The sequence below is a fragment of the Lycium barbarum genome, chromosome 12, assembly GCF_019175385.1.
Source record: "Lycium barbarum isolate Lr01 chromosome 12, ASM1917538v2, whole genome shotgun sequence".
Classification (NCBI taxonomy): Eukaryota; Viridiplantae; Streptophyta; class Magnoliopsida; order Solanales; family Solanaceae; genus Lycium; species Lycium barbarum.
The window spans coordinates 105,818,470-105,890,558 of NC_083348.1; the positions used below are offsets into that span (position 1 = coordinate 105,818,470).

At 33.4% G+C, this 72,089-nt stretch overlaps 4 protein-coding genes across 4 annotated transcripts; 2 read left to right on the top strand and 2 right to left on the bottom strand.

Moving 5' to 3' along the window:
- Positions 1-8,005: 8,005 nt before the first annotated feature.
- On the bottom strand, positions 8,006-8,425 carry LOC132624777 (uncharacterized). Its single transcript, XM_060339503.1, has one exon. The coding sequence runs from the start codon at positions 8,423-8,425 to the stop codon at positions 8,006-8,008; it is 420 nt and encodes a 139-aa protein (XP_060195486.1).
- Positions 8,426-19,649: 11,224 nt separating this feature from the next.
- LOC132623923 (uncharacterized) lies at positions 19,650-22,561 on the top strand. The gene is made up of 2 exons (XM_060338738.1): positions 19,650-19,893; positions 22,245-22,561. The coding sequence occupies exons 1-2, from the start codon at positions 19,742-19,744 to the stop codon at positions 22,309-22,311; spliced, it is 219 nt and encodes a 72-aa protein (XP_060194721.1). The 5' UTR covers positions 19,650-19,741; the 3' UTR covers positions 22,312-22,561.
- Positions 22,562-40,361: 17,800 nt separating this feature from the next.
- LOC132622496 (probable WRKY transcription factor 43) lies at positions 40,362-42,371 on the bottom strand. The gene is made up of 2 exons (XM_060337111.1): positions 41,830-42,371; positions 40,362-40,834 (listed from the first exon to the last, which is right to left on the bottom strand). Exons 1-2 carry the CDS (start codon positions 42,153-42,155, stop codon positions 40,651-40,653), a joined length of 510 nt encoding a protein of 169 aa, XP_060193094.1. The 5' UTR covers positions 42,156-42,371; the 3' UTR covers positions 40,362-40,650.
- A 23,236-nt stretch (positions 42,372-65,607) lies between these two features.
- Positions 65,608-68,325, top strand: LOC132622240 (protein LAZY 1-like). The gene is made up of 6 exons (XM_060336813.1): positions 65,608-65,939; positions 66,021-66,090; positions 66,215-66,627; positions 66,843-67,070; positions 67,711-67,906; positions 67,998-68,325. Exons 1-6 carry the CDS (start codon positions 65,934-65,936, stop codon positions 68,015-68,017), a joined length of 933 nt encoding a protein of 310 aa, XP_060192796.1. The 5' UTR covers positions 65,608-65,933; the 3' UTR covers positions 68,018-68,325.
- Positions 68,326-72,089: the final 3,764 nt, after the last annotated feature.

Genomic DNA, 72,089 nt, shown 5'->3' on the forward strand with positions numbered 1-72,089 from the left:
AGATGTCGCCTTTGATGAATCCTCTGTACTTGATCCCCGTAAAGTTTCCGTGGAGTTTTCAGGAAACGAGAACAACGAGCAGGTGGAGCTTACCAAGGAAAAGGATCAAAAGACTCAGGTTAAAGATGAGTCAAAAAATGTAGATCTTGAAGAACTTACTGTCAATGAACCATACACAATTGCGAAGGGAAGGGAGAAGAGGCAGATACGAAGACCAGAACGCCTTATAGATCAAGTAAACATGTTTGCATATATGTTCGTATCTGCAGAAGAAGAGATTAAAGATCTTGAGCCTCCTCGTATGTTGAAGCAACTTCTTGCAAGGATGCTGCACAATAGCGGTTAGCCATGACTGATGAGATGGAGTCTCTTCACAAGAATCAGACATGGGTCTTAGTGAAAAGGCAAAAGGGAAAGAGGACAGTTGGATGCAAATGAGTCTACAGAAAGAGAGAGGGAATTCCAGAAGTGGAAGATGTAAGGTTTAAGGCGAGATTGGTTGCAAAGGGTTTCAGTCAAAAGGAGGGAATTGACTACAACGAGATTTTCTCTCCGGTCGTGAAGTATAGCTCAATTCGCGTGCTACTAGCATTGGTTGCACAATTTGACTTGGAGCTTCAACAGCTTGATGTTAAAATTGCTTTCTTACATGGTGATCTAGAAGAGACAATCTATATGGATCAGGTTGAAGGTTTCCTAGCTGAGGGAAAAGAAGATCATGTATGCCAACTAAAGAAGTCTTTGTATGGTTTGAAGCAATTCCCTAGACAATGGTACAAAAGGTTTGATGCATTCATAACTACACATGAATTCTCAAGGAGTGCATTTGATAGTCCGAGGGTCTTTCGGAAATAGCCGTCCTACCTTGGTAGGAGTAACGTCTGCGTACACTCTACCCTCCCCAGACCCCACGATGTGGGATTTCACTGGGTTGTTGTTGCATTTGATAGTTGTGTGTATCACAAGAAGATGTCTGGTAACTCAATGATTTATTTACTATTGTATTTTGATGATATGCTTAGTGTTGCTAACAACATTACAGATATAAATGCTTTAAAGAAACTGTTAAGTAAGGAATTTGACATGAAGGATTTGGGAGCTGCAAAGAAAATTCTTGGTATGGAGATTTCAAGAGAAGACGGTGTTGTACATCTTTCACAGAAAAGGTACATTGAAAGGGTTCTCGAGAGATTCAATGTGCATACGTGCAAGACTGTAAGTACACCGTTAGCTCCTCATTTTAAACTTTCAGAGTTACAAGTGCCTTAGTCGAAAGACGAGGTGGAGGATATGTCAAAGGTTCCTTATGCCAGCGCAGTTGGTAGCATTATGTATGCTATGGTATGCACACGTCCAAATATTGCTCAATCTGTAAGTGTGGTAAGCAGATACATGTCCAACCCAGGAAAGAGGCATTGGGAATCTGTCAAGTGGATATTGAGATATCTTAAGGGATCTTCTGATGTTGGTCTGTCCTTTCAAAAAAGCAGTGGAGGTATTTCAATTCTCGGTTATGCGGATTCTGACTATGCAGGGGATCTTGACAGAAGGAGGTCCACAACTGGATACATCTTTACTCTTGTTGGCAGTGCCATTAGTTGGAAATCGACTGTGCAGTCGATTGTCGATTGTCGCTTTGTCTACGACAGAAGCAGAATACATGGCAGCAGCGGAGACAGTGAAAAAAGCTATCTGGTTGAAAGGTTTGGTGGCGGAATTGAGTTTGGTTTAGCAATAATCAACCCTTAGATGTAATAGTCAGAGTGCTATTCATCTGATAAAATATCAGAGATTTCATGAGCGCACTAAACACATTGATGTCAGATTTCATTTTATTCGAGATGTTGTTGAAGAGGGAACTATCAAGGTCGTGAAGGTTATCACAGACGATAACGCTGCAGACATGTTGACCAAGATAGTCTCGCTCGCTAAGTTTGCACACTGCAAGGACTTAGCGGGAGTACGCATCAACTGATGCAACTCCGAGAGAACAGTTGTTAGGTGGAGGTGGTATGTTCAACGATGGTTTGATTCTTCTTGTTTCTTACAACGGGGTTTCCCAGTAAGCTTAGAAGTTTTGGCCGAAGTTGTTCATACGGATGCTCGTGACGCAAACCAAGGTGGAGATTGAAAGAGTTGTTTTTTTGTCTTGTGATAGAAAATCCACGTGACAATTTTAGTTGGATGATTTCTATTAATTGGAGCCAAAGGATGATTTACTTGGAGCCAAATAATGCATTGCTTGGAGCCAAAGGATGCATTGCTTGGTGCCAAAGATGTGGAGGAGAATTGAAATGCCGTGTAGCACACTTGGAGCCCAAGTCATTTTATGCCTATAAAATGAAAGGCAATTCTTCTTTGTTCATCATCCCAAAATTCATACAAGCCTTTGTAGTAAGTAGAGAGTTGAGAGAGCAATTCTCTTAAGTGTAATTGGAAAATATCCCCTTTCTTTGTTAATAATAAAAAGGCAACTGTTCTCTGGTGGGTGTTGGATCATTTTGATCCGAACCACGTTAAATCTTGTGTTCTTTATTTTTCGTTTCCGCTAACACATGTCTTATATTCATTAAGTTGACGTAAATATTGTTGACACCCAATTTTGTCCCACCTCTCTTCCAAAATACCTATTTATGTTTCTAACATTTTATGAAAAATTAAAAAATATATATATATTATATTTTACTATAATTATTAGCCTTTATCAAAAGCTGGTGTTTCATTATTATATTACAGTTACTAATTATTATTATTATTATTATTATTATTATTATTATTATTATTATTATTTATTATTATTATTATTATTTATTATTATTATTATTATAGTTCACAACTTTTATCATTTCAGCATTTTACCAGCTCACGCACGCGCGTCGCATTTATCTTGGCATAATTATTTTTTGTATTAGGCAATATTCTGTCATCCTTGGTATATCATTAATTAAAATGGGTCTTTTATTCAAGTTCAGAAGCCAAACTATTTCTTGCACTCAGTCCGTACTTTTGATTTATCGGATTCCAAATCAAAGCCCAATCAACTCATAAATATTTTCTGACCAGCCTATATCTTTTACCCTAACTTTTAGATCAGTCCGGGTTTTAATTCGCTGGCCCATTCTTTTAATACCCGGTTTAAAAATTGACCCAGTCCATAAATGGACCGGGTCTGACCCGTTTCACACAAAAAATAAGGGAAACCTTTTAGGGTTTCCCCTCATATTTTTCCCTTTTCCGCCGCGCCTCACCTCCTCTCCCTTCCCTCTCTCCTTCTCCGCCTCTCCACCTTCCCATCGTCTTCTCCACCTCCCCATCGCCGCCTCCACCATACCACCGTCTCCCCCATACCTCTCTTCTCCTCTTCTTTCCCTTTACCCCTAAACCCTAGCCGCCGCACACGCACCCCTCTGTCATCTCCACCGCACCTTTACCCCCACGCGTCTGACCTCACCACCTTCGTCTGTCGCCACCACCTGACACACCCATACCCTGACACACCCACTCCTCTGACACCCACGTTACCCCTGTCACACCCACGCTACCCTCACCATCACCCCAACTCGTTTTGTCTCCCCCGCTCCTCTCTCCTTTTTCTTCAACTCAGAAGAGCCAAAACCCTATAAATGGTCGGCGTTGAATCCGAAATTGGACAGGTTTGAAAACCCCCAAAAATTGCCTTGCAAAACCAGAGGTGAACCCGAAATCCCCTTTCAAAAAATGAGTTCTTGAATCCCCATAAATCCCCTACAAAAATAGGGATTTCGAATCGCAAAAAAAGGCTCTGAAAATCAAAGTTCTGAAACGAGTTTTGAAACCCCGAAAAAAGCTCTAAAATATGAGTCTTTTAGTCGCCTATAATTCCCCAAAATACGAGTTCTATTAGCAATTTCAATTTTGTTTTATTATCAAATCAAAATATCAAATCAATTTTATTCTCGTTTACTTTGGTGCTGCTGTGAGTCCGAGCATCGCAAGCTCGGGTTCGGCGGTGTTCGAGGTAGATATCGAAACCCTCGCCTCACTTCGCTGCGCCCGAAGAAGGTAACCTTTTCTCTTTAAACCATTTTGCTCATAGTCTGGTCTACATATGGGTGTGCTCTGTTTGGCGTTTTAGAGGAACTCGTCTTAATTTGTCTTGTGTACTGATTTTATTTTTCTGTTTGTTATATGTTTGTTAATACTTGTGATCGATAATTAAAACTAAGGATTAGTTCAGAGTTGTTATGTAGTTTCAGTATCATAAGTCTGTTTCTGTTTAGTTTAATGTAATACCATTTGCTTATAGGTTAGCTCAGCTGCTATTGCATTATTACTTTAACATAGCCCAATTTTCAGTTTGGCGTTAGCTTTGTCTGATTACTCCTTAAGTATATTATTGGCTTTTATGTGAGTTTGGATGCTGTCTATTATCTTATTTGACTGGTGTTCATGGCAATTCATTCTTGATCATGTATCCTCGCTCCATAAATTTAATTCAATTTAAGACGTCGAATGTTTTCCGATTAGTGTTTAATTTATCTTACACTTCTAGTAAGCCTGTTATAGTTTGGGTTCATTTATGCTTCATCCTATTTCCTGGAACTTGTTTTGGTTTCATGTTTGGACAATTGGATGAATGATTTAAGTATGAGATCGATTGGAGATTGCTGATTTCTTATAATTTCAATTTGGTTTAGGCAGTTTGCCACTTTGACTAATTGTACAATAGTTTAAATCAAGCATTGGTCTGTGTCTTATTGCCACCATAGTGATCCAAACCTGGCCCAGTTGTTAGCAGGTTAAGGAATTCCAATGTGATTTAGTCCATGGTTCATTGATAGATTACAAGTTGGTTAAAATATGTAAAGAATTTCTATCCAATATAGGCCTGTTAGACTATCACTGGATTTACTTGTTGTCTAGGCATAAGTCAATCTGAGTTGTAGGCTCGTTAATTTAATCACCATGAGTCATGTGCAAAGCCTTCAAATCTGCCTAAGTGTCAATGTGTTTAGTAGTATGCTCTTGGGTTTTCCTCTGTTAGATTTGAACCTATTCTTCATCATTGCATATAGCAGTCATTCTTTGAATGTCGCATGAACATGCTAAATGCATATTTCTCCTTCCTGATGTCTTGGATAAATTTAAAACTTTGGTATCTGGCAGTCTATTATTTGTGTGAGAAATGCTATTTTCCATTTTTTGCTTGATGGTAGAATAAAGAAGCAGAACTGATGGAGTAAAAACTGGCTGGCAACGCGTAATTTGTTCTTGTATTATTAGCGCTTAGCATGATATATGAATTTGTGATTTGTGTAAAGCTAAAAGAGGCCATTTGTGATTTCAGTTGAATGGGATCATAAGTTACTGGCAATAGTGATAGTTTGTTATAGTCATCAGTGTTTAGCTTCGAAATAGAAAAAGGAAAACTAGAAAATATGCCTGAGTATTATAAGCATCCTTCCTGAGTTCAACAGGTGTTTTACACGTCGCAAATATGCCATGTTTAGGCTTGATATATGTTATACGTTGCCAATATACTTAATCTATAGTCCGAGCATCTCCACGTGGATAAATATGTATTAGCAGGTCCTGTGTGCATGTCTATAGTATCATTTGATGCTGTTTAAATTCTGTGCGTTGTTGCAAGTGTATTTCTGTGGGTTATGCATATTTACGTAATTACTGGTATACCTCTATTTAAAACAGCTATGAACGTGTATACATGAAGTACACTTAAATATACATAGTATATACACAATTTGCTGATTTGTTTTGAGTTTGCATTTTTACGTTTAATCTTATCCATTGATAATATACTAATCCTCTTCCTTTCATTTTATGCATGACCATCGCATACGAGTCCGAGGGACTCGTCTTCCTCCGCATTCGGTGTTGGGCTAAAACCCGACATAATCTCCCTCGCATCAGCTCTGTCCGCAGCAAATAAAAATTCTGGGCTAAAAGCCCAACAGCAGCAGCAGCTGACCCATTTGATTTATTACCCTTTCATTTTATTTTGTGCTCATTGATTTGTATTAGGCAACTAACTTTTTAGTTTTAGATAAATCTGGATCAATTAGTAGGTTTGGTTAGAGAATGGGTAGTTAGTTTAAGGGAAAGAACTAAAAAATATTTTGTGAACATCTTTTAAGATTATCTAAATTATGCACGCGTTTAGCCGAATGCAGTTAATAATACATAATTTTATTTATACTTCTAAAAAATGCAAAGTCAATTAATATTTCATCGTTTAGTTTGTTCCAAGTATTTATTAAAACACTCCACAACCTGCGTATTCTTCTATTTTTATTTCATGCAAAATCTTATTTTTTAATAGCATTATTATTTAAAGTCTTTTGCAACATTTCCACATTTTATTTTTTTTGAACGGCGTTTGAATTTTCCTCTTTTATGCAAATTATCATATTTTCCTACAAATTTCATTCTAAATAACATTTTATTTAAAGCATTAGTAATATTTACGAATTTTATAGCATATGAAATCTCCTTTGATACAAATTATTCACATTGTTCTATAAGTGGTCGTTTGGTTTAAGGTATAACATGGATTATACCGGTACTAATTTTTATACCACGTTTGGTATAAGGTATAGATTTATTCCGGGATTATTTTATACCTTGTACCAAACGTGGTATAAAAATTAGTGCTGGAATAACTCAACTTATACCTTCTTAACCCACTTATACTGGTATTATTTTATACCATCTTTCAGATGGTATAAAATAATACCAACAGATGGTATAAATTAGTCCCGGAATTGTAATCCCGGGACTATTTTGACCTCAAACCAAACGACCACTAAGTTTATTAGCATGCTTATTTAAAGCCTCAACAATGTTTATAAATTTTTATTTCAAATAGCATTTTGAAATCTCCTCTTATGCAAATTACTAGTCTTATTTTTAATATCCTTATTATTTGAAATCCTTTATATGTTTTATTATGAATAGCATTTACTATATTTTCATTTAAAATCTAAGCGACATTCATAAGTCCTATTCTAAAAAATGACATTTAAAGTTTTCTTTTATATTATATTTTCTGTAAACCTTATTTTCACTAATATTTTCCTTCTAAAACTTTAGCAACATTTGTGAACCATTTTAAAATTTAAGCATTATATTTACTCTAAATTAATTAACCTAAGTTTGGTCGGATAACCGTAAGTTAACGGATTCTAAAGGATGCCTAACCCCTTCCCTTTAGGATAATATAGAGCCCTTACCTAGAATCACACTGGTTAAGCAGACTATTAACGGAGGTTTAGTTTTAACTTTACCTTAGTTAACAATTAGGTGTCCTAATTCACCGTAAATTAATTAGGTGGCGACTCCTTAAAACAAAAGAATAAATGGGAATCACCAATACGTCATACTCTCCTAATTTCAACCCGGTTAAAATGGGGTGTGACAAATATTTGACGCAGGTTGTTAAGTTTTTAGAACGTCATCCTTTCTTGAAAATATTCAAATCAATCACATCAAAATTAAACACTCGTAAAGTTGTAGCAGCAGTAAGCCACTGAAAATGCATTTCTGAGAATATATACGTCACATTATATTGCATGACAAATAAAAGGAAAAGTGGGTTGATTTTGATAGAGTAGAAACAATTTAAACGGCAGCATTATCACCAATTCAAATTGCAAGTCGAACAACTAATTAATTGCCATTTCTCTCTTGAAATTTTATCTAAGTCACCGTGATTAGGCTTGTAAAACGTGCTTAAAAGGTACATAACGATCAAGGACCACAGTTATGAGGCATGCGATGTTTTATTTACTACAACAAAACCAACTACTTATAAGTTGTGTATCAAATGATTTGTATGATGAAGTGTCTACTACATGATTAACAGTAATTAGCTAGTAACTCAAGATCAATGCCGTAACGGTTAACTGATCCCTTGCACGAATGTATAGCAAGTGCCAAAGGCGCTGTTTGTAATCATTATTCAAGGCTGAATCTGCAACACTTCGTTAAGGTGCGGTTTCTTTCTGAATTAACAAGTGCGTTCAAGTTTGAAACGCTCCTGAACACATGATATGTAGTTGGCAGCCTTTATATCAACGCTTTCGTCTCCATAAGATTTGTCCATCTTGGCATAATAATTATTTCCAGTATTAGTACCATTAGAGGGCGTACTCTGCGGTGGAATGTAATAAGAAACTTTTGGCTTCAACGGAGGTGCAGATTTCTCCTGGTTCATTATAATGATGCTATTTGGATTGTAAGGAACAAGCTTTTCCTTTGGCTGATGATGATGAAGATGAAGATGATAAACAGTTCGAGGACTGTCCTCCGAGCTGTAATAATAATTAGTTGGTGATGTGGTGGGCTTCGCAGGTGCTGCTGCTCGGTATAAAGACTTCACCAGTTTCCCTTTGATGAACCCTGTTCTTCGCTTGCGGCTCGACTCCATTAATTTCTTGTGTTTGTGGGTAAAAGGGTTTTACAAGACTAGCTAGATGTGGTAATAATATAGCTAGATATTGGACTGAGTTGTGAGTGGCGAGGTGAGAGGAGGGAGAGGGGTATATATAGAGAGAGTTCTAACTTCTACGCACTAACGATATAAAAGAATTTCACCTAAAAGATAACTATAATGAATGTTCATAAAAACTAAAATTTGTAACTTAAAATAAAAAATTAGATCGAATTGTTATAACGGGTTAAAATGCAACTATAATGTAAACATTTTGAGTCCGGAGCCTAAAGGGTATAAAAATACACGGTATAAACCAAAAGGGGTAGCCAAAAATTTACAGACCAAAACGGGTATAATGTGGAGCAGTCCACGTTATACCCCAATTTTTTTTTTCCATTGTCAGAGAATGATCACGGAAAAATAAAAAATAAAATAAAAAAATTAAAAGGTATAACGTGGACTGATCCACGTTATACAAAATTATTTGTATAACGTGGATCAATCCACGTTATACCCACGTTATACAATATATATATATATATATATATATATATATATATATTGTAAATTGTGGGCTGTCCACCAATCTGAGATAATATTTATCGGAACCAGTACCAAAAAAAAAATTGGCCAACTTTATTTTTTGAAACACTTAGTGTTTTTTTCCATACTTTGACCAATGATTAGGCGTGTGTCAAGACTCCGAAACGTCAATATTTTATATAGAACCTGATATTTTTTTCTGCGTACAATAATGTAGGCTCAATACATTAAGGATACGTATACGTTCGGATCGTCATTTTAGGTGTTGAAAAAGTACCTGAAGTAAGTTTTGTTTGGAAACTTTAGGGTGTTTTATTTTTTAAGATTTTGATTTAAGCGTGTTATTTTTTAATCAAGACATAACTTTATTTTGAATATAAATATAATTCTGAAAAATATAGGGAGAAAAACTAGTTGTAAAGTCGTCAAACTTTAGATGGTCATAACTTTGCGCTCGGACGTCCGTTTTACGCGTTGTTTTTTTTTAACTTGCGTATTTTTTCAAGATCCATGCGGACAAACAGCCATAAGGCGGTTTGGCCGAGCCGATTTTTAAAAAAGCATATTTTATCCCATTCAATTTCAATTTTCCCCCAAATTGGCCTGAAATTTTCAGTTTTATTTACTTATAAGATGATGATACGCAATAAATTTCAACGTAAAAATCCCAGGGTAATGTATCTGTTAATGTCAATTTCACTTCTGCGGTTTCAATTTTTGAAAATAAAGCTGACTAATTTTCTCGACATATAAAGTTGACTAAAATAACCTTACAGTCAAACACTAAGTTTTTTCAAACAAAACTTACTTCGGGCACCTTTTCAACACCTAAAATGACGATCCGAACGTATACGTATCCTTGATGTATTTAGCCTACGTTATTGTACGAAGAAAAAATATCAGGTTCTATATAAAATATTGACGTTTCGGAGTCTTGACACACGACTAATCATTGGTCAAAGTATGGAAAAAAACACTAAGTGTTTCAAAAAATAAAGTTGGCCAATTTTATTTTATTTTGGTACTGGTTCCGATAAATATTATCTCAGATTGGTGGACAGCCCACAATTTACAATATATATATATATATATATATATATATATATATATATATATATATTGTATAACGTGGACTGATCCACGTTATACCTTTTAATTTTTTTTTAAAATTTTTCCGTGATCATTCTCTGACAATGAAAAAAAACTTTTGGGGTATAACGTGGACTGCTCCACGTTATATCCGTTTTGGTCTGTAAATTTTTGGCTACCCCCTTTTGGTTTATACCGTGTATTTTTATACCCTTTAGGCTTCGGACTCTAAACATTTTTATCTTATCAGTATACATAAGCTAAATTCACATAGACGTGTATATATACACACTATATATAAAAATTAAAATTAGGAATTGAGTACGCAGCTTGCATATGCAATTTGCTTTACGAGTAGATATGAAGATGGACTTGAAGCACCAATTAGGTATGTACTATTGTTCTTTTAGCTATATCCATCTGTCTCCGCTTAATATCTCAACCTTTTTTCTTTTTGTCTTGGAATATTTCTTTAACTATGTTGTTGTGACATACTTTGATTATCTGGTGATAACATAAATGAACGATTCCCTATTCCAAATCTATAACACGATCCTTTTTAAGTGGACAAACTTTTGAATGTGTTGTCAATTGTGAGCGGATGCCCTGAGTAAGACCCGTTTTTAAGTACCAACATTACAACATATCCTACAATGTATATGGACTTGATATACAAAAAAAAAAAAAAAAAAAAAAAAAAAAAAAAAAAAAAAATTGTACAATCAGGCAAGAAGGGATCAGTTAATAAACACCTAACTTGTTACCACTATTACAATACTACTACCATTTAAATACAATAATAATAATAGTGTAAAAATCTTTATATTGCTAGTGTATATAATATAACTCCAATCGGTTATATCCGTAGTGATTGGTAGGAGATTCCGCGAGAATAAGTAATCATACACAGCATAGTGTAGATAGAATGAAGAATTAATTGAGGTTTTTCTTAATTCTTAATTTCTTATGTGATCTTTCCAAACAGCTACGTAATTTACTACTGCATCTTGAATAAGTTCATTAACGCGTCGAATATGTCTATAAAATGCTTTGCTTTATAATGATGTGGTTTTGACATCATTTCAACAAGACAGTCTGATGATTTTGCGTGAGCGAGCTTAGGCATAAAATCACACGTGACGCAATTGTTTTTCTAATTTTAGTTGCGAGGAATATATAATGGATAAGGACAGTGTCTCTGTCAGCAATTCCCACCCTTCACTCACTGCTGAGGCATTTAATTCCGAGATATTGAGGTACAGCTATAATGCTGCTGCATCCGTATGCATATATGGTACGGCTTTTCTGGCAATTGCAAGAACTAGCCTATTATTAAGTTTACATTTCATAGCACATCTATTCATCCCTCATCTAATTTGCAATTTCAAAATCACTATATATACCACTTTCGTTCATAATTTTTTTTTTTTAATTCCACTAAATTGTTTACAGCTTGCTAGTCGAATGATACAACACTCGCACAGGATATGACGAAACATTATGAATTTTTCTATTAGCAATATATATCGAAAAATAGCATGACGTACCTTTCTATCATTCATTTGTATTGAAGAATAAGATCTGCTGGAGATTACCCCTATTGCAACTAGGGCATCAAACTAAGTTAAATGTCATATGTAGAACGAATAATTAAGCGCATGTTTAGATTTATGCAATACTAGGGTTAGGTTACCAATTCAGAATTTGTTCCCTAGCTAAAGAACCATATATAGAATCATATTTTCATAAGAGGTATGTTATTTTTCAGGTGGTGTGGCCAGTTCTATACGGTTAAGGATACTAGTTCATAATCCGGTTGCAAGTGGGCATGCAATTGTTTGCTTTATACACTTTTATTTCTTCCTAATGGTTTGCTTTACTCGGACATGTACAACAAACTGATCAAAAAGATTTCTAGTAGGAGTATAATATATATTCTGCTAATAATGGTCTTCGATCGGATAAGATAAATATTCCATGTCCTACCCCTATATACTGATTTCTGATTAATCACACATCATTCTTTTCTTAAAGTGGCCTTTTTGTGATTCTCTTTTCTATTTCTACTATTAAGAAGAGTGAGTTGAGCTCACTTTCTCGTCGTCCGTTGTGGGCCCCATTAAAAATTATGTGCCCCATATATATTAAACAACAACTAAAATTAAAAAAAAATTGTGGGCCCCAAATATATTAAACAACAACTAATATTAAAAAAAAAATTGCGGGCATCATATATATTAAACAACAATTAATATTAAAAAAATAGTGCAAATTAATAATGTCCAAAAAAAAAAGTGCACCCCGTATTAAAAAATCAAACAACGTTCATGTAATTTTCAAAGTATCTCATTAAGTCAATAATGATGGATTCATTGCCACGTGTGTATTCGTAGCAAACACTAATATAATAAAGTTTTAAATACGGAGCACAAACTACAATATTATATTAATCGTGTTTTGAACATAGTATCCCATATTGACAAAATCAAGCAATATATTAAAAAAAAAAAAAAGGTAAAATAAACAATGTCAAAAAAAAAGTGCAGATTTTGTATTCGTAGCAAATACTAATATAATAAAGTTTTAGATACGGAGCACAAATTTCAATGTTATATCAATCGTGTTTTGAACATAGTATATATATGTGGGCCCCAAATATATTAAACGACAACTAATATTAAAAAATAAATAAATTGTGGGCACCATATATATTAAACAACAATTAATATTAAAAAAATAGTGCAAATTAATAATGTCAAAAAAAAAAGTGCACCCCGTATTAAAAAATCAAACAACGTTCATGTAATTTCCAAAGTATCTCATTAAGTCAATAATGATGGATTCATTGCCACGTGCGTATTCGTAGCAAACACTAATATAATAAAGTTTTAAATACGGAGCACAAACTACAATATTATATTAATCGTGTTTTGAACATAGTATCCCATATTGACAAAGTGCAGATTTTGTATTCGTATCAAACACTAATATAATAAAGTTTTAGATACGGAGCACAAATTACAATGTTATATCAATCGTGTTTTGAACATAGTGTATATATATATATATATATATATATATATGCATAAAAATAGTGCAAACTAATAATGTCCAAAAGGGTGGGCCCCATACTAAACAACACCAAGCAATATAAAAAATAAAAATAAAAAAAGAAGAAACTATATAAAGCATGGGTTTAGACCCATGCTTCGTCGTCCGTTGTCCTTTAAAAAAAAAAAGAGGGTGGGCCCCATACTAAATAACACCGAGCAATAAAAAAAAAGGAAGAAAAAAAAGTGGAACTCACCATCTCCAAAGTCATGGGAAAAAAAAAAGTGGACCCTATATTATCAAAATCAAGCAATATCAAAAAAAAAAGTGAACCCCATATTAAAAAAAATATAATGTTAAAAAAAAGTACTGGCTTTGTATTTGTAGCAAACACTAATATAATAAAGTTTTAGATACGGAGCACAAACTACAATGTTATATTAATCGTGTTTTGAACATAATATATGTATATATATTATATGCATAAAAATTAGACAAATTAATAATGTCCAAAAAAAAAAGTGCACCCCATAAAGGGTGAACCCTCATACTAAACAACATCAAGCAATAAAAAATAAAAAAAAATAAAAAAAAGTGAAACCCACCATCTCCAAACTCACTGTAAAAAAAAATGGACCCCATATTAACAAAATCAAGCAATATAAAAAAAATAAAAAAAGTGAACCCCATATTAAAAAAAAAATAATGTCAAAAAAAAAATGCAGACTTTGTATTCGTAGTAAACACTAATATACTAAAGTTTTAGATACGGAGTACAAACTACAATGTTATATTAATCGTGTTTTGAACATAGGATATATATATGCATAAAAATAGTGCAAATTAATAATGTCCAAAAAAAAAAAGTGCACTCCATATTAAAAAATCAAACAATATTCATGTAATTTCCAAAGTATCTCATTAAGTCAATAATGATGGATTCATTGCCACGTGAGTATCAATCCATTAGTGGGAGCAAATGAAATTGCTTTTCTTCAAAAAGTTTAGTGGTCAAACCATACAATTTTCTTTCTTTTTTTATATTAGCCTGAGATCTAATCTAGATATTAAATTGTTGTATTTGCTATTCCGCCATGTCAGTTATTTGTTATGGTCACTAAAATAAATATACTTAAAATATTTATATTTTAAAATAAGATAGAATAATGTGAAAAGAAATTAATGTCGTAAAAAATATATATATCAAATGGAGATCAAATAATGAATAAGGTAAATTAGTCAAATTATAATTCTAATCGACGTTTTCTTAAAAAACCATGCAAAAGATAACATGACAAGTAAAATGAGCTAAACCGAGAATATTTACCAAAAATTAAAAAATAGTATTTCGTCGTTTAAATAGAAAATCAATTTCTACTTTGTTTCGTTTTAAACATGTAAAATTAATTTAATTATTTGAATTAGAATTATCCAAATCAAAATTTGATAAAAAAATAATAAGTATTTTACACCTTTAAATTAATCGAATTAAAATTGAAAGTATCAACTGATGCTTAAATATTGCTATTGTTTTATCTCAAAGAGAGGAAAATAGTTTCCTTTTAAACAAGTCTTCTCTTTTAAAAAATATTAATAAATTTGTCGATTTTGTATTCGTAGCAAACATTAATATAATAAAATTTTAGATACGGAGCACAAACTACAATGTTATATTAATCGTGTTTTGAACATAATATATATATATATATATATATATATATATATATATATATATATACTCACTATTCAAAGACAACTACATACACATAGATGCACTATAATCTAAAGTGTTGGGCCCGTGCACAGCACGGGCATAGGCCGTCTAGTTGTAAATATATACTCCGCTTTTTCCTCTTTTCTCCTATGTTTTTTCAAGCAATTGTTCTAGTTAAAGTCCTTTTTTTTTTTTGGAAGCCCCAAGTGACAAGGCCTATTGAACCGTTGTATTTCAACTAGGCTGACAAATGGACAATTTGGGTGAAAACTCTGCCCACTAAAGTTTAAGTAGACTGAAAGGATAACCTTTCCCGACTAGAATTTAAACTTGGCCTTTAAGAGATTTGCATCCATCTCATTGATTACTAGGCCACATCCTGACTTAATTTGTATTACCTATTAAGTTCAGCTTGTATGTTAAACTTTCAATTTGTACTTCGGTTTAGAGAATTACATGGGGTTATCAGTTCTATTTCAGTCGCTATTTTAGATTTATCTTGGGGGCCCCTTTGGGATGGTCTTGCGTACAAAGCTGATTAGGGACGGGATTTTATTGTTGGGACTAGAAAAGTGCCTGTGACAGGAGTACAGGACCACAATCCTTTAAGCTTTTGTGAGATAATAACTTCCTGTGAATAGTTTTAGAAACAATCAGAAATTTAAACTTTTCATCCGTAACATACTCCTTTTATTTGCTAATTAATTGCCAGTTGCATTGATAGCAGATTCATTCTTTCTTTTGCTTCTACATTTTCCTCATATGCTAGAATTTTACAGTCCTATAAAAAGCACCCCTCTTTGCACTAGTTATTATGAAGTATATATCACGTAATCTTTTTAATATTAACCTTTTCCACAATCGGAACTCGACATTAATTTAAAAAAACAATGAAGATTTTTGAAATCTGTGATCTAAAATAAATTTTAGATAGTTATATGACTGTAAATCATCTCATTAAAATTGATATTTTTAGAGTTAATTTGTCTCTAAATAAAAAAATGTGACACTACTTTTGAAACAAACTAAAAAGAAAAGTGTATGACATAAATTTGTTCAGTAATAGCTAATTTTGTAACTTAAAAGTAGTAACATAAATATTCCTGTAGGGTCTTGTTAATCAAAGGAGAATAAAAGAATTATTTCAGATTGCTAGTGTTGGAGTACTGTTATCCAGTAATTAAAAGTGACTTAGGAATTTAGGAATGATACCCTTTCCGTCAAGATGACAAAAGTATAAGATTTTTCACACTGTCAGTGAATTTTTCTACTATATAGAAGCATGGGTTTAAAGTGGAGCCCAATCTTCTATAATAGTAGGAATGAAAAAAAAAAACAAATTTAACGTGGGGCTCACTCTTCTATAATAGTAGAGATTAAAAAAAATTAAAGTGGGATCCGCGTGGAGAATTAGGAGACAATTGCAAAAAACAAAAAAAAAGTGGGGTCCACGTGAAGAAGTAGGAGACAATTGCAACAGAAAAAAATAGGATATTTAAATAATGATAATAAGTTTAGAAAATGGTAAAGGTACGCTTAGAGAAAATTTAAAGAAGAGAAATTCAGGAAAAAAAGAAATAACGATTTAAATTGAATACAAAAACGGCTAAAGAAGTCATAAAATCAAAAGATTTAAACGGTCAAGAAACGTATTTGGCCACGTGTCACTTTTACACTCCTTTTACTTTTCACTATTTTATCATGCTCACATAATTCCACTTAATAGACAAATAATATTTGTGTATATGTATTGATGTTCATCTATATATATGCATCGACAATGCAAATTTAGGTATGTTTATTAGCAATATAAAATATACTCCTATACTATCACTACACAATACATAAATCTTTACAATTGTACACAACTACATAAACATAGATACACTATATAATCCAAAGTGTTGGGCCCGTGCGCAGCACGGGCATACGCCATCTAGTCTATTATAAAAACCCATGCTTCGTCGTCAGTCACCCCTAAAAAAAAAAAAAGATGAGCCCCATACTAAAAACACCAAGCAATATTAAAAAAAAAAAATGGACCCCATCATCCCCAAACTCATGTAAAAAAAGGAAGAGAAAAGTAGACCCCATATTAAAAAAATCAAGCAATATAAAAAAAAAAAAAAAGTAGACCTCCTATTAAAAAAAAGTAATGTCAAAAAAAAAAAAAAATCGTGCACCCCATATTAAAAAATCAAATAATATTCATTTAATTCCCAAAGTATCCCCATTAAGTCAATAATGGTGGATCCATTGCCACATGCGTATCAACCCATTAGTAGGAGCAAATGAAATTATTTCTTCAAAAGGTTAAGTAGCCAAACTATACAATTTCCTTTCTTTTTTTATATTAGCCTGAGATCTAATCTAGATATTTAACTGTTGTATTTGCCATGCCATTTATTTGTTATGTTTACTAAATAAATATACTTAAAATATTTATATTTTAAAATAAGATAACATTTAATTACTTTTTCATTTTTATTCTTACTCTAATAAATGTGAAAAGAGATTAATGTCATAAAGGAAAAAATAATATTAAATGGAGACCAAATAATTAATAAGGTCAATTAGTCAAATTATAATTCTAATTGACGTTTCCTTAAAAAACCATGCAAAAGACAACATGACAAGTAAAATGAGCTAAACCAAGAATATTTACCAAAAATTAAAAAATAATAGTTCTTCATTTAAGTAGAAAATCAAATTTCTACTTTGTTTCATTTTAAACATGTAAAATTAATTTAATAATTAGAATTAGAATTATCCAAATCAAAATTTGATAAAAAATAATAAGTATTGTTAGGTCCAATCTACATACATTAACAATAGAATATTTTACACCTTTAAATTAATCAAATTAAAATTCAAAGTATCAACTGATGCTTAAATATTGCTATCGTTTTATCTCAAAGAGAGGAAAATAGTTTCCTTTTAAACAAGTCTTCTCTTTTAAAAAGTATTAATAAATTTTTGTCAACTTTGTATTCGTAGCAAACACTAATATAATAAAGTTTTGGATACGGAGACAAACTACAATGTTATATTAATCGTGTTTTATATATATATATATATATATATATATATATATATATATATATATATATATATATATATATATATATGCATAAAAACAGTGCAAACTTATGTGTGTTTATTAGCAATATAAAATATATATATTATCACTACCCAATCACAACTACATACACATAGATACACTATAATCTAAAGTGTTGGACCCGTGCACGGGCATACGCCATCTAGTTTATTTATAATAGCAAGCCAATTATATCATATTATCAATTAACACTTATCAGGAAATTTACTTGTAATAACCTAATAAGTGACTGATTGTATAAATATCTTTAAAATGGATACTTCCGATTAGTAGATTTTTTTTTCCCATCATTAATTACAATTTACAGAGCTGGTTTAATTTCACGAAAGACAGTTCTCATCACGAACTCACTACACAATTATAAAAGGTTAGAAAGAGTTGTGAAGAGAACAAATTATTGTCACTTGTCAGTATTCCCATAGCAACTAGCCAACAATATTCACGAACACAAAGTTAAGTAAAAGAAGGAGAAATTCTCTCATTAACCATTTACAAATCACAATTCACAGCGTCCTAATCTTAATGACACCTAATAAGATTTCGATGAATTACATATTCTTCTTCAGCTTCTGCCTGCAGGTGCTATATATGAACACTTGCTAGTGGCTGCTACTAGTGACATAAAAGTATTCCCGGATGTTGAAAAAATCTTGACTAGTGTTTATTATTCTTTCTATCCAAAAGGAATTGTGATGGTTGGAGTATGAGAGTCAACATATCTAATTTGTAGTGTGAACTCAAATATTTTTTGCTTGAATTTTTAAAAATAAAGAAGTTACATAAAATTATTAAACTCACAAGCTATTTAAAATTATAATGATTAACAGACTTCTTATACAATCATAATCAATTAAAATTTTGCTTGACTTTTCATGTTGTAGTACCATCATCTTTTTGTGACATAGGAAGTACATAAATTTTCTCCCTTGGGTAGCCAGTTTAGAAAATCATCAAAAAGGGGATGACACCATTTAAAAGGTTCTCGAATGGTAATGCGAAGCGTTTTCTTCGATGATCACAAATTCATGATATTCTCAGTTTAATTTATAATACTCATGATTGAATTATTTAGTTTGATAAAAATGTCGGGTGCAAAATAAGTATTTCTATTTTATAATTAGAATTATTTCTCTGCTTTCATTTTATAATTGTATGAAATCGTAATTTAAAAAGTTTCCCAACTCATTAGCACGACTGCTTCAGGTCATTGGCACTTTTGTCCCTCGTAACAAATAACCTTTTCGCGGGGAATGCGTTTCTATTTTCGCCATCATATTTTCTCATAAGTTATGCCCTTTTGCATTTAAGAAGTTTATGCCCCACTTGCATAAGTTCAATTGCTAAAGGATAAAAATTAAAGGCCAGCCAATTTGAAGGACAAAATTAGAAAAAATTGCACAGTTTGTCTTTCAAATGGGCTGGACTTTAATATTTTCCCTTCAAAATTGTACTTATGTCTAGCCGGCATAAATTTTTGAGAGGCATGGGACATAATTTGTGAATATTATGATGTGAAAATATAAAATTATGCCCCATGAAAAATTAGGCAAAAATACAAAATAGAAACAAAAATGCAAATGACCCTAAATATTAAAGACCACCCCAAAAGAAGGCCAATCCGCGCAAAAAGAAATCGACCACTTCTAGTTGTAGCCCAAAGCTACACCACCTGAGAAAGCCCATATTTAAATAACCCATCAATTTGAGAAATCCGTTTTTGTTGTGACGCAAGAACATCAGTAGCAAAACCCTTGCATAGAAATCATATATTCATCTCCACTTGCAAGATTCAATGGCGTTAACGAACTTTATACTGACGGTGGTGGGAGTAAGCGCCGTTGTTTTACTGATGAGAAGCGACGTCAAACAGTCAGCCTCCATCTTCAAGCGTAACGTCCGTCAAATTCGACACTGGCTCGAAGAAGAATCCGCTTCCGCCTCTAAGTATGTCATCCACTTCTCTTTCCCTATCACAACTCAAAATACAAATATCTTTCTTTTCTTTTATTTTAATACGTTAAATAAACAACTTCAGATATAACAGAGAAACAAGGGAGTTAATATGTACTGTATGTGCTATAGCTCATATTTACAGTCTTTTCTTCTATGAAGTTGCAGAAACCCAAAGAGATTTTAGCAATGAAGCAAAACCAATTTTGTAATTTCTTGGTATCTTATCTAGGACAATTTGTCCATTTTTTGAGATTTGGTTGTAGGTAGTATATTTTTTTAACATAAGGGAACCCACAACCGTTACTCTTTGGGTAAGCCCCGCTCCTGAAGAGATAACTCACACTAGGCAATGGTTTTAGGTAGTATATTTAAATTGAATTAATCTAATGTACTTATAGTACCAAAGCATGAGTTTGGGTGTTTAGTGTTAAGTTTATCTAAGATGTTCGCTTGAGTTGGATAAAAGTTTTCAATTTTTTTTTTTTACGCTGTAATATATGGTATCTTGTCTAGGATTTTTTGTCCACTTTTTGAGAATTTGGATTGAGGTAGTGTCTCCTTAGGGTATCTAAATAAAAAATTTCTGATGTGCTGATAATACCAAAACATGATTTTGGGAAAGCTACCTGTATAAAATTGGATGGGTGTGAAGTAAAAATTTGAGTAGAAGACGGGGCAAGATTAGAAAATGTTTAGTAGTGTTGATAGTGTTCCACAAAATCCTTATTCTTAGGAATGAGTAATGCTTTGAAACAGGTATTCAAAAATCTTATCCATATAAGTTGGATAATTTTCCATGTTATGCAAAGGCTGGTTATTTTAACTAATATCATATTGGAAAGTGTTTTGAATGCGAAGAAACTATTGGATTTTTTTTTTTATATGACTTAATGAAAAAACTTACGTGACCGGTTCATTAATTCAGATAAAGTAATTTGGTGAGCAGAAGGAAAGTTTAGCTTGTTTAGCAAAAGAGTTAAGAGTTTTGGGTACAAAGATATTGGGGGTTTTTGTGTGTGTGTGTGTGTGGGGGGGGGGGGGGGGATGCTGACAATTATTTAGTGAGACCAGGATTCGAATGATATAACCAGTGACATGTTATTTTATTATTGCTTCATTGGGTTTTTTTTTTAAAAAGTTGTTGAACTTAGTAGCATTTATTTATTATGTTTGGCTTTGAGCCGGTGATTAGCCTTGGATGAGGGCGAAATCGTCCTGGCTTTCAGGGACGGTTCAGGTAGTGCTTCCAGATAGAACCATTATCATTTCTTTTTGAATATTTCTACTTGGAGGGCATTTTCTTTTTTTCTTCATTGAATAGCACAACCTATTTTGCACAGAAGTCGAGCTTTGGATGGTTTCATTTGATCTTCCTTTTTTTGATAGGTAGTTTTAAAATATTTTTATTGGAAAAAACAGCATTTAGGACATTGTTCCCCATTTTGAAGTTGTGAAAAAGAGTGGAGGAGAAATATTTCATGAACTAGTGAAAGATACATCCAGTACTGCTCTAGGATAATGAAATAAGCAAAAGTTCCTACTTAACAGGATTCTTAATTAATCTGTACAATTGTTCTGCTTTTTGTGTAAGTGTACATTCTGCTTAGGCTGTGTATTCTCAATACTTATTCGGAATGGTAAAATATTCTAGTAAAACTCAATATTGAGTTTCAGTTGGCTGGTTATGAAGTTATTGTTGCTTCTCTCTTCGTACAAGTGACCTGTGGAATAAGGATCTTAAGTCGCTTCTTCGTTTACAACACTTTCTCGGCTAACCAGATGATGATTGAGTCAAAGTTTAGGCATATACGTGTTAGTGCCTTTGCTTCAGTTATCGTATTACTTGTTGTTGATACAGTTCTTTCTCATTATTTTCAAAATGGCTTCTTCACTATTGTATTTCCTTTTCAAACCTGCTTTGATATGCTTCAGTTATCGTATTACTTGTTGTTGATACAGTTCTTTCTCATTATTTTCAAAATGGCTTCTTCACTACTGTATTTCCTTTTCAAACCTGCTTTGATATGCTTTATTTGAGCCGAGGGTCTTTCGGAAACCACCTCTCTACCTTCACAAGGTAGGGGTAAGGTTTGTGTACACACCACACCTCTCCGGACCCCACTTATGGGATTACACTGGGTATGTTGTTGTTGTAGTATCTTTGCACAACTTCTCTTTTCTTATATAACTTCTAGTTTTATCTTATCACACTGTATTAACTTGTTTCTCTTTGTAAATTGAATCCTTCACTTTTGCTTGTTTGGTAATTGGTTGCAGTTGTTATGTAATTTTGTTTATGTGTATCAGCAGATCAACATGACATGCCATTGATGTTTCTGCAGGGAAATTGAGAAGGCAAAGCCAAAGGAGATACCCAAGAAGGACATCCCCAAGGAGGACAAGCATTAGACTTGAGTTGTGTTGAAATTCTTATCGGAAGCTGCACAATTTCCCATCTTATGTTTCACATTTTGGTCCGTAACATATTTTACAATGACTAATTTAGGCTTCCCATTTACTATATCGTTTTGTAGCCCCTTAACTAGTTGCCATTTTATGGTTTTCAAGGTTATGACATCATAAACGTTGGTGTATGTATCCTGTTAGATATACTTTCATTCTGGTATATACTAAAGTGTCGATTATGCTTTCATGTAAAGATCTGAAGAGATGTGCAGGATATGGTCGTTGGTACGCAAAAATGCGCGGAATGGAGTTCTGAAAATACTCGTCTTAAGCTACAACAGATGCAAAAGAACTCGGGTTTTTATTAGCATGTAATTTCTTGTGTCATCCTTGGTTAGTATGACGAAGGGAAAATGATTTTCTAAGGATCACAATTTTAGTCTTTTGGTAATGAATGTCATTCTATGAAACAGCTTGAATAGAGGCGATAGGAAAATGAAGCCGAGGAAATGTGTAGAATGTAGTCTCGTCACCTGTGAGAAAAAATGATTTAACCAGAAAATTATGGAACTTATGTCAAATATCAGAAACTGCAACACCAAAAACTGCACCACATCGTAAATACACCAATATAGTAGAATTGCAGCTTCAAATATGAGTTTCCCTTAATTTTTTTCACAATAATCATTAAAAGTAAAAATCAGAGTTTGTTAATTTGACAGGCTTAAGAATGTTCGCTTTTGACAGATCAAAAGCGTTTATTTTTATGACATTAAAGGATCAACACTGTTTAGGGTACATCTAAGAACGTCTAAATATAAGGCATGGCTCTTGTCATTTCTCTCAGACCGGAGGGAAGCACGGACCCAACACCAAAAAGGTCAAAGATTGAAGCACCAGTAAATTAATACATAATAGTTTTTTGTCCATGTGAACCACCGTGTCTCTCGATATAATATAGTTTATGATTTTTGTAAAGGAAGAAAGTTACAGAAGGATGCAACTAAGCACATTAGAAGTACGGATGGAAAGCTCAAAAGTTAAACTAAAGTTTGATAGGAACACTCATAGAGTTGCATTTAATAAACTACGTTCAACCCAAAAAAGAAGATTTAGCTACATTTTAAAGTATCATAAGAAGATGAAATACAACAGAATGTAGTTGTTTCATCATTCCTACGGAGCTACGCTATTCACTTGAGCAGTAAGAGCATTAGCAGCAACAGTAGTACAAAATTGGCATTTTCTTTTACTGCAGAAGTTTAATCTTGAATGATATTTGCCTCTTCTTTAACAAACAACATGAAGATAATTGGATAGCTGTGCACAAGCCTCAATAAGAAAGCTGAAAGTTCCCACTACTTCATGGTTGTAGTCTTTTGTGATGTACACAACAGTAGGTCAAGTTTTTATGATGTCCGTTGCTGCCCTCATTTGTATCTCCCAATTAAAATGTTCAGCTTCCCTTACTGCAAGACTCAAGAATTAGAAATCTCGTCTATCATAATGGAACATAGAAAAAGGGATGAGCCAATTTATATAAAGTAGTCATCATAAGTACAATAAAAGTATTTACAGAAACGTTAAGCCTCTAGGAGTTTTAAACTTTTAATCACACAAAAATCAAATAAACGTGTTTTATGCTAATTCACCAAAAACCTTGATCAATCGTGTTCCTTCAGTTACATGTAAGAGTGGTTTTTCATCACACCACAAATGTGGTATCTTGAGAGACTGGTTTTTCATCACATTGGGAGAAGAAATATCCAGCATAAACATTAGATATTTAATGTTGCAGCAAAATATAGTTGCTTGTCATATGGCAAACGAAACTTTAGTAGTAAAAAGAGCAGAGAAGCGAATCAACTTACATTACTATACAACCTAGCTTCATCTAGTGAATATCAGTGTCAAATTTCCAATTCCTTGTCGGACAAAGGATGGGTTGAACTATAAAACTCTTCACAATTTGAAATGATATTAAAGGTATTTGTTTGTTTTAAATCTTCCGAAAATGCACACAGGGCTCTTATGGACATAATTAAGTTGCTAATTTTCTCAAAAGTTGAGTGAAGCAACAAAGACTTGTCTAATTTGCATCAAACTCCTGTATGTTTAACCAACATTACTAAAGAATGACTAAGTTCCAAAGAATCAACGTCTATGCAGTGACCTCACTTGATGTCATGTTCAAAGGCTAACAATTGTATACTTATAAAGGAAGAAGAAGATTTGTTGTCTAATGTAGGCTGTAGCATTTGATGTTGTTACACCTCGGAAGTTTCTCCGTACTTGTATGATGAGTGGAATGATGAAAAGTTGAGTGAATGATGTTTTGTTAAGTTGGGAATGGCTAATTAAGAATTTTTGAAAATAAGAAAATCGCGGAAATTTTTTCAGCCAGTGGTCGTATATGGCACTATACGGCCCGTAAAGTGATTTACGGACCGTATAGTGCAATCGTCCTCCAGCTTGTCAAAAATCCCAACTTTCTGTAAATGTTGAATATGGTTAAATACGACCCAGTTTACGGCCCGTAAACTGGTTTACGGACCGTAAACCAGGTCGTAAACTACCATGTCCATCAGCCAAAACTTTCTGTCTTTGAAATGGTTAAATACGACCACAGTGGACGGACCGTAAATCAAAATACGGTCCGTATATGGTGGTTTACGACCACTGTTCATCCCGACAAGTTTTCATTAAAGATCAGATTTTGAATTATTAAAAGGGAACTTAAGCCCATTTCACGTCATTTTTCATCCAACACTTCAAGAAAACTCTAGAGTGTTCTTCAACTCTAAGAATAGCAAGAAAATCCAAGGAAACCTAAGATTATCAACACCAAATTCATGAGAATAAGTGTAAGAACACATCAAAGGATCTTCTAAGTCAAGAAATTCCCAAGAAGGTGGAACTAGGGTTTTGGCTAATTGAAGTATTTCAACTTAAGGATTGTTCAACCATCCTCCAAGGTAAGTTTCATGATTATTCCATATTGTTTGAAGTATTGGAAAGCTTAGACACTTGAAATGTAGAAGAACAGAGAAATGGGTCATTATTGAGTGAATAGTGACATAAATGAATGATAGTGGAATCGAACTATGAATATTGAAGTGTTGTGAGTACTAATACGTTATAAATGATGTTTATATCATGAAACAAGCATTAAATGCATGAAAACGCAAGGATGAGTTAGAAGTAGAAATAAGGGAAAATGGTGGATTTTGCCAAACGCACGTAAATGACGATTGTCGATTATGATATTGCGAATAATATTATGAATATTGGGAGTTGATATAGAACGTGAGAAAATTAGTATGAGCGAAGGAAGCGTTGTCCGACTTCTCCTAGATTTAGCGACACGTTCTTATAGTCAGTTACTAATGTTGATATGAATTCTCTTATGAAGGTAACGACATGATATCGACGGAGAACAAGTGAGCGATATCTTAGCTAAACGACCAAGGTATGTGAGGCTAGTCCTTCTTTCTAAAGGCATGAATCTTTTAACTTAAATCCCTATTTCTTTCGTGAGTTCTTACATTCTAAGAAGTTAAAAGCTTATACTTATGAATGTCTATATGAGATAAGTTATACGATATGATGACACTAGAATGATGATGATGTTATTCCTTGCCTACACTCACCTTATGTACTAGTCCTTTCAAGGTGAGGCAGAATATCCATGACAGTTCCATAATGTAATCGGGGGATCACAACCTTACGTCACCCCGATAGAGTAAAGTTGATCATGAGTCAAATATACGCATTATGATAAGATAAGTATTTTATGATAAGCATATTACTATGAGCATTTACATTGAGCATGTCATGAGCATTTCACACCGGGCCTAGTTGGCCGGGCAGACACCGCTTCGGCGGGCGGCGATACGGATACACCACGACCTACGGGCGTGGGCAGACACCACTAGTGGGCGGCATGAGATGGTACCCCGGACGCGGGAGGCCTGGACGCGGGCTAATATTATTGATTATCACACCGTTCCGACATGGACGGGCAGCTTGCATATGATGCATACATGTTATGATGATGAGTAAGACAGCATGCATTACTTCATGTATGATTATCAGTCAGATTCAGTTGTCTCATATTGATGTTATCCTTATATTACTGATGTTTCCTTTCATTATGTACGCCTCTCATACTCGATACAATATTCGTACTGACGTCCTTTCTTCGGACGATGTGTTCATGCCCACAGGTAGACAGGGAGGAGAGCTTGGCCCAGGTCCTCAGTAGCTGTCAGCTGTTAGATAGCACTCCATTGTTCGGAGGTGCTTATGGCTATTCTTTTGATGTACATTCATATATGCATATTTTGGGCATGACGGAGTCTTGTTCCGTCCATGTATTCATTATGTTAGTAGAGGCTCGTAGATACGCAGTGTGGGTTAGATGGTCTCACAAGAGGTTTTCATATGTATGTATATTATTTTGATGGCCGAGAGGCAAATGTATATAAAGTATTTATGTTTCGATTAAATATGATTTTTCCTACAATTGGTATGTAAAATTGATAAAAGAGTATTAAATGAGCAAGATAAGTAGTAGAGTGAGCGGTGCTTGGTAACTAGCTCCGGGTTCCCGTCGTGGCCCCTAGCTGGGTCGTGACAGATGTCCAGTGCATCCAATCCATCAATCTTCCTGATACGATTTGACTTGGGAGAAAATTCGAAATCAAACAACAAATGCGAAAACTAAATATAGTAAGAAATCAATAGATAAGACTGAACAAATAGGAGATGAGAATAGAAGAAAGAAAGGATTAAAACAACTAATTATTGTGATTAATCAACATAGGACTTTATATACCTACACCTATCAATCAACAAACAAATACATGAATTAGTGCAAGGGAGAAAGGAAACTCAAAGTCATACATGGACATTTTTCTCCTAGGAGATTTTGTACCATTCTTCTGTCCTGGTGGTATCTAGCAGTCACCAATATCTCTGATTTACTTTTTTCCTTTTGATTTTAGGTCTTCTTTTGTCGATTTTTCATTCCATTCGTTTGATTTTCTTTCAATTTTGCTGCTTTGTTTGAAATTCCAGCTGTAGTAATGTTGCATTAAGATTAATGTGCATAGATAGAAGAGATTCTCAATGCACATGCTAAAGGCTGAAAGGAAAGTAAGAAAAATATAATGAGAAAAGCCAGAGCATATGTGACCTAATTCCATTGTGAAATATTGTTTGTTTTGACATTACAATCACACTTCCTTATTGATACACTAATAATTAATAGTCACTTTAGAATATTCAAGTACTTAGGTCGGTCTGACACAGCTAAAAGGTCTAAGTTAAGAGATGCTGAAAACAACATGTAGAAACATACGAAAAATGGGGAATATAATGGAATCATTTTCTAGAACAGATGGAGTTAAATACTTTCATATCTTAAATAAATATACCTTCTATGACCTATGTAACCTCTTCCTAGATTTACTACCACAACTGATAATATATAAGAACCTACATAAATATATAAATGTTTTTCTCTTCGGGAGCTACACGCATATATGTTCAACAAACATAAGTTCAGGTGTATGTTATATAATTCCTGTGCAAAAAAAGATATAAAAGCAATAACAAAAAATTCTACTTGCTTCAAGCATATCATAAAACAAGTTGGCTTAGAGTGCACATATGCACATAAAATTCTAACAGACTCACATTCTCAAAATTTAAAAAAAAAGGTTCATAGGTAAAATTTCACTTAGAAAGGAAGCTTCAGAAGTAGCGAGTACTTTCATAAATTTGAACAGACCTAATCTAAGTATAGAGTTTGCCTTGAATCTATTGTCTAGCTAGTGAGACCAAAGGATTTTATCCTTCAAAAATCGTCTAAGCAACATTAATTGATGTTGCGCGAAGATCATGTAAAGTTTCCCCAACCACACTGCCTTCTTCTTTTCTTCGTGTACACAACTGCTGCATACTTTATTAGAAGCGAAGCTACCTGTCAACAAATGTCAAATGTTAAGGCCTTATGTCCTCTCAAAAATGTTGTATAACTTATGATACAATCTTTTAGGGATATAAATTCTTACACAGTTATTTGGACTTCCTAAGCATGTCTGAGAACAAAAGGTATGAAATGAAAGTAAAGTAAACTTCTTTGGAACAAATATGAACCAGCTAACTAAGCAGATGATTTGACCATACATCTTTAATGATACGACATAAATTTTTTTATCTGGAGATCATGAAAGAACATGTTATACATCAATTTAAAAGCACTAAGATAACTTGGAACTAAAATCAACTTGATAACTATAGAGTAGGGAATATTGACTCTTTAACAAAGAGAAGACAGGAACGTTGTTTGAGTTTCTGTTCTAATTTCACTTGGAGAAATTGATTCCCTAACTGTTGGAGCTCAGCATCTGTTACAAAGGAATTTTACTATCCCACATAGAGGTGTACACTCATGTTTTGAGTACATGTATTGTATCAATGTGTTGTATACAATCGTGCACACTCGTGTTTGATCACGAATTTGACCTCCACCAACATATTCAATCTCAATCACGGCGTTTCAATTTTTTGGTCCAACTTTGAGGTGAAAATTTGATTGAATGCTCAAAACCCCAATTTTACGCCGTAGGTCAAATTACCAAATTCATTAATGAAATATAAGGTAAAAGAAAGTAGGTATAACTACTGACATGCATGAATAATTTCTTGCTAGAAATTTCATTCAAAAGAATCGAAACTATCATATACCTACCAAATCCTAATTATCAACAAAGAAACTGCAAGAACATAGCAAGATCACCAAAACAGAAAGGTCAAACGAGATGATAAATATAACAAAGATGTACAATCTTTGAAAGTATAAAAATTCTAACTGCTGACAAAAAAGAGCAAGAAACAAAGCTTCCCTGAAAGAGTGATGACCAGAGAAAGGAGTAGGGCTACATATCGGTCGGTTCGGTTCGGGTTTCAAAATTATCAGTTTAACTTATTGGTTATCGGTTTGTAGACATGTTAAACCGTTAAAGAACCGTTAAAATATCGGTTAATGGGTTATCGGTTAATCGATTGTTGTATGTTATCGGTTCGGTTATCGGTTTAACCGTTAAGATTTCACACAACAAAAAAATGGCTTGACCACCAGTGGAACCTGCTTTGTCTGTCAACAATCAGTTATACTTTCTATTGTTAGCATAGGTAATTAGAAAATGAGGAGTACTGAGAGAATATTTCTTCCACCTCATCTATTAGATCAAATAATCATACGGATCTCTATTTTCTTTTGTTTTAAAACTACTTCCTTTGAACATTGATATTAGACTCATACATCTCCTAATATTGAATCAAGCAAGATACTTAAATGACAATTTAACTGAATACTTATTTCCGGCTAGTCTGCTCTAGGCAGCATATGAAATAATAATACGAGTATCACAGGATGATACTGCTGGAGGTACTAAATATAGGCAAGGGAAAGAGTTGGACGAACCTAAAGCAGAAGATTTTTTGACGTAAGCTTCATAGAGTAAACAGTCAAAACATCAGAAATATTGTCTGTTTACATCATCCTAGCATTCTCTTTCTAGGCCATGAGATTCACTAACAACAGGAATACATGAAAACTAAATATCGTTCAACAAAACAAAAGAAAAATAAAGAAACTTAAGTATCAGAAAGAATGAGATTCAGTAACAGTAATGAGAAGAAACAGTCTAGATCTAAGATCACAGTGTACAAGCAAATATGCTTTCTAGTTCTCTTCAACTCCATGAATAAACAAGCTTATGACATTCGAAAAGGAAACAGGTAGTAAATTTCTCCTTCCATTTAATCTCATAAAAATGCAGCACCACAACACCAAAAATCCAGCAATGCACAAGTATACAGTCTAATAAGGCTAGGCTGCCATCAACATTTGAAAACATATTAGCACCAGATAAAAGATAAGTTACCATTCCATATTAATAACTTCAAAACTGAAAGTAGCTAGTGCAAGTGGTGTTGTAGTTAGCAATAATTTGTCTAGCACCATCAGAATTCAGAAAATCAAAAACAACAGTCAAACTGTCAAAGAACCTGAAAATTAAATCCAAACATAGTCCTAATAGTTCTAGTCAAGTCAACAAAACAAAAACTACTCAATCCTTATAGTGTTATGCTCTTGCTCCAAGAGATCCAAACAACGCATAACATGAGACCTTAAGAAGGAGGTTCCAGTACGCTTTGAATGGTAACGAACAACACAGCCACAATTAATGCACTGTATGGTGCACCATCCATCATCATTTTCTTCATGCTTTTCATAGTGATCCCAAACAGGTGATCGAGCTTTAGGACCACAAAGTTGAGGCATGGTTAAACCTAATTAACATAGAAACAGAGAAAGTATCAGTTGATGACTTAATGTCTACAACACTGGAAAGATTAAGAAAAAAGTAACATATTCTCTTCCTAAAGAGAAAAGGAACTACAAGCAATATCACAAAGTGAATATAGAAAGGAAGAGAAAATATTTGGAATCAGCAAATGTAATATCCAAGATAGGAGTTGAATAATTAACTTACCAAAGTTTCATGTCTTAACAATATACACTTCTACATGTCATCAACAGAAGGTTCTTTTCCAAGATTGGCCATATCTAAAGAGAATTATATTAACAAGTCAAGCAACAATAATATTAAATAAATTATTTATAATTTTACATCAATACAAGGTTCTTGTCTTACCTTTTTCAAGTTGCTCGAGGGAATCTAAATCTTCCTCAATACTTATGGGCGTTGGTTCACTCCGAATCCAATCTTGAAGGCACACTAGAGCTTGTACCAATTTAGGAGTTAATGAACTCCTAAACGAATCAAGAATGCGCCCTCCAGTACTAAAAGCACATTCGGATGCCACACTTGAAATAGGAATAGCTAACACATCTCGAGCCATCTCAGAAAGAATGGGGAATCTAGGCGAGTTAACTTCCCACCAAAGCAATATTTTAAAATCTTGTCTTCCAATTTCAATATCTTCTGCAAGATATTTTTCTAACTCTGACTTAGAATCTGCACCTCCACTTCCAGATGTATGTCTAAATAATTCCTCATAGAAGTCATCAAATTCTCCTATAGGTTCGAGCCTTGAACTGGATGTTGCCACTTCTATTGAAGAAAGTTGACTACCTTTATCTTTTGAATCGTTCTTCACATACTCATTAAACAATGAAGTCATGTACTTTAGCACATCTTTTTCTATACCTTGCCCTTTGTCCCCAAACATCTTTTTAAGTCCAAAACTAAGAGAATTAAATTTATAGCGAGGATCCAAAACACATGATATAAAAATCATCTTATTCATTTTTTCTAGAGCACCCCAATATTTATCAAATTTCAGCTTCATCTTCTTTGCCATTTCACCCAAAACAATATCTTCATGTGATGTCAATTTTGTCAAGTAAATAGAAACTTGGCAAATTTCAAGAAAATGAAAATTTGATGTAACATAAAGTGATCCAGAAACCTTCTCAGTAAGCTTGAAAAACATTTCAAGAAATTTTGCAATTCTTTTTACACTCTCCCAATCACTATTCAAAAGTGTACCTGCAGGACTTCCATCGATAGTATCAATAAACTCAAGATGATGTGACAAGCCAATATCACGATCGGCATAATCTAAAATTGCACCCTCATATTCAATAGCCCTATTCAACATCAACTAGGTGGAATTCCACCTTGTGGGAACATCTAAGCATAAAGATTTCTTAACAAGATTTACATCTTCACAACATTCATGAAACTTCCCCCACCTAGCAGAAGACTGCCTAATGTATATCATTGTTTGCCTAACTCTTTCAATAGACTCAATTGATTCTTTTATACCATCTTGAACAACAAGATTTATAATATGAGCCATACACCTCACGTGAAGGTGAATACCAGTCATAAGATTGGTCCCCCATTTAGTTAATTGATTAGACAACTCTTTCACTTTCACATCATTTAAACTAGCATTGTCAACTGTAACAGTGAAATCTTTTGTAACCCCCACTCCTGCAAACACTTACTAATAGCCTTTGTCATGTCTTCACCTCTATAACTAGAAATTGGACAAAAATTGATAATCCTTTTATGCAATTTCCACTTATTATCAATTCAGTGAGCTGTAATAGCCATATAATTAATTCTTTGCAAGGAAGTCCAAGTATTAGTAGTAAGACACACTCTCTGTTGTGTTTCCTTAAACTCAATCATCAATTTTTGTTTCTCTTCATCAAAAAAATTAAAACAATCACGAGTGACAGTAGTACGGGAAGGACTCTAGAAAAAAAGGTTGTGCCACTTTCATAAAATTTTTGAAACCTTCTTTTTCGACAAATCTAAAAGGAAGTTCATCGATAATTACCATACGACACAAAGCCTTTCTACAGGTTTCTTGATCAAATTTCCATGCTGCAACAACTACATCACCCTTGTCACCCACCTTAACAGGTTTAAACACTAATTGTGCTTGATTAGTATCAACATTACGAGGAATCTTTTTACATTTGGGTATATGACCAAGCATTCCCCCTGTACCATGGTCTTTTGTTTCAGCAAAATATTCTTTTTTACAGAATTTACAGACACCCTTCTCATTTCCATCAGGATCAATAACTGGATCAAAATAAGTCCACGCAACAGACCTTTTTCTCCTTTCTTTCCTTTTTTTAGACTGAACTGTTTGAGTTTGACTTGCTTTTGAGTTAGAAGCTCCACTTTCACCAACTACTTTATCAATTATCATATTTTCAGCCATGTGTTTGTATCACTGTGAATTATGATTTTTCAAAAATAAAATAAAAAATCAAACAAATGACAGCGAACAAACAAAACATAAAAATCCAAATAGCACAAAACAAGACAAACGTTTGTTATCTCGAATGAAATCCAAAGGAAAAGAAGAGGAGAATCAGAAACTTACCGAAAACTGATTGAATTGCCGAAACTGAGAATGACGATTATATAGAGCAGAATATAGAGCTGCACGAGATACAAAATAATCATTAGTTTTTTTGTGATAAAATAGAAGGAAAGGCTTATATACTTTTATTGCACATTCTTGAAAAAGTGGAAATTTCTGCATATATCCAAAAGAAGACATATATAGAAGCATTCTTACGAGAAAAATAAAACAAACTATCAAAAGAATAAGATGAAATGGAGCTTAAGTGTTCAGATTCCATTTGGATTTTGTGTAACTTGAGTTTAGTTCATCTTACATTGTAAAGAAAGAACACAAAAATTAAGTAGAGAACCCTTTTTGCAACCAATGCTTCAACCAAAAACAGAAATTGCACAAATTATTACCAGGTTTGCAACATTAACAAAAAAAAAAAAAACAAATCCATAACCAAAAACTCAATTTGCAAGCAATACAAGAAGAAATTTCCACTATTTCTTAACCCAACAAAGAAAAGACATTAAATTTATAATTCTAAGGAAGTGATTTCACTAATTTCTCAACCCCAACAAAAACCCCATAACAGAAGAGTGAGAATTGAAAACGTACCTGTTCGTGAAAGAGGCCGAAATCATCAAAGAAGAGGCAAGAAAAAGATGGGCTTGAGAATCATCGTGAATGGGTAAGACGTAAGAGAGGCTTGAGACTTAAAGAGAGGCAGAGAGGCTGTTTTATGAAATGAAATGAAGTAACCCTAATTGTAGTGTAAGTGACTTAATATATATATGAAAGGGTAGAAGTGTAATTAATTAAATTGTTATCGGGTTATCGAGTAACCCGTTAACAAAAATGGTCAACCCGTGACCCGACCCAATAAGCCAATAACCCAAAAACACCACCCGGTACCCGAACCGGCAATCCATTAACCCAATAATCGATTCGGGTTATTGGTTCAACCATTAACATGCACAGCCCTAGAAAGGAGGGGAAGAAATGTGAGGAAAAATAGAAGTGAGAGAAAATAAGGCTGCTACATGGATGAGGAGGACAGCATACGCGTGTCCCACCCCAGTGCCATTTTTAGTACAACTTTCAGTGCCTCTTATACCATTATTTATGCAGTGTTCGTACACCCCCCAACTCCCATTTCTATTATAGATAGTACAACTTTCAATGCCTCTTGTACCATTATTTATGTAGTGTTCGTACACTCCCATTTTACTTACTATTAAGAAGCACCGGTTGGTGCTCCTTTTTTGTCGTCCGTTGTGGACCCCCCCCCCCCCCCCACCATAAAAAAAAATTTGGGCCCCATATTAAACAGGCCCATAAAAAAAATTGTAAAATAAAATAAAATATGGGCCCCATATATATTAAACAACAATTAATACTAAAAAAAATTGTGGGCCCCATATTAAACACCATCTAGTATTAAAAAAAAGAAGTGGAACCCACCACATCCAAACTCACGGGAAAAAAAAAAGTGGACCCCATATTAACAAAATCAAGCAATATTAAGCACCGGTTGGTGCTCCTTTTTCGTCGTCCGTTGTGGACCCCCCCCCCCATAAAAATAAAAATAAAAATTGGGCCCCATATTAAACAGGCCCATAAAAAAAACAAAATTGTAAAAAAAAAAATGTGGGCCCCATATATATTAAACAACAATTAATATTAAAAATTACTACTATTAAGAAGCACCGGTTGGTACTCCTTTTTCGTCGTCTGTGGTGGAACCCCCCCCCCCCCCCCCCCAAATAAAAAACAAATTTGGGCCCCATATTAAACAGGCCCATAAAAAAAATTGTAAAAGAAAAATAAAAATTGTGGGCCCCATATATATTAAACAACAACTAATATTAAAAAATATTGTGGGCCCCATATTAAACACCATCCAGTATTAAAAAAAAAAAGTGGAACCCACCATATCCAAACTCACGGGAAAAAAAAAGTGGACCCCATTTTAACAAAATCAAGCAATATTGAAAAAAACGAAGTCAATCCCATAATTAAAAACAAACAATGTTACAAAAAAAAATGTGGGCCCCATATTAAACACCATGCGTATTCGTAGCAAACACTAATATAATAAATTTTTAAATACGGAGCACAAACTACAATGTTATATTAATCGTGTTTTGAACATAGTATCCCATATTGACAAAATCAAGCAATATATATATAAAAAAATGAATCCCATATTAAAAAAATAAACAATGTAAAAAAAAAATGCAGACTTTGTACTCTTAGCAAACACTAATATAATAAAGTTTTAGATACGGAGCACAAATTACAATGTTATATCAATCGTGTTTTGAACATAGTATATATATATATATAAAAATTGGGCCCCATATTAAACAGACCCATAAAAAAAAAATTGTGGGCCCCATATATATTAAACAACAACTAATATTAAAAAAAATAAATTGCGGGCCCCATATTAAACACCATCTAGTATTAAAAAAAAAAAGTGGAACCCACCACATCCAAACTCACGGAAAAAAAAAAGTGAACCCCATATTAACAAAATCAAGCAATATTAAAAAAAAAAAAAGTGAATCCCATATTAAAAAAATAAACAATGTTAAAAAAAAAATTGTGAGCCCCATATTAAACACCGTGCGTATTCGTAGAAAACACTAATATAATAAAGTTTTAAATACGGAGCACAAACTATAATGTTATATTAATCGCGTTTTGAACATAGTATCCCATATTGACAAAATCAAGCAATATATATATATAAAAAAAAAATGAATCCCATATTAAAAAATAAACAATGTCAAAAAAAAAAAAGTGTAGACTTTGTATTCTTAGCAAACACTAATATAATAAAGTTTTAGATACGAAGCACAAATTACAATGTTATATCAATCGTGTTTTGAACATAGTATATATATTATATGCATAAAAATAGTATAAACTAATAATATCCAAAAGGGTGGACCCCATACTAAACAACACCAAACAATATAAAAAATAAAAAATAAAAAAAGAAGTAACTATATAAAGCATGGGTTTAGACCCATGCTTCTTCGTCCGTTGTCCCTTAAAAAAAGGGTGGGCCCCATACTAAATAGCACCAAGGAATAAAAAAAGAAGGAAGAAAAAAAAGTGGAATTCGCCACATCCAAACTCACGGGAAAAAAAAAGTGAACCCCATATTAACAGAATCAAGCAATATTAAAAAAAAAAAAAGTGAATCCCATATTAATAAAACAAACAATGTTAATAAGCAAATGCTTAGAAAATCAAACAATTAAATCAATAATGATAGACTCATTGCCACATGCGTATCAACCCATTAGTGGGAGCAAATGAAATTATTGTGCAGTAACATACTTAAAATACTTATATATTAAAATAAGATAGAATTTAATTACTTTTTCATTTTTTCCTTACTCTAATAAATGTGAAAATAATTGTGGGCCCCATATTAAACACCATGCGTATTTGTAGCAAACACTAATATAATAAAGTTTTAAATACGGAGCACAAACTACAATGTTATATTAATCGTGTTTTGAACATAGTATCCCATATTGACAAAATCAAGCAATATATATATAAAAAAAAGAGTGAATCCCATATTAAAAAAATAAACAATGTCAAAAAAAAAAGTGCAGACTTTGTATTCGTAGCAAACACTAATATAATAAAATTTTAGATACAGAGCACAAATTACAATGTTATATTAATCGTGTTTTGAACATAGTATGTATATATATATATATATATATATATATATATTATATGCATAAAAATAGTACAAACCCATGCTTCTATATAGTACTAATATATGCATAAAAATAGTGCAAACTAATAAAGTCAAAAAAAAAAGTGCACCCCATAAAGGGTGGACCCCATACTAAACAACATCAAGCAATATATATATAAAAAAAAAAAAGTGGAACCCACCATCTCCAAACTCACGGTAAAAAAAAGTGAACCCCATATTAACAAAATCAAGCAATATTAAAAAAAAAAAAAAGTGAACCCCTTATTAAAAAAAATAATGTAAAAAAAAAAAGTGCAGACTTTGTATTCGTAGTAAACACTAATATAATAAAGTTTTAGATACAGAGTACAAACTACAATGTTATATTAATCGTGTTTTAACATAATATGTATATGTATATATATATATATATATATATATATATATATATATATATATATATAAATAGTGCAAATTAATAATGTTAAAAAAAAAGTGCACCCCATATTAAAAAATCAAACAATATTCATGTAATTTCTAAAGTATCTCATTAAGTCAATAATGATGGATTCATTGCCGCGTGCGTATCAATCCATTAGTGGGAGCAAATGAAATTACTTTTCTTCAAAAGGTTAAGTAGTCAAACCATACAATTTTTTTTTTATTTTTTATATTAGCCTGAGATCTAATGTAGATATTAAACTGTTGTATTTGTTATTCCGCCATGTCATTTATTTGTTATGTTTACTAAAATAAATATACTTAAAATATTTATATTTTAAAATAAGATAGAATTTAATTACTTTTTTATTTTTATTTTTATTCTTACTCTAATAAATATGAAAAGAGATTAATGTCATAAAAAAAATATATCAAATTGAGATCAAATAATGAATAAGGTAAATTAGTCAAATTATAATTCTAATCGACGTTTTCTTAAAAAACCATCCAAAAGACAACATGACAAGTAAAATGAGCTAAACCGAGAATATTTATCAAAAATTAAAAAATAGTATTTCTTCGTTTAAATAGAAAATCAATTTCTACTTTGTTTCATTTTAAACATGTAAAATTAATTTAATAATTTGAATTAGAATTATTTAAATCAAAATTTGATAAAACATAATAAGTATTTTACACCTTTAAATTAATCGAATTAAAATTGAAAGTATCAACTGATGCTTAAATATTGCTATTGTTTTATCTCAAAAAAAAGGAAAATAGTTTCCTTTTAAACAAGTCTTCTCTTTTAGAAAGTATTAATAAATTTTCGTAGCAAACACGAATAAAATAAAGTTCTAGATACGGAGCACAAACTACAATGTTATATTAATCGTATTTTGAATATAATATATATATATATATATATATATATATATATATATATATATATATATATATATATATATTATCATTATCTAAACACAACTACATATACATAGATACACTAAAATCCGAAGTGCTGCGCACGGGCATAGGCCATCTAGTCTATTATAGAAGATTATAGATTTCTATTATAGATAGTACAACTTTCAGTGCCTCTTGTACCATTATTTTTGCAGTGTTCGTACACTCCCAACTCCCATTTCTATTATAGATAGATAATTGGACCTCGATTCTGTAGGACTTTTCAAAACCTAAAATAATCTTCTTCCTTTTTTTTTTTTCTAATCTAAATTGGAAATATGACTATGGTCGAATGAAATAGAGAATTTTATTATATATCCAAAAAGGTCTATCCTCTGGAAAACAGAAAAAAACATATTCCCTCCGTCCAATATTACTTGGCCACCTTTCCTTTCTCACGTCCCTTAAGAAATCATAAATAAAAGATGATTTTACTACCTTACTCTTGTCTCTTTTCATTAAATACATTCTAATCAATATTGATAATTTTCAATAACATTTAATACTAAGGGTAACATGGAAAGATTTAATTAATTTTATCTTGATTTTCTAAATGAACGAGTAATTTGGAGCATATATTTTTAATAATATGGCTAAGTAATATGGGACGGAGGGAGTAACGGATATGAAGTCTTTACGGCCAATATGCGTCTCTCAATTCACTGCCCTTCCCTTGCTTTTTACTCTTTGGCTATTTTCAGTTGGCCTTTTATTTTTCATCTCTTACATTTGAATCTATGGTTTCTTCTTTCATTTTTTTTTTTTTTTTGCGGAGTGCCCTTCAAATGCACTGATCTTTAATTTTTGCCCCTCAAATTGTTGATCTTTAATTTTTGCCCTTCGCTTAATATCATGAGGTTTGGAGATCAAATTTTGGTTCAGTCAAAAATTTAAAAAAAAATTGCTAGGTAGAACTTGGATTCGCAAGGCGGAATTTTGCCTTAAGGCAGAGTTTTGCCTAAAATTACCTTAAGGTAGTGTTTGAAGCTTTGCCTGAAGCAGGCAAAATTCTGCCAGCAGACCTAACTTTAGCTGGCATAGGCCTAAGTTTGCTATAAACTTCTGCCTTGCAATTTTTTCTTTTTTTACTAAGCCAGGGTTCGAACCCCAAACTTCATAATATTAGGCGAAGGGCAAAAAGTAAAGACCACCAATTTGAGGGACAAAAATTAAAGACCACCCCAAAATAAGGGCATTCCTGCGAATTACCCTTCTTCTTTTATCTTTCATGTAGTCTAAGTTTTTAAATAAAAAAATTGCGCGGATTGCCCTTCATATGGACTGTTCTTTAATTTTTTCTCCTCAAATCACTGGTCTTTATTTTTTGTCCCTACTTCTCATTTAATGAAAATTTATTGGTCAAAATACCCTTAGTGCTTGTCTATGAAACCAGACATTCTGGGTTCGAACCCTAGCAGAGTTAAAAAAGTAATTTCGCAAGGCAAGATTTTCACAGAAACTATGCCTATTCAGGGCAAAATTATGCCTTAAGGCATAGTTGCTATGTAGTTACGTAGAAACTATGCCTAAGGCATAGTTCTGTAGGATAACTTAATTTCTAAAGAACTATGACGGACAAGGCATAGTTTCCAATTTTCTATGTAACTTAATTTCTACAAAACTATGCCGGAAAAGATTATGCCTTAAGACATAACTTTGCCCGAATAGGCATAGTTTCTTTGAAAACCTTGCCTTGCAATTTTTTTTTTTACTCTGCTGGAGTTCAAACCCAAAATATCTGTGATATTTTCGACCACTTTTTTATTACTTAAAGTGCTGAAGGACAAAAATTAAAGACCACCCCTGAAATAGGACATTTGTGCGAATGACCCTTTTTTAAATAGAAAGATGCAATTAACAGTCCTATGTTGGTAAACTGAACACAAAATTAACGAACATTCACTAACAGTGAAGGTTAGATACTATAATTAAGGTATTATGTGTAGGGGAAAAAAATAACACGAGGCCGAAACTGCAAACACAAGATAGAATTTTAGCTCTAAACTGCAATTTACCCTGCAAATTAATTAAGAAACTCAACATTTGTGATTGCCAAATAAACATACATAAAGTAATTTTTTCTTGACAAGCCCAAAGCATTTACGGAATGGCTACACAATGCTCAATGTACCGGGTATTTGCTGATATTAGCTAGCTAGTTACTTCAATAGTCAATATACATTTGTTCGCTGCAATTATAATTCTAATCTTCAAGCAGCACTAATATAGTTCTTATATTTCCCCTCCAATATTATTCGGAAGCATATATAAAATAATTGCAATGAAATTCAAAGGGGAGGATTAGGAAAAATATGCATCTGATGGAGGATCTGTTCAAAATTTTCATTGGGCTTGTCAATTGGATGGGTGTGCATGCCTTCATAAGTGGTAACCACCACTCCTTCATCTTTGGAAAGGCGTTGTACTTGCTTCTTCACATTGCATCCTTCATGTGTACATCTGTAGTAGCTTCTGCACATTCAACAAATAAGATAATCACCTTATCAGCACCTTGGAAACTAATTAACTTTACTAGAATCCAATTGTCTGTGCAAAGACTCAATTTCAGTTTTAATGTGAGCAAACAAGTTCATAACTTATTTAAACCTAAATATTATCATTTCAAGCATGTAACTAACTCTTTTAAATGTTCACGGATAGGAGAACATTACACATCAACAAAGACATACATATGTACGCACAAATGAGTGAATCAACTGTAATCTCATTCCCTTTGGTATTACGGATAAGTAAAATCTTCTTTAGGGTTGCACTCAAGAGTGTGACCTAATGAAAATTGGTAAAACTGCAGGAGCTCAAGGTTCAAATTTCAGCAGAGACAAAAGACGTTAAGATGGCTTCTTCTCATTTGCCTAAGTCTTGGTAGACATTGCCCACCGCAATTTAAAAAATATGTATTGATATTCTTTAGTGATGATTAGGTGTTAATTATTACAAAAATGATGACTGCAAGATACGAATTAATCATGACCCTTTAATTTCTTCTATCATCAGCTAGCAGTCGTCTGCATCGACGAAGCAATCGCAAATTCTTTATGCTGATTATTTAGACCTGCACGATCTTTATATTTATAAACACCATATTTTCCCTTCTAGTTATAAGGATCAAATGACTAGCTAGCTCACCAAAAACATGCTAAGAGAATTGGAAAGACTATCATTCCGTCATCTCTTCGGTTTAGTGTTGTTCAAAATTAAGACAACGTATGGACCATGGCTCGCATAACGTACTTAAAAATAGGACTAGAATAGCATCTTATATAAGATCGAAGAATGTTCACATGTTTTTGCATAATTGGTATACCGATAATAAGGGCACTACTAGACAGTTTAAACTTTCTTTCATATAGAACAGTAAGGGATGAGATAAATTGATTATATGATGAGATATAATAGATAAATTGATTATATGATGAGATATAATACAAAATAACAAATAGAATTACCTCGGGTAATTGTTGTTCTTGACAGCTTTTTGTCCATATTTTCTCCAGCGATAGCCATCATCAAGTATATCAACTTGACTTCTTGTTTGAAAAGCAAATCTGGGCTTCTTAATTTTCTTATCTCCCTTCTTCTTAAGCGGTGATGATAAATAATTGCTAGTATTATTATTTTCTGATGATTCCACTCCCATCTGACTGCTACTTTTGATGTTGGATGATACATCTATTTCTCGTGCCATTGATTCTGTCTTTAATCCCGAGATCCATCCATTCATTGAGTTGTAACTATTTGTTGAACCAAGAAAGACCATCGACTGATTCTCCATTAATTGTTAGGATCAAATTAAAAAGCACCTTAATTGATTTATACTAGCTGGTTTAACTATAGATATGGAAAAAACAAACGAAAAATTAGTGTTGTTAAAGAAAGAAAGTGGTTAGGGCGGCTTCTCTGATAGTTATTGGCAACTAAGATGTTAGAAACTTGTGAAACAAATGCTTTGACAAATATTTATAATCAGATGTTTGTAGAAGAACGACAAACGTTTTATAAAAAGGTTAAAGTTGTAAACTAAAATGGTACTTCTATAAATAGTGAATTTGAAGGACTAATATTGTCTAGATTAATAACGTGGAAGTTACCGGCGGCTCGGTCAAGTCATCATTAACTTTGAGATGGAAAATGGAAATATTGAGTGCGTAGAAAAGTAGCACTTATAACCAGTAGAATACGTGAAATACTTCGTGTCGTTTTCTCCATGCCAAAGACTAACAATAGTGAATGGAGAAAACTGGAAAACAAAATATATCAACTGCTTTTACGCAAGGCTTATACACGAATAATAAAAAATAAAAAAATATAATTAGGACACATTTAATATGTATTGCATTCATCTAAAAATAAATTATTAAAACATCTCAATTAATTAGAAAAGGGTTTAAGTGTAGGTGCATATATATTATACGTGGTTTACAAGTAAGGAAAGGTCAAAGAAAAAGAGGTCCTTATAAAACGTCTAAGAAGGTTGACACGATCTAATTCCATTAGCAAATGTACCATATATAATAGTCCATCACACCATTGATTAATAAAACCAGTTTATACTATGGTTCATCTACAATCCAAGGAAACATATTATATTTGATCTTTCTAGTAATTTCGGGTGGATCATCACTCGTAAAATAACATAATGCTATTCCAAGACCCAACTTCTCATGTCAAAGGAAATATTGATTTTTAATTCATTATGACTTGGTAAAAAAGCAATTAATTTGATCATAATAGTGGAATGAAGGCGGTAAAAGTTCTTTTCCAATCATATAAATTCAGTCTTTTCCGAAGTACGCATGCAATGATATTTTATTGAGCTTTATTCAATTATCGTAAATCTAAAATAAAAATAAAAAAAAAGTATCTCCTCTTAAACGCTTAAATTTGTAAGTCAAAAACAAGCCTAGTTGAATGACACTCTCTGGTTAAAAAAGAGTATCCACTAATTCTTTATTTTTTAGTTCACATACCAAATTATCAAGAAAGAATTAACTTTACTACTTTTTCAGATATGCCCTTATTAAATGTTAAATAATCAAATCTCAATATCTATTTAATTAGGGGTAATTTAATTGAATTACTTATTTTTGTCTAGGAATTAGTATTTTCTTAATGAGTGTGCAAATACGAACAATTTACTTTGGATGAGTACATATAATTCTCTATGTACATCAACATATGATGATATTCATCATATGTTGAAAGAAGTTGAATACTATCATTTTAGGAGTCCGCAACTTAAATGATCCAAAAAGTGACTAAAGGTTCCAAAATAACCCACAAAAAAAAAAAGTGATCGAAGTACCCTTTGCACACTAATTTAGCGCGCAAAGGGTAGTATTTTTTTTTCACACAATTTTAGAGCTCTCAAATTCATGATTTTTTCATACTTTGACCCAAGATTAGTCATGTTTCAAAACTCCGAAATATTAATATTTTATATAAAACTTGATATCTTTTTTTGCGGGCAATAATGTTGGCTCATTCCATCAAGTTCACCTAAACATTTGGATCGTCGTTTTAGGGGTTGTAAAGTGTCCCGAAGTAAATTTTGTTTGTTTGAATCTTGTTATCTTTAGGTTTAACTATTTTATTTTATAAGGTTTTGTTTTAAGTGTTTTATTTTTTAGTCAATGCATTACTTTTTTTCGAATGTACAAATAAAAATATTATATTAAAAAATAAGCCATCCAATATGAGAGGTTCAAAATAATTCATTGCAATAACCAAATAATACATCATTATTTACAATAACAAAATATTTAAAACAATACATCAAGTACAGGAGGCTCTTCTACTACGAGACGTACTTGGACCACCACGGCCTCGTAGGCTACACAAACGCTTATCATGGCCAAACTCCTTACACATAGAGCACCTGCGAGAGTATGCCCTATCATTGACATCCATTTGATTGTGATTCCGAGTTCGTGCGTTAACCCGAATTTTACGGATATACTCCTAGTTAGCAACCATTGAAAATGGCTCGTTTGGCCAATAAGCTTGATCACCAAGTGGGTAGAAGTGGCCGGCATATGCTTTAGCGTAACTTTTGACGCTGTATTCCGATGCCGCATAACTTGATACCATTTTTCCTATTGCCTCGAAACACTTGACGGCATGAGAATACGACATGTGGTATGTTTGCCACTTACCACAACTGCACGTTCTCGTGCCCTCATAAACGGTATGTATGTTTCCTCCCCTACCCTGGTAATAACATGTTCTAACTTTATACACACGTTCAGCCAGGCTATACTCGGTCATCTTGTGCAATTGACATTTTTTCCTGTGATGCTCCATCATTTTTTAAGGTTTTGGCATCCATCTCTCACCACTGCCAATATGGCTCTGGCTTGCTTGGTTATTGTCATAAACCGCTCCACAACTTGCATGAAAGTCATTCTTACCATTGCAGTAACAGGTAGTCCCCGAGCAGATTTTAGCAAACCATTGAATGACTCCGAGGTGTTTGTTGTAAGCATCCCCCATCTCCTGCCTTCATCAACATATAATGTCCATTTTTCACCTTCGATTTTCTTCAACCAAGTATATGCTTCTGGACACTGCCTTGATCGTCTCCATCCTCACAAGCAATTTTTTTTGTTGATGCTCCATCACAGCCGCCCACATCAATTTGTTGAGTGTGCCGTTTCCAAACTTCGTTTGAAAATTTGCCTTAATGTGCCTTAAACAATAGCGATGGTAAGCAAAGGGAGGCTGCCACCCCTCCAAAGTAGACATGTTGTGCATTATGCCTTGATATCAATCAGATAGCATGCATATGCTCATACGATCCTTAATAATATGCTGCCTCAAATGTGTCAAAAACATCCCCTATGTCTCATTGCTCTCATTAGCGACAATTGCGAAAGCAAGAGGGAATATCGACCCATTGGCATCCATTCCTATTGCAATCAGTAGCTTGATGTCGTATACACCATATACATGCGTGCCATCTATGGATATGACTAGCCGGCAGTGAGCAAAACCATCAATAGATGGTTTGAATGCCCAAAACACATAGTTGGAAATATTACCGGCCAGAAGCCTCCACTCTACAATAGTTCTAGCATTGAATTTTTGTAGAGCTGCCATACACCTCGGTAACATCTGGAAAGAGACCTCCCAATTTCCATAAATCATCTCAAACGCATGCTTACGCCCAAGATATTCCTTTCTCTTGCTTATTGTTTTTTTATATACTATCTTAACGTTTCTAATGCAATCTTTAATGGGGATCCTTCACAAGTTTAAATAAACAACACTTAGCAATGACAATTTAATTGATGTAAGAATTATAGTGAACTAGGTCGAATAGGTTACCTTGGGGTTTCGGCAACGTCTTTAAGTAGCACTTGAGCAATCATATTTATATCTAAATTAAAATGATCTGCTCGATTCTCTCCCATATCACAAGTGTGACGTTTGTGGAATTTTGTGATAACCCACATACCATCAGGCTTAATAATTCCCTAAAGCATCCATGCACAACTTTGATACTGTCGTCTACAAATTAGTCTTCATATTTTTCTAGTTGAATCATCAACCCTATACTCCCTAATTTCCTTGTAACAATAAATTTAGACTGCCCTTTGCAATGCCTTTTTTTATCCGAACACCATCCCCTTTTCAAGGTAGCAATCATTTTTTATAAGACCAGCTTGTTCTTTTCACATTTTTTTGACAACATTGATCATCTTCTCTGGTAAAGACAAAGGCATCAGCACGAACTTGAAGATTGTCTAGATATGAAATATTGTCAGAATGCCACTGCATTGGGCTTTCGGGAGGGCTTTCGGGAGTTGGTTTTTCTGACAGCGGACTTTATATCAATGCTATTAAATTTGCTTGTTGCCTACCAGATTCAACATCGACCTCTTCGTCATCATCATCATCATCATCGGTTTCTTCTGCATTATTCAGTTCACTATCACTTGATGATGTCTCACAATAATTTGGACAATCATCACCATCTAAGAAAGGCCTCTTTCTACACGAAAAGTAACATATTTTAAATACCAACATCAAATATATATGAATTATTTAATATCAAGGTGATGAACCTACCGATATTGATCTATATTGACATGGTTTGGAGAAAGATTATCTCCACCGAACTAAGTGGATTGCCCAAAATCATTGGTAGAATTGGCCTGTTTTGTGAATAATTTTCAACTCCATCGAACTGAGAGTTTTGCCAATATTACTCATTTCAGGTGTGTAACCCCTACAAAGATACCAAATATGGATATTTACCAATAAATAAAATAAACATGTGCTACTACACAAAATACTAATTTAAAAATGGATATTTACCAATTTTCTGTGTAAGTTTGATTAAATTGTTGGCTTAGAGTTTCCAGCGGGACTTGACCACTCAAAATGTGTCTATAAGAACTAAAGTCCCCATAAGTGTTATCATGAGTAGGCTGGACTTGAGGGACTTCTTCAGGTATCTTTTCTATATACATTTCTAGAACATAAATGGCGATTAAATCCCTATATTCTTCAGGCGCCCTCAAATACTCCCTCAAAGAGTCATCATCATTGATATTCCACACACCATAAAACACTAAGACTTGTGAAACGCTATGTGGATATCTGCCAATTACAGATAATCCAAACTCTGGGGGATCGGTGTTCATTTTTTTGTGTAGGTAAGTGACTAATGTTTCGTAATTTAAGGTTGTTGGAAACTTTACATGGGATTTTGGTTTGACACTATAACGGACGGTATTATTGTCATCAAGTATATCTCCATCCCTAAATAGAGAAACGTTAACGGTTGAAGAAGGAGAAGACATTTTTTCTTCGAAGTTTGATATTTTTCAAGAACTTAAAAGAATTAAACTTATGAAATGGATGAGTTTTTACCTCATCCAACATTCATATTAAATAGGCAAAATATGAGCGCAAAAGTGAACATTTAAAAAATGTGGGAACCCTATTGCGCAATACTTTTGCGCATGAAAATGTTACGCAATAGGATAAGATTTTTGAAATAATGCAGCATTGTGTTGTCACATCAAGCATTGTTAGTGTCATAAAAGACGGTCAAATAATGGAGCATTGTATTGTCACATCAAGCATAGTGTGTCATAAAAAGCGGACAAGCATAGTGTGTCATCTATGGCTCATATATTGTGTATTTAAATGTTGTGCAATACAAGTTAGTGTCATAAAAAGCGGACAAATAATGCAGCATTGTGTTGTCACATCAAGCATAGTGTGTCATAAAAAGCGAACAAAATAATGAAGCATTGTGTTGTCACATCAAACATAGTGTGTCATAAAAAGCGGACAAATAATGGGGTGTCATCTATGGCTGATATATTGCGCATTTAAATGTCGGGCAATACAAGTTAGTGTCATAAAAAACGGTCAAATAATGTAGCATGGTGTTGTCAAATCAAGCATGTCATTCTAAAAGCTCACATTTTGCGCATTTAAATATTGCGCAGTATAAGTTGGTGTTGTCAAATCAAGGAGTAGTATATAACATGATTGACGAACAATGAGCTTTCACATTAAAAAATGAGTTATCATGTCATTCTATACCCAATTTGCTGATATTGGTTCTATTACATGTTTTACCCCACAAGACATATTCGAAGCAATAGGTAGGACATGGGAACTAGATGATGATTTTAAATACTCAAATAACTTGAACAACAGATTCAATCGACAATACAATAACACAATGAGAGAGGAGTGGGCTGCAACACTTGAACAAAACTTGAGATCATTATGTAATGACCTTTCCGGTTGTTATGAAAAACATAAGGTCACCCCACCAAATAGAACCTTTCCAAGGGTAGAATGAGTCTGCAAGAACTCGAGTTTATAAGCTTGAGAGCTGAAATTTGACTTACTTGTGATTGTTATTTTATTGTATTGAGCCCGTCGGGGGGTGACATAGAAAATTAGAACTCCGTTAGGAATTCCGAGGCTGCGGATGGATTCGTTGGGCGTTTTTATGTGTATATACATGTTTGTTTTGTGTTGTTGAGGCTTCGGATGAAATGTTAGGTGAGAGTGAAAAAACTGGACAAAAGTCGAGCTCACTGGCCAAAATGGACCGCTGCGGCGGTACCGCTCCAGCGGCCATCCATGTCCTCGGTGGCCGCTATGGCGGGCGGTGGACCGCTATGGCGGCACCGCTATAACGGTGGACAAACCGTCATAGCGGCTAGGTGGATTCCTATAGCGGTCACTTGACCGCTATAGCGAGACCGCTGTAGCGGCGTTATGACCGCTGCAGCGGTCGACGGAAAACAGTGGCCCGAAATTTTTATACTTAGTCTCATATTCTCTATTCACAAAACACCAACACACTTCCCAACAAGCACTTTGGGTGAAATTCCAAGCTAGGGCAAGAAACTTTTGAGAGGTAAGTCCCACCTATTCCATTCTATCATTCCATTCGCCCTCATGATTGTTACCTCTTTCGTAGGTCTTTAATGGTAAAAGTGAAATAGAAACCCTAGAATATCAATAAACTTTCTAAACTTAATGAGTTATGGTTATTATCACCTATTCATCATCTAAAGGCTTGGGTTAGTTTCTCGTTATCATAAATTGAACACTTAGAATCAAAAACTAAGTGAATAGAGACGTAGGGTTCTATATAAATGGTGTCTTGACCATAGAAACTGCTTGTAATGGGGATATTGATAGAATGTTGTTATAATTTGATTAGTAATGATTACTAAGGGCTTTGATTGGTTGCTTAACACCTAGAAAATCATCCACCCCTTGGAATGGGGTAAAGGGAAGGGTATTCTTGCATTAATGCTTGTGATTTAAGTAATTGTGACTCATCGAGCCTTCTATTTCCAGACTTCGAGCGTTCTGAGGCTTTAAGAAAAGGAAAGTCTGTAGGAGAGTGACTTGCATTGTTCCAGCTCTACATTGAGGTAGGTTACGGTCTACTTGAGTTAGACTTTGGTTAGATGATTGTATGTTTGTGAATTCTTTAGGAGAAAGCATGTCTAGTTTTCATGCATGACATTGTGTGATTGTGGATGAGTGATTGTGTGGTCTTCGTGCCACTATTCCTGTGTGTTGATTCTGCAGTGAATGTATTGTTATGAGAAGCTAATATGATCTTCTCTACGGTATTGTGACGTGGAATAATGATTTGAGTATTGATATTGAGAAGATAAGTAACACTATTCTGTAAGAGGTATGGAAAGGCACTTATGTGACCTAGATTATGGGCTCGTGGTCCAAGGTTAGTTCCGAAAATGAGAAGTACATTGATATGTCCCGCGTCCGAGGTTCGTTCCGGAGCGGAGGTTTGTGCTCGGGTCCGAGGAGTGTTCCGGAACGAGTGGTACATGGACACCATGAGTCCCCTGCAGGTCATGACTACTGAGCAATGACATCAGTTAGCATGTGTGTACAGTGAGTGTGGTCATTGTGGTAACTTATTTCCGTTGTGGCTTACGTGATTGTGATTTTTGAGATTCTTGGTAAATTGATTGTGATTATTCTTGGTTGACTTGCTGTGGTTAATGATATTCATGTTTGTTGACTGGCTTGTTTATTCTATTGATTTTATGAAATATGCATGATACTAATCTTAGTCGGCCTGTGATATCTACCGATACATAGTGTTTGTACTAATACTACCTTGCTGCATTCTTTTGAGTGCAGATTGTGATACAGAGACTGCTACCCACCCTCACATCTAGCGTGGAGGACGTTTGCTGATAGATTTAGGGTGAGCTTCTTCTCATGCCAGGCCGCCCGAAGATCTTCTTCTTATGATATCTTTTCTTATTCTAGATCATTATGGATTTATTAGTCAGATTTCATTCCAGACATGTTTTAGACTAGAGTCCTGTACGATGACTTTCAGATTTTAGAAATTCTGTAATAGTTAGAACTTCCGCACTTATTTCAGTATTTTATGGCATGATTTATTTTGTTCATTTGATGTTTGAATGAGTAATAACTGATTACCTTGGTTAATATAAAATCGGATTGGAAGGGATAGATGCCTTGGGTGTTGGTTCGCCCACTAGGATTTAGTTGGGTGCCAGTCATGGCAGGATGGGTCGTGACACATTAGGGCTTAAACGCCCAAAAAAGGTGCTATGTCAATGCTTCGTGACACTTCACAAGAGTTGAATTTTGCTCTTAACCGTTTTCGCGAAGAGAACAATCGAATGAAAATACGTTGCCTAAGGGTAGAATATGGTCAACATGATTACGTAAGATTCAGATCCAAGTGGGATTCGAACTGTGAGATGCCTGATGAAGATTAATATTTTTTATAATAAAGTAAGTAGGTAGGGTCATAATGACCATCCTCGACGGTACTTGGGGGTTTCCATCTATATAAGCAGCCTTTCATTTGTTGTTAGACTACAATATATTCAGTGTCAAGTAGTAGAAATGTAGAATGGTCTTTATTCCTTCCAAAGGATTCGAATAGCAGTGGTGATGGTAGTTCAAATCATAGCAACAATTCCAGTAAAACAAGTTTTCTTAATAACAATGATTTCAAGCTAGACGATTTGCAACCCCACCTTCTTATAGAGCGTACTGATGATTTTTACAGCCTAAAATATTCAGATCCACGAGAATATTTTTGCTGGTTACGCCGAGAATGGGCACATCGGCATGCCTAATCAGAACGTCTTGTTCGTGGCTTGAAAAATCTCAACGCTCAAATCCCAACAAGGTACTCAATAACCATGCCTCGAGTAGGTCCAGAAACTTGTAAGCTTGCCGTACAAAGGATTAGAAAAGAAAACAATAAAATGCTAGCACGACGTTGTAGGTTTTACATGCTCAAGTTGGCCGAAGAACAAGCATCATCAACAAGTAGATAATTAACATCTACAGAAAAAAGATATGTCTTAATAAACCCAAAATACTGTTCTAAGGACGATATTGAGGACTTCTATTCTGATGATGATTAGGGGTAATTTTGGTTCACTCTCTTAGATTTTGGGTAATATAAGTTTCGGACTCATGCGGTTAATTTGTATTTTAAGTTTATGATGAAGTCACCAATTTGAATATTTTTAGTATGTTTTTAATTTGCTTTGATTGTTATAGTCTATTATTAATTTAAATAATCTTCTTAAAACAAAGTACATAAAAGTAATAAACAACAGAAACAAAGTACATAAAAATAACAAAATAAATAGAAAATATATAGAAAAACAAATTGCATAGAAATATTAAACTTAATAAACAAATTACACAGAAATAATAAACAACAACAACATAGCACAAATAATATTTGAAAATTTCAGTTTTTCTTTCAAAGCATTTTTCTCGTGTTGAGTTTCTCTAAGGTTAGGCTTGAGAAAACTTTGTTTTTCTTTGGATTCTTTTAGCAAGACCTCCAAAAGGTCAATCATTTCTTTAGCTTCCATAAGCTTAAATTGCAAGTCAAACTTCACGGTATCTCTTGAGGTACGTAAAGTTTCGGTATCTCTATCAACAGGAGGCTTTTTAATCTTCGCCGCCACCGTTTTATCCACGGGAATGCTATCTTCCCAACGAAAAGTGTTTGCAACCACCCATATCCTATAAACATTACAAGAAAATCAGTTTTTAAAAGTAAAATATATAGATAATGTGAAAAATATTTAAACCCTAAAAAATTGTAAAACGGGCACTTTGCAACGCCAAAAACAACGCCCCGGATTATCTTCGGTCCTTGATGTTTTTAGCTTACAATAACGACCACATTCACAAACATCGGATTCTACAGCAAAGTTTGACGTTTCAGAGCTTTGAGACATGATTTTGAGGGTGGGGGGCTAAAGTATGTTGAAAGAGTGAAAATGGAGAAGGTGAAGAAGAGTAACTTGGAAAAATGAAGTTGGTAGGGTTTTTATTAAACCCATATTGCGCGCTAAATTAGTGCGCAATAGGACTTAACTGCAAAATTGCAGTTTGGCCCTATTGCGCACTAATTTATGCGCAAAGGTTAGTTCGGTCACTTTTTTTTTTTTTTACTGAATTATTTTGATACCTTTGAATACTTTTTGGGTCATTTAAGTTGCGGACTCATGATTTTAGATCTGTCTATTTGACAATAGCTAGGATAAGAATTATTACTTGTCCAAACTTTGAAATGTTGTCTCCACATTGTTGTGAAAATGTATATAGTACGCATTATATAAATTTTATAATGTACTTCTGGAAGCACGAGCGAATGTTTGATCGAGAAAGCCAACAAATTATATAGTGCTATACCATTTATTTTACCACGTACAACGCTATAAATTCCTCTTTGTCCTTGACGAGAGCAGTCATGACGCCAGAAAATTTTGACTAAGTGGTCTTATTGAAAAATAATTTATTGGAGCCAATTAAAATAAAATCAGCATCATTTTACAGATTAATTGGACAAAGACAAGTATCTATATATAATATAAAGTTAGGTATAGATAAAGTGACGTGACACTTCTTTATGACCACCGTTCCTATTTATCTTTTTTCTCCTTTTTTTTTTTTGTTTTTTTCTATTTCCCCCCCTTTATGTGTTATGATAACAAGACTCAAAAAATTCTCTTTTAATTTTCTTAATTGTATTAAATGTGTTATGCCAAAAAAAAAAAAAACCTGAAAAGTAATGTCTTTTAACTCTTTTATTTATGCTACAATTTCAACCGTTTCCTAAATCGATCCTATATATTCCAAAAACTGATCATTTTAATCCCACATTTTCGGTATCTATTTTTGTAGTTGCTGTAAACAATAGCTCTCATTCCCTAATCTGTATGAACTCCAAAACCATACAAATGTTGACTTCAAAATTATTTATTTGGTTATTCAATTGTAGCTATTTGTTTTCTTTAGATTTTGTTTTATTACTTCTCTTTTCCTATCCCTATAATTGCTTATTATTTAATATCCTTAATGCTGATTGTCGAAAACATTCCTGGCTGTAATTAATTTATAATGGCGTACTGGTTCCTTTCATGTTCCTGACGGTTCATTTTTATTCTTTAATTAAAACTGATTATTTATTCCTTTTTTGAAATATTTTTATGCACAAACACACACACATATCTTTGGTTTGTTCATTTATCTTACATTAAAAATTTCCCATATATATTATATATAAACACAAACACACACACACACGCATATATATATATATATCTTTGGTTTTTTCATTTATCTTACATTAAAAATTTTCCCTTCATAACTGACACATCTTTATTTTCATAACCTAAATTTTAATAGTCTCTATAGCTTTCATGTCTATAATTTCTTCAAGGTGATGTGACACATCTCTATGGTCAGCAATCGTACTTTTCTTTTATCTCTTTTTTTTTTAGACATTTTCATTTTCACTTTCACCCCTTATCTTGTAATTAATTAATTAACAATATTCTACCCTATTTATTGAGTTTCATTAAATTCTGTAACAACAATATTCATTAATGGTGTATAAGTTATTGTATTAATTATGAATTATTGTATATACTATTGGACTGAGTTTAATTTTTTACTTTTAAACTTATTCTAAACGGTTGTGACGGTAGAGTTGTTTAAATTATGTTAACTATCCATTGCATTAGCTAATTAATTATAATATAAAATCAAAAACTAAAATAAAGTTAGAGTATGAGATGATTTTTTGGAGTGGACAAAGGGGTTGATATTTCGGCAACTTTTAATATCTTTTATTTTGTTTAAAAAAATAATGGCTCTTTATCTTCTTTTATTTAGTTCATTCATGTAGGTTACTTTAGGTGAAGAAACTTATTGCATATTTATTTTTAATTTTAAGAGTAACAAGTAATAGAGAATATATAAAGAAGAAACCAGTATTCACATATTTCTGGAAGATCCTTGAGAGTCCAGATTTGCAAAAATCTTTTTTGTTTTTTTTTTCTTTTTGATTCTTTTGATTCTATATTTATTTTTTATCTTCTTTGTTAATTGATTTTATTAAATCAAAATATAAATGGTGTTACCGTGTTAGATATTGTTACAAAAATCATGGAGAGGAAAATTCTGACACTTGAGAAAACTGGTAAACACTACTTTATAAATATGACCCAATTTCTTATTTATTCTCATTGTTGCCTTTATATATGTGTTATTGTGCAAGAAAATGAAATTGCAGCTTAATTTTTCATTCTTTTCCGTAAAAAAATTAACTTTAGGCTTGAGTGATAATCTGTTTATACATATGTGACGTTACAGTTATGTATCTTGATGGGTATTTGAAAATTAAGAACATGTCACAACATATAATTATAAGCAGTGAAGAGAATATAAACATTACTAGAAATAAGTGTTAGTGGTATTCACACATCTAACGATGAGACAATTACATTAATGCGATCAAATAAATTGTAGATGAACCTTTGTATGCTCAATGAGATGAACAAATAAGAAAAGCCAAGTAAGAATATTGATATTATATGGTGTCAAATATTCTGCTTCGTACTCACAGTAAAGGTTCAAAAATTTCCAATTGGGTAGAATCAGAAAATTTAGTGGGAACTCTAAATTGTGTATCAAATAAAATTTTGTTAATCGTCTTTTTTTTTTTTTTCAAGTATGTGAACAAACCAAACAAAAGCAAGAATTCAAATGATAATTCTCATATATATTTCCTTTTCTTTCCGTTTTAAATAAAGCTTTTATTTTATTGTCATGTCAGCTTTACTTCTTCGGCATTTATAATGTAAAATACTATTTCATTTATAAAAACTAATAGAAGAAAACACTTTTTATAGCCTCCGGAAGTGCGGTCAAATTTACTAATCACAATATAAAGCTATACTAGAAAGTAGAGAGCACGTGCATTGTAATAAGGTGTTATCTAAGACGATTCATATTCGTAATAGTACTGCTATGGGCAGCCTCTTGTCTTTAATTAGTTACTACAAGTTATATAGTACTATACCATTTATTTTACTACGTACAACGCTATAAATTCCTCTTTGTCCTTGACGAGAGCAGTCATGCATGACGCCAGAAAATTTTGACTACGTGCTCTTATTGAAAAATAATTTATTGGAGCCAATTAAAATAAAATCAGCATCATTTCATAGAGTAATTGGACAAAGACAAGAATCACAATATAAAGCTATACTAGAAAGTAGAGAGCACGTGCATTGGAATAAGGTGTTATCTAAGACGATTCATATTCGTAATAGTACTGCTATGAGCAGCTATTACTGCTATGAGCAGCCTCCTGTCTTTAGTTACTACAAATTTTATATGCTGCAAAAAATAGATTCTCCATCTGGTGATCATTCAAACTTGTGTCAAATTTCAATTATTCAAAGCCCAAATAATAATAAAGCGCCCCTCAGATGGAGCCGTCGCGACTCATGCACGATTTTTTTTCCGATTTTTTTTTTTCGCTTACACTAGTCGAGAAAGATAGGCTAATCGATGATATTTTAAAATGAATTAATGTTTGCACATCCCTTCAACCTATTAGAATTTTCCAAACATATCATTACGAAACAGTTTCAAGTTCTCTAGAATGACAAAAATAATTAATGGAAAAGGGTCAAATATACGCCTATACTATCAGAAAAAGGTTAAATATATCTTTCGTTATACTTTGGGTCAAATATATCTCTCCCGTTATACTTTGGATTCAAATATACTCTTCCTCCATTAAAATTGTACAAGATGAACACTAAATATGACGTGGCATTGATAACTTAGTGAGGTAGACACCACATAGTATGCCACATCACCACCCAATCCGTTTACCCCTCTCTTCCCCTTCTTCTTCCACCATTACCATCTCCTTCCCTTCACAACCTTTGCCACCATTCGCACCACCGTCTCCACCTTCACTCTCTCTGCCTATAGCAACCCTAATATACTCACTGCACCTAAAATAATCTAAATGATAAACTGATTAAACACTGAATCATTTTTCAATACATATAATAATTAATAACTGAAGAATGTCAGTAGACCTCCCAAAACAATTGATTTCACCAGTAATTACGAACTTGGTATCGAAAGAACCTCAAAACGCCCTAAATATTGAAGCTTTCAATTAAAAGAGCATCCAAGAACAAAGAATAACAATCCAGATAAAGTGACTTCCATAAAGATTCAATTTTTCGATACATATTAAATTCGCCCGAAATGATTGATACCAAGAATTAGAAACACCCAACAATAGAGACATAAAAACTTCAACTTTGGATCAAATAAGCAAGCAAGAATAAAAAATTATAATCCAGATAAGTGACTTCCATAAAGATTCATTTTTCACAATTTAAGATAGTTAAATTTACCAGAAATGGCAGATACCCTTTATTAGAAACACCCAAAAGAGACATAAAAACTTCAACTTTGGATTAAATGAACATGCAAAAATATCAAATAAGCAAACTTCACGGACTCAAATCTCTTATTTGAGATCAGAAAACTATAGTGACTTTAATAGTATTTAAGTCCGACATTTTCCTTCCGACTAAAAAAAAAAATAATTTCATCAAATTATTTTAGGTGCAGTGAGTAAATTAGGGCTGTTGTAGGCAGAGGGAGTGAAGGTGGAGACGTTGGTGTGGTGGTACTAATTGTGGCAAAGGTTGTGGAGGGGAGGAGATGGTAGTGGTAGAAGAAGAAGGGGAAGAGAGGGGTAAATGGATTGGGGTGGTGAGGTGGCATGCCATGTGGTGTCCACCTCACTAAGTTGTCAATGTTACGTCATATTTCGTATCCATCTTATACAATTTTAATGGAGGAAGGGTATATTTGAACCCAAAGTATAACGGGAGGGGTATATTTGGACCCAAAGTATAACGAATGGTATATTTAATCTTTTTCTGATAGTACAGGGGTACATTTAACCCTTTTCCGAATAATTAAATTTCCATTTACTCAAAAGATAGATAACAGAATGAATTAAGTATATGCGTAAGTATTTGATATTTCACTACACTAATATATAGTATATAGAGCGTAATAAAAAATAAAATAAAGCTCAATGATTATATTTGTCATGCCTTATTAAGGACTTTATTGCGGGGTACACATATGTGTGTGAGAGAGAGATATATTGTCACGTCCTAAAATACTCCTAGACGTGATTGGCACCCAGCACACACCATCGGGCACCGGCCAGGCGAACCACATTTTCATATCTTAATGATAATTTTGCAGCATTAACCAAATTAAATAAGCACTCAAATAATATAATAATTAATTATGGATAATTAGTGTCTCAAAATATTAACTAAATACTCTTGCCCAAATCCCACACTAGACCATGGAGCATCTAAGAGGATTACAAAAGGCTTGGGTTTTTAAATCCCAAAAGAAAAAAAAACATTAATAAATAAATGATAAAGACACTTTTGGTAGCCTCCACGAACAAAGCGGCGGCTCACTTCAACCAATAGATCAACTCTAGCAAACTCGTGAGCTACTAGCTTCGTCGTCACCAATAGTATCTGCATGGACATGCAGGTAAGGAGTGAGCTATACGTAAATATAACCCAGCAAGATCCTCGACCCGCCACTTTAAATACCCCTGAAACAAGTGTTAGAAAATACAAACACACAACAAGCACAAAAATATTATGCACATGAATATATCATTATATAATAGCAACCAAGGTCCAAACCACTGTTTATCAAATATATTATATATCTCAACACAATTTACACTACGAACCATCATAAGTGGCAGTTAAAGAATTAGTCAACACTATGAATCCACGACAACATACACAATGTGCCAAATATGTCAGCAAGCATACACAATGCTAAGGGAAGCATACATAATGCCCCAATATCATCAAGAAGCATACACAATGCTAAGGGAAGCATACACAATGCCCCAATATCATCAAGAAGCATACACAATGCTAAGGGAAGCATACACAATGCCCCAATATAATCAAGAATCATACACAATGCTAAGGGAAGCATACATAATGCCCCAATATCATGGCTCACAGCCGTATCACATTACGAAACAATTTATAAATAGATTTTTAGAGTATTTGAAAATAAAGTATATGCGGCTGGCCTTAAGGACCACTGATTCTGCCAAGCACACGCTCGCCCCAACACATGGACCAGGCAAACAAAAAATATTTTTAAAACGGATTTTGAAAAGCAAGTACCCAAAGCTTAAAGTCTCACTTACCTCAAATTCACAATTCAAGCACACTTCCCAATAAATCAAAATTGCGTTCTCGAGTCTCCGGATTGCCTCAAACTACACAAAAATGGATTTAGAATGGTCAAAACCCTTAGGGTAAACCACTTCTATATTTTTAGAGGCTTAAACGGTTAAAGTCAAATTTTAAAGGACGAAAACGCCCTCTGGTCAATGTGTTCAAAACCCGACAAGACTTATGTTTTCGGAAAGGCCTTAACGAGAGGATTCCAACGATATATAGAAGTCTAAAATCCGACGCTATTTGCCCTTTCAAATCAATGATTTTGGTTGAAGAACCCTAGAGCTAAACTTTCTCAATTCCTCAAAATATCCCCATGTTTTCACCATAAAGATTCACCCATAATTATGTAATAAACTTAAATAAAATATTAGAGTCATCACCTTGATGATTTGGGATGAAAGTTCTTGTTTTTATCCTCTCTTTTCCTTTCTTTTTCTCCCTTTCTTTTCCTTTCTTTCTCTGCGTATTTTTCTGCTGCTTCTGTCTTTTCTGCTTCTGTTACATAGGCTTTCTTTTTCTTTTTAAATCATTCGTCTCTTTTCTTTCAAATTTGGGCTTCAGCCCTTCCTTTTTATTTTTTTTTCCTTTTCCTTTTTGGGCTTGGCCCACTAAATTCCTTATTTTCTATTTTCTTTTTAATTCCTTTTAGCAAAAATTATCAAACAAACCCTTATTTAAAAAAAAAAAAAAGTTATTACAGATATTTGCCTAAATTTAGTTGAAGCCAAGGTTGCACGTAGGGTGACTCTCTAATATCATTTGCAACAGCGCGGTCTAACACTGACATTGTCCACTTTGAACCTAGACCAACATGATTTTAAAACACATCACTAGAGCTTAAGACTTGATTTTTTATATACCTAATGTCTCTTTTGTGTTTTGTATTTGCTAATTGTGTTACAAAATAAGAGGCCTCGTTTCTTAATTTAACATAGTTTAGGGTTCTTGCTCCTAGTTACATGAAAGCTAAGCTGTCAAAAAGTTAGCACAAAATAGTTAAGTGAAGGCGGAAGAGTGCCATTCCATAGTCGAGATTGCATCAGGAAGAGAGAACATAAGGAATATTTTAGTGACCTTTATCTTGAGGTTAGTTGAACTAGCCTACTACCTAGTCTGTGGATGAAATATGCTGACACACATAACCACGCAGAACAACTCCTCCATCTTTTGTCTAGGTCAATGGAGTCAGTTGCATTTCAAGGAATTGTGTGGCACATATGGAAATAACAGACTTTTCGTTAAGTTTATACGCAAGCAAATTACTAATTATGCTAGAGAAATTGTTAGAATGAATGCTAATTGCGTGTTTGGCCAAATTTAGTTTTTCCCCAAAAGTACTTATTTTAAAAAAAGTGAGGTATTTGACTAAGTTTTTAGGAAAAAATAAGTACTTTTGGGGAGTAGCAGAAACAGTTTTTCAGAAGCTAAAAAAAATAGTTTTTGCCCAAAAGAACTTTTTTGAAAAGTACTTTTGAGAAAAATACACATAGAAGCACTTTTTAAAAGCTTGGCCAAACACTAATTGCTGCTCAAAAGTACTTTTTAAATTACTTGGTCAAACATAAACTGTTTTTAGCTAAAAATATTTTTTTGAAAAAAGTACTTTTTAAAATAAGTTATTTTTAGAAGTTTGGCCAAACAGGTTATAAGTCCGGCTCCTGCTTGTAAACAAGCCAAACTAATTACTTGGTTTGTTGCTCCCAAACGCACACACAAGTATATGTGGTCGTACAAGTAATATAGACTGTTAAGTCCAGATATCGATCCCACAGAGACTTAGATTCTATTGTTTAACTAATTCAAATTTGACTGACACTATTCAAGAAAGTGAAAATCAAGATTGTTTGTGGTACTAAACTAAAACAGAAAAGTAAACAATTTGTGATGGGTGTTTTTATGACTGGGACTACGTCGACAAAGATTGTAAGAAATTTCAGATGAGAGAAAGATCTAGGGTTGTGGCTTTCGACAATCCAGATGATCTTCAAACAATTCCACCTATTTTATTTCCTGGGTTACTAGTTGACGGGTTGATTATGCTTTATGATATTCTCTCGAACTACTCACAAGCCTGTAGATGTTACTTTAATGCCTATATCTCTATGATCATTAGATGTAACAAGAACGCCTTTATTCCACCGTATTCAACTAAGTAGGGCTAAAGGGTATATCTCTATCCTCATTAGCTAAACGATTAAATCGAACAAACTCTATTTATTCTTATTACGTACGTGAATTCCTTTCTCAAGTTCAACCCACGCACCACAGATAGTGTCTAACTATTGGCCAGATAATCAAACAATTAAAACCAAGAATAAATAAGCAACCCAAAATATGGAAAATCAATAGATAATAATTGTCATCAAATCAACTTTCAAGTCTTTCGCCACAACCCTAGAACTCGGAGATTTAGCTACTCATGATTCGATCATAGACAAAAGAAGCCATGAATAAACTAGGGTTAAAAAAGATGAAAAATAAAAATAACCTAGAGAGATAAAAAGGAGAACGGTGGCTTACAAATCCTTGAATAATCCCAGAATACCGTTCTCAGCTATAAAAACGTGTATATATAGGCTAGGGTAAAAATAATAAATAAGGAATCCAAATCCTAGTCTAATCGGGAAAACATCCGCAGAGTCCCGCTTTCCTTTCGCATCGCGGAAGGATCGCGCAATGATCTGCAGCTTCTCGCGATCCTTCCGCATCCTTCCGCGATGCGGAAGGAAAGCGAGGATCTGCAGTCGATTAACTCTCCTTTTCAGTTCGTCGTTTTCGTTCGTCGACTCTTCACCTCAGCCTATCGACATATGCTACGAATTCCAATCACTTCAAGCACACTTCCCATCATTTGTCGTCATCGTACCTATACACATAAAATATAACGACATAAGTTCAAATACGACAGTTACTTCTTGAATTAAGCGATAAAAGTCATAAGAAGAAGTTGTAATACGACACAAAACATGATATTTGTGCCAAATATCATGGTTCCCCTTGTGCGAGAAAGATAAAGCTGAATACTAGCAGGAGTATCAAGACACCGAAGATGCCATAATTGGAGTGATCTTTAGAGATGATCAAGGAAAATGATTGCTTAATATACTCAGATAAGTTGAACCCTACTTCAAACCTCACTATAGAATTGTGGAGCATAAAGTAAATACCAGGCTACCAAGAAATAGGGCGGATCTACGGCCCGCCGAGGGTGTTCTAAACACCCTCGATAAAAAATTATATTGTATCTATAAGCTGGTATTTTTCATTTTTTATGTACATATATGAATTTTGAACATCCTAAAAAACAAGAGAACAGGTTGGTTCAGTAGTTTAGGGTGTTCAAAATTCACATTGAGATTCCAAGTTCAAATCTCAGTCACTACTTTTTTATTTTTCAAATCACTTAGTGAAAATCCTAGACCGGCCACTGAGTGTAGGGCGGAAACAGATTGCCTAGTTCCTATCAAGTTTATTGAGAACATACAACATCATCCTCTTAGAGCTATTATTGAAGACTGCAGATATTTGTTAGATGTCAACAAGGCCTCTATTAAATACATCTGGAGAGAGGTGAACTAATGTGCCGATTATCTGCCAAAAAACAAAAGGCATAGACACGATGAAGATTTGATAATTTGGGGAAATGCGCTCAAGGATATGGAATTTCTTCTTCTGGTAAAAATTAAGCGGCATTATATTTCTTTTACATGACTATATATAAATCTTTTTAGTCCTCTCCATTGTACCAAAAAAAATGTATTCCAAGGGGGAAAAAAACACACCCACACGCGCGACATGGCCATTGTGACAATTTGCAGATTGCTAGTGCCATTTGCTTCTTACTTACATTGAACAATCAGCATTTTTTGCTACCATAGACAGTAAAAGTTGCAGATAATCTGTTCTCGTGCACACAGCTCTATTCTTTCGGACGACTAAAAAAGGGGCATTCGATTGTCTTGTAGCGGGACGTAGTTTAGCTGAAAATGAGAATCCCTCTCCCTTGCTATAGGTCCTGTCTTGTCTCTACTACCTTGGCTTTTCATTGTTTTGGTCCAACCTTGACTCACTATTTTTATTACAATTATTGATAACGGCAGGTCGAGTTGTGTGGAACCCGGTTTTCCTCCCAAAACAGCAATCGCTTTTTCCCAACTTGTGCCTCATGAGCTTGCCCAGTGACGAGGGAGAAAAGATGTTATACCTACTTGTCTTTACAGTCAATATAGTTGTGCGGTGTGCTTCTTTGTTTTTTTGGTTAAGTTAGCCAGGCTCTTAATTAAGAATATCTCTGCCTTTTATATGGAGTATAACTTACTTTGATATGATCAAAAGCTTATCATCATGCCAAAAATTATAGTGATGCAATTACACAACTTTATTTGTGAAGCAAAACTAAACGCAACTTTGTTTCTTAAGCAAGCTGATAGAAAAGCGTAGTTTTATTTCTCAACTAAGTCCATCAAACAAGTGTCATGTTCACGATTCTGACTCGAATGATCCATGATCCATCAGCTGAGCATCGCCATACCCAAAATCTTTTTTTTTCTCAACTTCAGGAGTCGTTTGGCCATGAGAATTATTTACCTTTTCTCCGGAATAACTTTTCTCTTTATTTCAAAATTAATGTTTGGTACTAAAATTTTCAAATCCAACTTGGAGTGGCCATTCCAAATTTCGGAAAGTACTCCAAGCCTGCTTCTAAACTCCATCTTCATAAATTCCAAATAAAATTTTTTTTTCTCTTCTTTGCAAAAAGTATAACCCAACACACACTTCCATCTTTAACTCCAACTTCATAAACTCCAAATAAAACTAAAAATATCTGGAATCTGTGGCCAAACGCCTACTAAATGAAAGACTTTTTCCGTGCATCTAACACTTTCACCTATTCATGTCTTAATCTAGCTCCAATAGATTATAGAGTCATAATCTTCCTTAATCAGTTATGTAATTCTTCAAAAGATAATAACATCAGTATCTCCAGTTAAAGCAAATCCACTAATGATGTCAAATCATCACGGTAATCAGTGCAGCATATTCAACAGGGTCTTAATCACCAGAACATTGCATAATTCGTCTCCATTTTGGTTAATTATGCATGATACCCAAAAGAATTGTCGAGATATATACAACACATTTTACATCAAAATCCCTAAGATCGTAATCAATCTTTTGAAGACTAGACACAGTATATGACACGAGTAAATATCTAAAAAGATCACTCAATTATGAGGCATTATGTAGTAAAATCATTCAATTTTATTTTTTATCAATAAAATCACTTAACTTATGTTTTTTCTCTTATAAAATCACTCAGTCAAGTTTGTCATTAAAAAAATATGACATGACAAAATATTTTTTTTTATGCCATGTAGACATGAATCCCACAAATAAAATAAAATTAAAAGATGAATTTTATTTCTTCATAAAATAAATTTAATTTGGGTGCTGTGAAATGCTATAGTAACTTTAAGTAGAAAATATCAAATTTCTCTTCTTAATTTCTTTCTAATATTTGTTTTTAGTAGATAATATTTTTTCTTTTAATTTTATACTTTGAATGACATGCTTTAAAATTTTAATCACTGATGGTTTTCCAACAGAACTATGAATTCGGCTCCAAATGGGTAGTTTTTTCTCCAATGAGAAGAATTTAATATAAAAACGCCCACTTAGTGTTTTACAGTATATATCACCTTCAAATTACCAATAAATCAATGATACTTAAAAAAAAAAAATCTCTTAAGGTGTATACTTCCTATATTAAGCTATAGAAAAAAAAATGTATTTGTTTCTCTTAAGAATAACTACGAAAAATTAAGGGAAAAGGATATTGAGAGGCCGCAAAAAAAGCCTCAAAAAGGCTCCATTTTAGGCTTAATACCGCGAGGTGACCCTTCGGCCAAGCTAATCGCAAGTGCTAGCGGTCCAGCCCATTCACTATAATATGAAAAAAAAAAAAATCATATTGAGCCTTCAAAAACTGTATCATTATTATATAGAATATGTATCACTATTGTATATGTATAGAAAAAATGCATAATATGTGTTAATTAGTAAGTATACATTAATTATATATTTATTAAACAGAAATTATATATTGATTATATATTTATTCTACACAAATTATACAACAATGATATGCATATACTTTAGGGATAAATATTCTATACGATAATGATACAATTTCTGTACGTGTGATACATTTTTTATATACATATATAATAGTGATACATATTCTATACAACAATGATAAAGTTTCTATACGTATGATACATTTTTTATACATATAGTGATACATATTCTATACAAGAACGATACAGTTTATATACATATGTTCGAATTAGTTAAAAAATGGCTAGAAAATGAAATTATTTTGAAAAGGCTAAAAAATGACCTTTAAGATTCTTGGGCCACCAAGTGTCAATAGTTTCACCTAGATGGTCATTTGTGTCCTTATCCCAAAAATTAATAGCAGTGTTTGGATAACTTAAAAATATACTCCAACAAAATGACATATTCCATAAAATAAAATTAATTTGGATGCTATGAAAGGGTCTACTCAACTTAACAAAAAAATGTAAAATCTTCTCCTTAATTTATTTCTAATGTTTTCTTGAAGTGCGTAATATATATATATTTTCTTTTCAGTTTTTAAAGATATGGGTCATCTTTAATTTATTTTATTTGTGGGATTCAGGTTTACATGACACAAAAAATTAATGTATTTTGTCATGTCATACTTATTTTACGACAAACTTGACTAAGTGATTTTACAATAGAAAATTCCTTAGTTGAATGATTTTATTAATACAAAATAAAATTTAATGATTTTGCTATATAATTACTCGAATGACCTTTAGAGATATTTACCCTATATATGATCCACAAATTTCCACGTATCTAGTCCCAGGTGTGTTGTTATCACGGTTTGATCCTCTTCTTTTCATGGTCATAATTCAGGTTTATGCCATTTTCTACTCTCGAAGAATGTAGAATAATGTGACTCAAATTATTCTTATCAGAAACAAGACCAAAAGAACAGACATAGTATTCAGGAGTCTATGTAAAAGGATCAATAGCACATTTGCAAACACGTGAGCCCATGCCACAATGTAGCATATCCAATTTGTGGGTCTGGATTCTCTGGAACCTAACTTCTCAACTTGTTCTACACACTACTCACTAAAATCTCGACACAAAATTCCAACCCTTGTCTTGTAATTTTCTCTATGCACTCTCTACTGATGCCAGCTTCCTTCTTTTGATTTCTTAGTCACCCACCATCTGTCATCAGTATTAAAACCTTCTTTTACTACAAGTTTCTCCACAAAAATCTCTTCTGTGTTAAAACTGCTTTGATCTACATTTTCTCTACATAGTTCAACATGAAGGTGAGAAATTATTTCTATATGTGATATAGACTCATAAACCTGCAACTTTCTGCACCTTTTCTAACTTCATCTTTCTTGCAGTTACTTGGTTGGATGCAGTCAAAACTAAAGCAAAAAGGCAATGAGCCAGCAAATAATACTACCATATTAGGTAATCTTTACACTTCTATGTTTTTCAGTTCCTTTCAATTTTCGCTTTCTGCTCTGTTTGAATTTGCCTGTACACCATAAAGGTTGATAAATACGTATCCTTTGTTATGATCTCCATTTCTCAGGAAATTCCGTTACATCTTTCTCACCTCACAACGAGGTTAAAAGCAATGGAGCAGATATGGTACTTCAAGAACAACCATCTGCTGAACTCTTCCCTGGCTTTTTGGCAATTGGTACTCTGGGTAATTATCAGACAATTAATACTGACCCTCCAACTCCAACATTCCCCATGCCCTTTGAGCATGGTGAAACAGACATAACAGAGAAAGAACTAAAGTTCATTAATGATGAGCTTGAGAAGTTTCTTGAAGAGAAAGTGAAGGAAGTTGCTTATGAATCATCAGAAAGCATCATTACCCTCAGCGACAAACACATCGAAACAGGAGCTACTGAATGTTATGTCAACGTGGAGCAATGTCCACTCCAGAAATATCTTTTCGGCTCTTCAGTTGAATTGCTAGAGATAGAATCCGAGGTAATATTGAATTATGTGATCATCTCATCAATAATATTTACTTAGTTATGTCTTTAGCACACGCCTCACATGCAAACCTGATTTTTTATCATGAGTGGTATTGAAACTTGAGCCTAGAACCTCTTGTTTTCTCCAATACAATATTGAATTATGTTCTTATCTAAAGCTTAAGCGGTAATAAAAAGCACTTATTTACTTATTCATGGCCTCTACAGGTAAAGCAACAAAAGGGTTTCCTAGAAGAGCTTTTTAAGAAGAAAAACATAGTCCAAGAGGGTCATGTAGGAAATGAAGGAAAAGAAAAGAAACAAGCCAAGGGAAAACATGCAGCTCATTTCATGAAAAAGATGCTGCAGAACCTCCAGTACAAATCAAAGAGCTCTAATACAGTTTCTTCTAAAGGAAATATCACTGGATCTGTTAACAAGAGGAAACTCCCTCAGGTTAGTAGTTGTACTTTAAGGTCAAGAGCTATTAAAATTTGACACTTGAAAATTAAGTTCACAGGAAAGGATTGCTAATATTTGTAATCAAAGATAAATATACTGGACCACCATATAATTAACACTTGAAACCAATCATATCACTTTTTGAGTTACTTGTCAAGTGTTATTCTCAATAGTTTAAGTTTCTGGACTACTAAGTATATACTCTTTTTATAGCCTTCTTTTTAATTAAGTATTTTCCTGATAACATTCTTTGAGTATAAGATGAATGGTTTTATTTGGGAGTTGTACTTACTAATCAGCAGAAGGGTTTTATTAGAGGAAGTTTAATGACAATCATTTCTTTTGATTTCTCTTTCCTGTTAGTTTTTCCAATTTTATTTTCCCATCTTGAGTATCTTAACAGTAAAATCGAACTAAATGTGCCTACCTATGAAGAAATTTTTGATAAGAGGTCTTCACATGCATGCAAACTAGAATTAATCAACAGTATTTTTTACTGATATCTAAGTAGTACGTAATTTATATCATATTTTCAATAAAAATGAGCTTAATCATTGCTGTTAGTTCAAAAAGCAGGAAAAAAACGAAGTCAATGAGTTCATCCAGAGGAAATAACTTTTGATTTTTTATGTAGGTCCTTAAAATGTTTCACAGGAAAGTTCATCCTGTGAATGAGAAAAATCTACAAGATAATGAGACTAGCAATATTTCCGCATGCAAGGCTGGTAATCTGGGAGCAATCAGTGAAGTGAACGCAAAATTTTATCCAGCTGCAACTCCAAAGAAGGAAGTAATAAGCAGAGAGCACTGGATTAAAACAGATAGTGATTGTAAGTAAAACAGCATTACACTCAATCTCTTTTGTTCTCTGTTAAAAACATTTATCTAACTTTTTTTTTTTTTTCATTTTTGCAAATATAGACTTGGTGCTGGAGCTGTAGATGGCAAAAGCTTGCAGAAATAGTATATAATTATGTCCAAGTGTGAGCGTAGTGTTAATATAAAGAATGAAGGAATACCTTAATTCTTTGTGCTACTGATGTGTGAGATAAACGAGCTGTATTCATTAAGATTGATGCATTGTTGTGCAAAAAAATGTTAAGAAAGTAATATTGTCTGCTAAGAATTTTTTTCCAATTTTTTTCCTTTTGTTTTCCAAGCACTGAAATTCTTAAATGATGCGTGAAGGTGTAATGTGTGTCCCTGTTGCATGAGCGATATGGAAATGATCGAGTAAGGTGTTTCTTTAGCTAAGAATTTTACTTTTTTAGTTTGCATGATCCAATCATTGACATGCCACTAGCTTATTTGTGTTTACAGGGAACGAAAAATATGGAGTAACAAAAATCCATTAGCAGAACTTGTTGATTGTGTTATTTGTCAAAAGTGGATCCTTGTGTTATATGTTTCCTCTATTCCAAATCGAATGCGGTGTGTTACATCTACTCGATCATTTTATTACTTGGTGGGCAAGTATACTTTCTCTGTGGTTATTAAGAGTAAAATCCAATATATACGATTAATTGCTCCTGATAGTTGTTGGGTTAAAGTTGATAATATTTATATAATATGATATTATTCATTTTGACAAACCCGTGTGTTATCGGTATGGGACTTTGTTTGCATACTCAAAAATTTACCTCCTGAACTTATATGGAGATTAACTGTGTGGCACCCATATCATAAATTATCTATGACCATCAAAATCCATTGGCTTCTTTTTGCGTATATGTCTCCAAAGCTCCGGGCAAAGGATGTAAATCTGTCGTAAGCGGGCAAAGACACTAATTAAGTAGGGTCATATGCCATCACTCCACTATCTCCATACTCATCTCGTCGAATTATTGGCTCTAATACCAATTGTTGAGTTAAAATAGTCGAACGATACTCTTAACATGGTATGATATTGTCCACTTTGGACCAGCAATTTTCCTCAAAAGCCTCATTAAGAATATTCCTACACGTTATAAATGACTTTCTTTTCTTTTCAACTATAAATGTGAAATTTTGTTGGCATACCCAACAATATTTAGAAAAAATTAAAATGTAAAAGAAACAAATCAAAGAAGTGGGTGAGGTGTGAAATTTTGCTTGAAATGATATAAAGTGTTATCACTTTATATAACTGTGACTTGGGGAAAAATACAAAAAAGAAGAAGTACTTATTGCTTTATTAGAAACTGTTCACCAAACGTAATTTTCCTCTTGTGGAATTAAAATATGTTTCCTAAATTAACCATTGACATTATAAGCTGTTTCTTTTTGGTACACTATAAGCTTATGATTACATTAATATTTCAGTTGTCAGGTGCTTACAGCTTATTGACTTTTTCCATTAATTGTTCTCCCTCCTTTCGTTCTTATTTATGGAGTATTTTAAAAATAAATTTTTAATTTTACTTATTATTTTTAATATATTAAGATAAGATAATTTTTTTTATTTTACCTATAATATTAATTACTCACTTTAAATAATTTTTCAAATTCAATAAAAATATGCACCAACTAATATGGGTAGATTGGTAAATTATGCACTTCATTTATTATTTCTTAAGGGGTGTGCAAAATCAAAAGTGAATAAGTAAAAGTGAACGAAGGGAGTAATATATAAGTTTCTCGTTCATGATAATTTTTAGGGAAAAGGGTCAAAAATATCCTTTTACTTTGGAAAAAAAACTAAAAATATCCTCCGAACTTATTTTGAGTAAAAAATACTCACCTCGTTATTAAACTTTTCAAGCATGCCCCTCTTTTAACAGAAATATCCATATTCCTCAAATACCCTTCTTCTTTTTTTAACCCGGCCCAATAAAATATTAACCCCTAAACAACCAAACAATACCCAAATGTTAAACATCCCCTCATCGACATTAGAGAGACAGAGAGAAAAGTGAGGGTTCCGTGAGAGGCTAGTTCTTATGGCAAACTCCAGTATAGTTATTGTGTGCTCCAAAACAAGTTTGTCGTTAAAACATATGTACTTCTCCTTCAATTACTTGTAGTTCCTCTGGTGTTAGCTATTTAATTTTTTGGAGATCATTCAATTTTTCGTCATAACTCTGTGTTCAGTTCTACCTCATGAGAGCTATTAGTATTTCCTGATTTAGTAATTTCTGTAGTATGAGAAAATTAAAGTTATGCAGCATGCGATATGATAGGAATGAAGTCCGGTGAAGTTGATTGCTTCCCAACAGACTTAATCATTCAATTTTTCCTCATAACTCACTTCTCTCTCTCTCTCGCGCCCTCTCTCTATAATGTTGATGAAGGGATGTTTAACGTTTGGGTATTGTTTGGTTGATTAGGGGATTGTGAAAAAATAGATCGTGCGCCTAACTCAACCCCAATAGAAGCTAGCTTATAAAGGGAGAATTGTCCAGGTCCATATAAGGAGATCACCCATCTCATTAATCACCGATGAGGACTTTATTCATTCTTCAACGCCCCACCTCACACCCTGGACTGGTCATCTAGTGCGTGGACATTTTAATTGGGAAGTCCACGATGGATTCTGCTCTGATACCATGTAAAGAAATGGATCATAGGTCTAACTTAACCCTAAAAGCTAGCTTATGAGGGGAGGATTGCCCAAGTCTATATAGGGAGACTACCCATCTCATTAACCACCGATGAGGGACTTTTTTCATTCTTCAACAGGGGTTAATATTTTATTGGGTCGGGTCAAAAAAATGGGTATTTGGGGGGTTTGGATATTTCTATTAAACGAGGGGTATATTTGAAAAATTTAATAACGGGAGAGGTATTTTTTATCCAAAATAAGTTTGGAGAATATTTTTAGCCCTTTTCCCAAGGTAGACTAGTAGAGGGATATTTTTGACCCTTTTCCCTAATTTTTATAACCAATGTGTTGGCAAACTTAGGGTAAATAGTCGAAATCAATTTCGCAGCTGCTAATAGCTAGAACGGAAAAGGGTCAAAATTACCCCTGAACTTTGAGAAATAGTTCCTCCATACCCTTCGTTATACTTTAGGGCCAATTATATCCTTACCGTTATACTATGGGGTCAATTATACTCTTATGTCCAACAGCTGCCACGTGGCATCATCCCAGCCCTTCAAAATTATTTTCCACTCAAATAATTTTTTACCCACTAAAATAACTCAACCCGACCCGAATGTTTTTTTCCAGCCAAGGGGTAATGGGTTGAGTCCGTATCACTTTGGCTGGAAAAAAAAAATCGGGTCGGGTTGGGTTATTTTAGTGAGTAAAAAATTATTTGAGGGGAAAATAATTTTGAAGGGCTAGGATGATGTCACGTGCCAGCTGTTAGACATAAGGGTATAATTGACCCTATAGTATAACGGTAACGGTATAATTGGCCCTAAAGCATAACGAAGGGTATGGATAAACTATTTCCCAAAGTTCAGGGATAATTTTGGCCCTTTTCCGTAGCTAGAATACGGTACGTAACAGAGCACTAACGCAAAATGGAATATTTTCTTCTAACGAAATGCAAACGAAGAATTAATGGCCATCTGAAAATGTTTATGTTATCTCGCATCATTCGTGCAAGGGATAATTCTGTGGTTGTTCATGTAAACCAACTATTAATATATGAACATTGGGGATTGATTAGACATTAGTAATTAAGTGAACAATTATTGTACTTAACTATTTTGACTAATACCCGATTAGAAATCTAACCAACCACACCACTTTACAGATACATCATTGGGTCCATATGTATAGTAGGACAAGGATATGAATATTTATTTTATCATCAATTATTGGCCGGGGAGGGGAACAATGTAAATTTCATTTTCTAATACTTAGGTAAGATGAAAGACTGTGGGAAGTCATCAATAAAAAATATAAATAGGGTTTAAGTTTCATTTGTTCTGACGGAGTTCTAACTTACAAAAGTGAAATTTCATAACAATATTTTCGAGTTCGAACTTTTACAAGTAAAATTTTATGATACTATCCTGGAGTTGAACTATCTTCTTCTCAAACTTATAAAGGTTAAAACTCAAAACTTCATGAGTTTTTCC

Coding starts and splice junctions, on each gene's coding strand:
- LOC132624777 (XM_060339503.1), bottom strand. CDS start 8,425: ATGGAGTCGAGCCGCAAGCGAAGAACAGGGTTCATCAAAGGGAAACTG.
- LOC132623923 (XM_060338738.1), top strand. CDS start 19,742: ATGGCGTTAACGAACTTTATACTGACGGTGGTGGGAGTAAGCGCCGTT. Junction 19,894..22,244: donor GAATCCGCTTCCGCCTCTAA/GTATGTCATCCA, acceptor ATGTTTCTGCAG/GGAAATTGAGAAGGCAAAGC.
- LOC132622496 (XM_060337111.1), bottom strand. CDS start 42,155: ATGGAGAATCAGTCGATGGTCTTTCTTGGTTCAACAAATAGTTACAAC. Junction 40,835..41,829: donor AAGAACAACAATTACCCGAG/GTAATTCTATTT, acceptor TTGAATGTGCAG/AAGCTACTACAGATGTACAC.
- LOC132622240 (XM_060336813.1), top strand. Junction 66,091..66,214: donor AAATAATACTACCATATTAG/GTAATCTTTACA, acceptor TCCATTTCTCAG/GAAATTCCGTTACATCTTTC. Junction 66,628..66,842: donor TGCTAGAGATAGAATCCGAG/GTAATATTGAAT, acceptor TGGCCTCTACAG/GTAAAGCAACAAAAGGGTTT.